Source organism: Talpa occidentalis, unplaced genomic scaffold, assembly GCF_014898055.3.
Source record: "Talpa occidentalis isolate TD23 unplaced genomic scaffold, MPIMG_talOcc4v2.1 talOcc4.76, whole genome shotgun sequence".
NCBI lineage: Eukaryota > Metazoa > Chordata > Mammalia > Eulipotyphla > Talpidae > Talpa > Talpa occidentalis.
In genome coordinates, this window is record NW_023605150.1 from 1 (window position 1) to 52,163 (window position 52,163).

Consider the following 52,163-nt stretch of genomic DNA (forward strand, 5'->3'; position numbering starts at 1 on the left):
CTGTAACTAAACCCAGGGCCCACTCTCCCCTTTCACTTAGCCTCTAAGTGAAGGCCTTGGTCATGCTGGGTTGCCAAGCAGCTCATCTGGCAACTGCAAAAACCAGTGTGGCTCTGGGATGGTTGTAGCAGTTAGAGGCCTCTGAGAACTACAACTCCAGGACACAGTGAACTCAGGTTCAGCCCCAGCTGCCTTGAATGGCAACAGGGAAATCTTACCTGTCTTGGGAACTGAGAATCCTGACTTGCAGGACGTGCCTTTGTTTCTTGGATTACCGGTTCCCGTTTGAGAAATCCCCTTTACAAGACAAACCTGAGATGGTGAGATTACCTTGGTATTTTCATCCCACATGTTTGCTGAGATCCTGCTGTTTCAGTCTCTGGTAGGGCAGGAGATAGATGGAGGAACAGACTCATGAAAGGTCAATTCCCCCAGGGCAGAGGTTTGGGTTATAACCTAGGACATTGCATGTGCTCAATAAAACTGCTTCCATTGCACAAGGCTTTTCACACAGCTTTGCTAGCTCCTACTATAATGCACTATCCTAAAATGTGCTCTTTCTCTGTCTGGCCTCCAGGTCTTTGCACTCGCTGTTCCTCTCCCAGGAACACTTTATTCGTTGATGTGTCTATAGTCATGGTCAGAGCCTGGCACCGAGCAGGATCACATTAAATATTTGATGAGTGAATGAACGAGTGAATGAATGCCGTTGTCCATTGTGTAAGACCCCGGGAAGCAGGAGACTCCCTATTCATCTCGGTCCCCGCCCGCAGCCTGGAATGAATTCATCTTTTTATATCTTCTCCGCTCCGAAGATGGCCGGTTGGAGCAGGAGCAGGCAGGGCGTGGTACAGGATTGGGGGCTGCCTTGGGTCCCCTCCCATGTCTCCTATAAGGTCTCTTTTCCGGACGCTGCAACTTTACATCCTCTCCCCAAACCCAGGCTTGGTCACGCGACTCCCACGGCTACCGCTCCCCCGCCCCGCGGCGACCACCCAGGACACCCCAAACGTACACTCCTCCAGCAACACACGTGGTCCTTGGGCCCCCGCTTCCCATTAGCCTCTCCGGATTGGCTGGGGACTACCGTAGCCCTGCCCCCTCCGCGGCCCTGCGATGGTACGGCCCGCCGCGGCTAGGCGGGGCGAGAGAGTCCACTACGCCCTGGCGCGGGGAGGAAGGGCGTCGGGAGCCGGCGAGGCGGAGGGATCCCTCTGGAATGTGCCGGTCGCTCCAGCCCGAGACTGACGGAGCGGAGCGGATTGGCCGCGAGAGCCCGGCGGTCGCCTCTGATTGGCAGGCGGCGGGCGCCGGCCCCGCCCCTGCCGCGGCTGCGGGGAGGCCCTGGCCGGAGTTTGCGGGGGCCGAGCCGGCGCGCGGGGTGGCGGCGGCGCAGTCGCGGGCGCAGGTGAGTTTCTGGCGCGGGTGAGGCGCAGCCGCTCGGGGGACCCGGAACGGAGCGAACCCTCGGGGGGTCCGGAGGATCGTGCGGGGTGGGGTCGGCCCTTGGACGCGGCTGGAGGTCTAGCCGGGGTGCGGGGATGCCCGGGGCCCCTTCCCAGCGAGGCGCCTCTCCTGCCGCTGGGGCCGGAGGCAAACACCGCTCGCCCCAGGGATGCGGTCTCCAGCCGCACCCCTCCCTTGTCTCCTGCGCGCCTCTGGGCGGTTCACTCCGGGCGGGGAGCAAGTCCTGCCCGGCCCGGCCCCGGGGTTCACCGTGTCCCCAGCGTCCGGCACCTGGGGAGGATCGGGGAGGACGGGGGTCCCGATGATGATAATGAAAAAAATCACCCCAGCTAGTATTTATTGCATACTTCCGTGTCAGGTATAGACCATGTGTATTGTGTCATCGACTCTATAAACACCTCCTAGAAGTGCTGTTACTTCATTTAGAGGTGAGGCAGCAAACCCAGAGCGGTGGAGTGACTTACCCAAGGTCACACAGCCAGTAAGTGGCAGCAAGTGAGACTTGAACAACTGCCTCAGGGTGCAGAGCTGTAGTTTCAGCTACTAGACTAAATTCCCAGTGGCTCCATGGCACAGGTATTCCTAACCAGCTCCTCAGCCTGCTTCTGGCTCCCTCTCCCCCACCCCACGTCTACCAGACATACCATCTAGGCCACACCTGCTGCTCTTTGCTTACCCTAGGCTGGTGGGGGCACCTCCACCGCCATCCACCCAGCAGTAACTCGACAACAACCACTCAGACAGGAAGCTGCCCCATGTCCGTTCTCCCCTGAATGGAAAGGAAAGGCTAGATCCTGAATAGGGAGATAGGCAAGGCTCAGGACACTGGGGTCCTGTACCTGCTGAACTCCCCGGGCTGCCTGGGCCAAGTCCTGGCAGTAGGCGTTTTCCCCGGAAACCACCAGGAGCCGGTTTTTCAAGACTGAATCAGAGGCCTTCCTCCCTCCACTCCAAAGCAATACCTCTGGAAAGGGGAGCTTGGGCCTGGTTTGAGGGGAGACTGGGAACTTGGAGAGAGGGTGGTAGTTGGCAGTTCCTCTGCAGGCATATTCTAAGGATAGACACATTCATTCATATTGTGAATATTTTTTGAGTACCTAATATGTGTCAGGCACAGTTCTTAGCACAGAGGATATAACAATGAACATGATAAAAAATTCCTATTTTGGAGAGCTGCTTTTCTCAGAGGGGACAGCAAAAAACTAGTTCACTAGTAAATAAAGGAGATGCCTGAGATAATGATAAGTGCTATGGATAAAATATGGGGGGTGGCATGATAGAGTCTGTGGGCTGTGGGTGGGTTCTTGGATGAGGGGACTTTGGGGCAGAGACCCAAATGACAAAAAGGAGCCAACCTTGCAGACATCAAGCAGAGGCACAGCCAGGGTAAAAAATTCTGAAACAACTAGGAACAGTAGCTGGAGCAGGAGGTGAAGCCAAAAAGAGATTCTGCAGCATCTATGTATCACCTTAATTAGTGTGGAGCTTTCCCTCCATGAGATGGGAAACTGTTGTAAGATTTGAGTCAGTGGACTTACATGCTCTGGTTTTCTTTTTAAAATGGAGACAAGTTAAATAACAGCCTAAGATTGGAAGACAAGAGTTCTATCAGGGCAACACATAATTAAGTTCATGGGCCTGACTTGTCTGGACCATAGTTGTCTTTTACGTTTCTAGCAGACTGGGGCAACCCAGGGAAACTGCTTGGAGGAGGTGCCCTGGAGTAGGCCCTGGCAGGCAGAGAGGACTGTGATGTTCCTGGGAGGGCAGAGGAAGAGGCAATAATAATGATGACAATAATAATAATAACAGTTTCCTCAAGTGTCAGGCAGAGTGTTTAGCAGTTACATGCATTATCTCTTTGGAGTCCCCAAAACACGGTGAGATTCAAGAATTCTGCCCATTTTTCAGATGAGGAAACTGAGGCCCATCAAGTGAAGTGATTTGTCCATGATCACACAGCCAACGGTAAGTGGCAGGGGTGGGATTTGAACCCGGGTCATTCTGTGTCTTCTGGCCTGGAAGGGCAGATTCATCAATCACCCACTTTCTTCACAACTGTTATTCCCCCTTCACAGGAAGCCATCCCGAACCAGGGCATTGAGTATGGGCAGAGAGAATAAGGATATTGGGACTTGGTCAGCAGAATGTGACCTCCTTGGAAAAGGAGGATGTTTGAATCTTCTGTATTTACTGATGGAAATCATAGTAATAATCATTGTGAGTTTATTTATGGAACCTTTATTGTACACCAGGAACTGTTCCGGGCACATGCATGATTTCCTTGGAGCTTGGATAGGTTAACCTACTTGCCCAAGGTCATATAGCTAGTATGGTGAAGTCAAGTTCCAAACTCATGTTTTCTTAGCATCTTGCCTTTGAGTACAGCAGGTTTTTTAATAACATCATTTCATTATAGTGTTGATGAGGAAAATAAGACTGGCCAACTTTGAATGGAAGGATGTGCTTTCCTTATATTACATTTTGCTTAAAGACATAGTTTCCAAGAACCTATTGATGATGTTAAGTGAGGATGTTAAGTGGGAGGAGTGGGGAACCAGAAGAGGTGATTATGAGAGTTTTTTTGTTTTATTTCCACATTATTGATTATAGTGAAATAACTTGAGAGGGCAGTACTGGTTTATTCAGAACCTACTTTTTGTCAGATATTCAGTGAATGCCTACTGTGTGCTAGATCCAGTGATGATTAAGTAAGCAATAAAAAGACTGGTATCCAGAATAGAGGAAGAGTTACCACAAACCAGTAAGAAGAAAGGCAGGCCATGCAATTAAAACAGACTGTAATTTTCACAAATTGGCAAAGACTTAGAGAGTTCATAAAAAGGCAAACCCGTACGGTTAAAGGATGTATTAAGAGGTGTTCAGGATAATTGATTATGAGAATAGAAAACAAAATCACAGTGTAATATGAGGGAGATATGCTCCTATCTTTGTCACTCAATGAAGCACCAATCTGCATCCAGCCTTGTACTGGGAAGCAGGGGATGGGGAACCATATAGTGGGGCTTATACTTTTGCTAGGAGATAAAACCCTCTTAACAAAGAAGAGACTACAGCCATGGCCCTTCATCTCCCCAGAGGCAGGCACAGGAACTGGTGGGCAGGTGAACATTAGGATCATTCATTTATCCATTCACTCATTCAATATTTATTGAGCATCCACTATGCACCAGGCTCTGTTGTCTGCACTAAGGCAATAGAGATGAATAAGATAGTCAAATTCCCTGTCCCTTCAGAAAACAATAAGATAGATGAATTAAATGCATATTCTGCCGGAGGAGGTGAGAGAGTGAGTTATATGAATATCAGAAGACAGTGCAAAGGTTTTGAGACTGGATGGTACCTAATGTGTTGGAGAAACAGGAATAAGGCTAGTGTAGCTGGAGGGAATTAACAAAAGGGAGAGAAGAGGAGATGGAGATGAAGGGGGAGAAAGTAATGCAGTCTGATCTTTTGGGGCCTGGGGGCTGAAAGCGGGACTTTGACTTGTACTCTGAATGAGGTGGGAGTCTGGGAGGGATAGAAGCAGAGAACGGACATGACCTTACTTATGTTTTACAGGATCACTCTGGCTGCTGTGTTGGCAAGAGACCGTGGGGGGCAAGGGCAGAGGCCAGGAAACAAGGAGGCAGCTGTACTAGTTTAGGTGAGTTATAATGGAGCTGGACTAGGTGAAAGGAGGTATAGGAGAACAAGTGAGTGAGTGAATGAATGAATGAATGAGTGAAAATAAGGATGGGTGTAGCCCACTGGGTTCAACTAAATCCACAGTGGCCCCCTGGAAGAGAAAATCTGAAGGGAAGGATCAAAAATGCAGAGGAAAATAAAATTTGACATGATTTGATTCTCATGTCAACCTGGCCAGGTGAATGGAATAGCCCCATTTGCAGAACAGGCATCTGAGGCCTAGGAAGATTGCATCCCACAGGGAACCATTTGTGGTTCTGAACTTGGACTTGGGAGTCAGGTGTAGCAGATATCTGTGACTTTGTTTAAATCATGTGATTTAAACATGAAAACTGAACTCTTTCCCTAGTCTCTAAGGCCCCACACAGTCAACCCTGTCAGCTCTCTTACCTCCCCACTTCACACTCTACTATTGCTCATTCTACTCCAGCTGCTCTGTTCTCTCATTGATCCATGAGCCTAAAGCTGTGAGTCTGCTCAGAACTCTCCTTGGCTCCCATACAGAGCAAAAGCCCAAGTCTTCCCTGTGGCCCTCAAGGGGGCCCTGTCCCCACCTTTCTCAACTCCTCCTGCTGTCCCCTTTCCTCACTCTTTTCCAACCACATAAGCCTCCTCACTCTTCCACAGACAGTGGAACAGTGCAGCCAAGTGCAACCCCACCACAGAGCCTTTGCACTGACAGTTCACTCTACCTGAAACGTTCTTGCCTCATTTCCTTATGTGACTATTTCTTCCTGTCATTAAGGTCTCAGGTTCAATTTCACCTGCTCAGAGAAGCCCTCCCTAGCCTTATGTGCAGAACTTTTCTTGTTTTATTGTCTTTTTTTTTTTTTTAAGATTTATTTATTTATTTATACAAGCACTGGGTACAGTCAGAAGCGCGGGAAGGTGAGAGAATTCACCAGAGCCAGAGCAGGGAGCAGAGCAGGCAAAAGGACCGAAGTACACTGCTGAGGGGAGCAGCGGGTGCAGCAGGAGAGGTCTGAGCGCCATGCAGGACCCTCCTCCGGTGGCCGGGGAGCAGCCGGGGATCGAACCGGCGCTGCAGAGGCTGCAGGCAGCTTCGCAACCCAGCGCTCAACCGCTGCGCCACCGGGGAGGCCCTGTTTTATTGTCTTCATAACAGTATTAGAAGCTCTGTTAGACTCATGCATGCTTGCTCACTGTGCATCTTTTTCTGGACTATGTGTCTGGACAGCATGCACAGAGCACCAGCTAACCTGGACAGCACCTAGGAGTGAGTTTGAAACAGGCAGCCCTTCCTCCCAGCAGATGTGTTACCTCAGTAGGGAATGTAACTTGGCAGGCAGAGTGCTTGGCCTGGTGCTTTTTGCATAGTGAATAACCTGTGTAATAGCACAAGGTGGCCATAGTCAGAGACCTTACATATCAAAGGCAATATCTAAAATGGTGCAGCAACATACTAAGTGCCCCAAACTTAATTTTTTTTCATGGAGGGAGGGGGAAGAGAGAGCGTAAGAAACCAAGAGATGTTGAGGGAGAAGAAAGAAAAAGAGAAGAGAAAAAATAGTCTATCAGGAGAGGTTTTGCTGCAGTAAAAACCCCAAAAATCTTAGTGGCCAAATTCACTCCTGCTGCATGTTCATTGCAGCTCTCTGGGAGGTTCCCTCCATTGTAGTCAGCCAGGGACTGGCCTCAGGGAGTCACCATCTTATCAAAGGTGGCTGGTCACCTTGCCTGGGAGAAGCAGATTTAAAGGTCATGTGTCACTTCCTTTCACAACTCTTTGGCCAGAACTAATGTCATTCATGCCTGCCTGGCCTCCAGGAGGTCAGTAAATGCTATCTGCCTACCTGTTTGTTTTATTTATTTATATATTTATTTATTTATTTTAAAAAGATATATTGATTTACTTATTTATACAAGCACTGGGTACAGTCAGAAGCGCGGGAGGGTGAGAGAACTCACCAGAGTCAGAGCGGGGAGCAGAGCATGTAGAAGGACCGAAGTACACTGCTGAGGGGAGCAGCGGGCAGCAGGAGAGGTCTGAGCGCCATGTGGGACCCTCCTCTGGTGGCCGGGGAGCAGCCGGGGATTGAACCGGCGCTGCAGAGGCTGCGGGCAGCTTCGCAACCCAGCGCTCAACCGCTGCGCCACCGGGGAGGCCCTCTGCCTACCTGTTTTAAAGGAGAGAGTGAGAGTTTTTTTACACACAGCACTGAAGATTGTCTGACAGAAAAATAAAGGGAAACATAATTGCTCTGAGCCTCCATTTTCTCAGTTTTTAAGTGAGCATAATCACAGCATAACCTAGTCCCACATCACCTAGTGCACACCATGCATTGTGAGGAGGGAGTAAGGTCATGGAGCAGTTAGCATAGTGGTAATAGATATTAACTGCTATTATTGTTTCTGTAAAAAGTGTGTAAGTTCCAGAACAGGGATTTGAACTGAGGCCTGTCTATTCTCTAAGTATATCCTGGGCCTTTAGTGTGCTAACATGAGGAAGAGGCTGCCTGAGGCTGCTGCCCTGGTCTTGAACCCACTTTCCTGCTCTGCAGATCTCCTGGGCACACACCCTCTTCTCACTGCTCATGCCGCTGGGACTGGGGCGGCGGAAAAAGGCGCCCCCTCTGGTGGAAAATGAGGAGGCGGAGCCAGGTCGTGGTGGGCTGGGCGTGGGGGAGCCAGGGCCCCTGGGCGGAGGTGGGGCAGGGGGGCCCCAAATGGGCCTGCCTCCCCCTCCCCCAGCCCTGCGGCCCCGCCTCGTATTCCACACCCAGCTGGCCCACGGCAGCCCCACCGGCCGCATCGAGGGCTTCACCAACGTTAAGGAGCTGTACAGCAAGATTGCTGAGGCCTTCCGGCTGCCAGCTGCAGAGGTACGGCTGGGGAGCCAGAGATGAGGCCCCTAATGGTGGGCTAGAGGTCTGGGAATGCTGGGGCACAGATGCTGAAGCTGAAGATGCTGAGGCTTGCACACCAGTGAATTACGGGAATTAGAGACCAGGGTTGGGTACTGAGTTCCCATCAGACGTTAGGAGGCCTGCACCCCAATGATTGTGGGAATTGGAGGTCAGGACACAGATGCTGAGTTCCCATCACACCTTGGGTTCTGGTGGGAAGTTCATGTCCCTGTGAATTATAGGGACTGGAGACCAGATTTAGATGCTGAATTCCCGTCAGGCATTGGAAGGCCTGTGCCTCAGTAGGGTAAGGGAGGGAGGTAAGGTTTGAGTCTCCCCTACCCCTGCAGGTGATGTTCTGCACTCTCAACACCCACAAAGTGGACATGGACAAGCTCCTTGGTGGCCAGATTGGGCTGGAGGACTTCATCTTCGCTCACATCAAGGGGCAGCACAAGGAGGTGGAGGTGTACAAGTCAGAGGAGGCTCTGGGGCTCACCATCACGGACAATGGGGCCGGCTATGCCTTCATCAAGGTGCCTGGGGGTGCACAGGGCACAGAGAGTCCTGAGGGTAAGGCCAGCCATAATGCCAAAGGGCAGAGCCCTGGGAGCTGACAGTTCCTCTCCCCTCCAGCGCATTAAGGAGGGCAGCGTGATTGACCACATCCAGCTCATCAGCGTGGGTGACATGATTGAGGCCATCAATGGGCAGAGCCTGCTGGGATGTCGGCACTATGAAGTGGCCCGGCTACTTAAGGAGCTGCCCCGAGGCCGTACTTTCTCTCTGAAGCTAACAGAGCCCCGCAAGGCCTTTGGTGAGGAGCTGAGCAAGACCTCCCTTGATCTCCCTGCTCATTTGGGCTCAAGCTGCAATGTAGAGAGTTACCAGCAGGTGGTGCCCAAACCCATCCAGCTGAAGTGGAAGGGGGAGCAATTCTGCCCTGCCCTGGAGAAGGGGTGCTGGCTCTTTGCCCAGCCTGGGGGGAGGGTGGGACCAAGGAGGAAGTTGCCCCCACACCCTGTTTCCAGGAGCCATTAGGTCAACCAAGCACCCCCAATCCTGGCCAGCCAGCCCCTCAGCCCTGAGAAGCCAGGCTTGGCTGCCCTGTGCCAGGCTTCCCCCCCCCCCCCCCACTTTTCCGTTTGGCTTCACTAACTCTCAGGAATGGAACTACGGCCCCTATGGTGGGGGTGGGGGACTTTCAAACACTTCCCCAAGCAGATAGGGCTAGTAGGCAGCCCAGCAGTTGTACCCAGCTAGAGACCTAGGCCCTACACCCTCCTTTGTCCCCCAGTCCTTGGGGGTCGAAGTGGCTTTTTCAGGTTGTCCTTCAGACCTTTTCCATCGCCAGTCCCTGACTGCTTGGCAACTATGCCGAACCTCAGTGAGGAGTCCTACCTTCTTAGGGTCACCTCCAACACCCCCCAAGCCCACAGAAGAATGGAGAAAGTAGAAGGGACTGTCAAGGCCAGCAGGCCTGGGTTTCTGCCAAGAGCCTGCCGGACTGGGCTTCCTTATTCCTTTCTGCCTCCTGCAGACATGATCAGCATGCGTTCAGGGGGTGGCCGCCCTGGCTCTGGCCCCCAGCTGGGCACTGGCCGAGGGACCCTTCGGCTTCGATCCCGGGGCCCAGCCACAGTAGAGGATCTGGTGAGTGTTCCAGCCAGACCTCAACCCCCTTCCCTGCACAGCCATAAGAGGCAGCATCACCTTCCAGCGGAAGGGGTCTGAGCGGGTTGCCTGGATTCAGATCCACCTGTGTTGCCTCCCAGCTCTGAAACCTTTCTTGGGCCTGTCAGCCTTAGTTTCCTCATCTATGAAATGGGGATAATCATACTGACATGTTCAGCATTGTGAGCAATAACTAGGATATATACAGAAAAAGCACTCAGTGTTTAGTAAGTACAGTTACAATTATAATCATGTAATTATGATATTGCTGTTACCCTCCCCCACTCCAGCCCTCAGCCTTTGAGGAGAAGGCAATCGAGAAGGTAGATGACCTATTGGAGAGTTACATGGGCATCAGGGACACAGAGTTAGGTGAGTAAGGGGATCCTGGATCTGGGGGCAGTGGGGAGTCTAGGAGATGGGCTTCTAGGAGCTGTTGCCTCTGTCTTTGGTATCTCCATTCTGCTCCCCACCCACAGCGGCCACCATGGTGGAGCTGGGAAAGGACAAAAGGAACCCAGACGAGCTGGCTGAGGCCCTGGACGAGCGGCTTGGTGACTTCGCCTTCCCTGATGAATTCGTCTTTGACGTCTGGGGTGCCATTGGGGACGCCAAAGTTGGCCGCTACTAGGCTGCCCACTGGACCTTGGGATGACCTGGGCCCAGCCTAATGGGAATCCCCAGTTGGGAGGAGGGGACACCATGGCCAGGACCCTAGTATCTGGCTTGGGCCTTGCTCAGCACCTGGAGGATGATGCAGAGTGGAGCAGAGGTGGGGCTGGGCCCCCTGCCCCTCTCCAATCGGTACCACCCCTTCCCTGTTCCCAGCCCACCTGGGGGTCCCCATCCCCCCCACCTCACCCCACCCCCCTGTGGCCCTCTCCCGCCCCACCCCCACTGTCCTGTTCCCCACCTACCTCAGCAGGATCAGGAGGGGAGAGGGGCTGGCCAGAATGAGCCGCCAGCCCCACCCTCAACACTTTCCACATCAGCTGCCAAACTGGTCCCTCTCCCTGGGGCCTTGGGTTCTGTTGGGGGTGGGGGGGAGTGACCTCCCTCATTTCCTGATGCAGGGAATGTAGAAGGGGAGCATTCCCCCCTTGGCCAATGCAATAATATCCTCCCGCTCCCACCCCTAGAGAAATCCCCACACTGTGGAGTCTGTTACCTCTGCATTTTAAACACTAGTCTGCTGTGAACCCTCCCAATCCCATGTGGCCCCCTCAGCCCAGCCCTGAATGGACAGGGTGGGACCAGGAGGGTCGAAGGCAGTGGGCTTTTGTATCTGAATTTGCTGTCTTGAACATAAAGAATCTATCTGCTGTTTGACCTGTGTGGACTTCGGGATGGGGGGGGGGGGTGGAGGTTGGGCCGGGGCTGGGAAAGAATGCAGCAGCTGAAATCCATCCTCCTCTGGGCTCCCAATTGAATTAGGAGCTGGCTGAGCGCCGCCCATCCCCGCCCATCCCCTCCCACCCGTTCTGCCTGATGAGGATCCTGGCTGCTTGCCATCAGACTTCCAGGCAAGGCTGGGGCTTCTTGGCCTACTAAGGGTTCAAATCTTGCTTCCTCCTAAACAAGGCCTCCCCCGCCCAAGCCTGATGTGAAAGGTGGGCAGCAGGCTGTTGGCTATGTCCCACCACAATCCAGCACAGAGCCAGGAGTGTGAGGACCTGGCTTGGAAAGAAGGTGGAAAGGCCCCAGTTAGAACCTTACGCCTGCCTAGGCAAGTGCTCTGGGGAGGACCCCCACCCCACAAGACTGTGGGAGGGGGCAGTCTTGGTGAGACCCCTACCCCAGCTGATTGTGGACCTGAGGGGTCTGCTGGTGTCCATAGCACACCAGGCTTTGCCTTGGACATAAACCCAGCATGCTTGTTTTGACAGCTCGCTTCATCCTCAAGGATTGAGGGGGATCAAGGAAGAGAGTGTGGGACCCTGGCCAGACCTGGAGGGAGGGGTTGGGATTGAAGCGAGGGGAGCCAGTCCAGAGGTCCCTGCAGGAATGTTTGGATGCAGGGAAGTCAGTCAAGCCGGCTCCTGGTTTACACCAGGCAGAAGATGGGCCCCAAGGTGAGGGGCCAGAGCAGCCTCTGTCAAAGTTACCCTGGCATCCCTGGCATCCGTGGGTGCTTCGTGTGTCTATGCTTGTAACTCAGCTGTGTGTCTCACTGTTGAGAGTAGAGCAGTGATCTGAGTGTTGGTTTGTGATTAAGGAATAGGGGCTTAACGACTGTGTTTCGGGGGTGCTGATAAGTGTGGAGTGTGGCCGTGTGATCACATTTGGTATGTCCAGGGTTGTAATCATTTGTGTCTCTGGGTGCTCCCATTTCTGGCATGGGGGTGACTGCTAGATCTTGGTATGTCCAGGGGTGCCACTCTGTATCTTGGGGGTTTGGTGTGTACCCGAGGAGCCTGTCCTAGAATGTCAGGGGTGACTCCAGGTAATATGGAGTGAAACTATTTCCCAGCACTAGTAGGTGGTGGTGGGGTGCATTTCTGGGTGTTGAGAGAAATGGCCGGTGTTAGAGATGATAACTGGTACATCTGGGGTGCTGGGGTGAGACTGTTTTGTGAGTTGAGTGATGTGATGATGTCTGATTCCAAGCCCTCTAAGGAGTGTGGTTTCCACTGCCCTGGACACTGGCTGTGATAATGGCTAGTCTCAGAGTGTTAAGGGTATCTTAACAAGATAAGAGTTGGTATCTTTAGTGTGAGCCTGTGTGTGCGTGCCCCTCAGGGGTGTCACTCTACTTCTAAAGGCCAGAGGTGACACTGCAGTTGTTCGCCCAGGTTTAAGGGATGACTCTCAGATACTGCTCATTACATCTCACACAGAATCTAGGAGAGTTCCCTGATTGCCAGGCCTCCTTGCCCCGCCCCTCCTCAGATATGACTCTCTGCCTCTGGCCTGGGCTTTAAGCCCCTGTGTAAATAGTGGGCAAGTCTCCGAGCCATGCTGGGCCTGACCCAAGCTGGTCCATCCAAACTACTGCCCATCATTATCCACCAGATCCACAAAGGCTCTGACAGGGCATGTGGGGGTATTTTTGCCCCTCAGTAGGGCAACCCCTCAACTTCACAGCCTCCGTGGGAGCAGCATCAACCATGCAGCCACCCCAGCCAGCCCTGGGTGACACTCATATTTTCCAGTGTTTAGATTTTATCCGCTTTATTAATGAGGCAGGCGATAGGTCCAAGCCTGAGGGGAGGTGGGGAGGGGCTGCTCTTGCCCAACTGGGGGAAGGGGATCATGGGGGAAGGGGATCTTGGAGCCTCCCTCTTTGTGGGAGGAGCTGGGGACTGAATGGCCCCTGCCTCTTGCCAGGCGCACGGGGTGGAGGTGGGGTGTCTCTGCTCCCCAGCCCCCTCAGTGGTTGAGCACTGAGTGGAGCAGCCCCTGGTGGCCAGAGCTTACAGCTGAACGGATGAGTTCAGAGGCTGGAGCTGGAGCCGCCCCTGGAGGGAGGGAGGATGAGAGGAAGGAGTGGCTTTTGGAGAGCTAGGGTGTAGCAGCGGGCCGGCGCAGCTGGTAGCAGGAGCCAAGCAGCAGACGATGGGGACCCAGTGTCCCAGGCAAAGCTGGGTAAGAAGGCTGGGGGTGAGGGTGTCTGGTGGGGGAGGAAGGAGGGCATGGAAGGATAGAGCCATGGCTACCTCAGACCGTCCCGTGTTCCTTGACTCTCAACCATTTCTGTCTCACTGTTCATCCTCCCAGTCTGACCCAGTGGGTGGCTCTGCCCTCTCAGCCAGCACCACCAGGGTATCAAAAAAATGGGTGGTCCTGAGTCAACCTTGAGGTTTCTGAGCCAGAGCTGTGGAGGCAGAAGGAGTGGCGCTGTGAGGGTGTTCATGGTGAGGCACAGTAGTGGTTGGGGGGTAGGGCCTGGGTGAAAGACAGCAATGAGCTGTAGAGGTCGTGGGGAACAGGGATAGGGAACAGAATTGGGAATGTGAAGACAGGTATGCCACTGTGGACAGAGATGTGGCTATGGGGAAGGAGAGAACATTTTGGAAAGAGATGTGCCTGTGAGGACAGAGACCTGGGACTGTGGGAGGCAGGATGTGATGGAGTAAAGGTGACACGGTGATGATCAGAGATCAGTCATAGGGGCTAGAGAGGACCAGGCATATGCTGTGGTATAAAAATGGGAAGTGGGTGTCAGTGGTGGGTCTGAGGCCCAGAGGGGGGGACTGGAGCCAGGGGAGCTATGATGGCGAGAGACAGGGGGAGTACAGTGGAGAGCAAAAGACTTGGGGAGAGGCAAGAGAGAATGAGGGAGTCAGGAATGGGACCGCCAGGATAACTGGAGTGCTTTGATCAGTGGGACCATAGAAGAAAGCCCTGGGGTCTGATGGGGCCTCATGATCTGATATGGGGGCTGCAGATTGGTGGTGCCAACTTCACCTTGCCCTCCTATCCTCTCCCCAGCCCCACCCCTGGCACCCGACATGAGCCCTTGCGGGGCCTTCAACTTGAGCCTGCTGAGCGAGGCCACCACATGTGCAGCACTTGGGGCTCCCAACGCCTCGGCCGGGCCGCCATCAGGCCTTGTGAGCAGGTCGCCAGCGCTGCCCATCTTCTCCATGACGCTGGGTGCTGTGTCCAACGTGCTGGCTCTGGCGCTGCTGTTTCAGGCCGCAGGTCGCCTGCGACGCCGTCGCTCTGCCGCCACCTTCCTGTTGTTCGTCGCCAGCCTCCTGGCTACCGACCTGGCGGGCCATGTGATCCCCGGCGCGCTGGTGCTGCGCTTGTACACGGCGGGGCGGTCCCCCACCGGCGGTGCCTGCCACTTCCTGGGCGGCTGCATGGTCTTCTTCGGCCTGTGCCCGCTGCTGCTGGGCTGCGGCATGGCGGTGGAGCGCTGCGTGGGCGTCACGCGGCCGCTGCTGCACGCAGCGCGAGTCTCGGCGGCCCGCGCGCGCCTGGCTCTGGCTGCGCTGGCCGCGCTGGCCTTGGCGGTGGCGCTGCTCCCTCTGGCCAGCGTCGGCCACTATGAGCTGCAGTACCCCGGCACGTGGTGCTTCATCGGCCTGGGTCCCGCGGGCGGCTGGCGCCAGGCGCTGCTCGCCAGCCTCTTTGCCGGCCTCGGTCTGACCGCCCTGCTCTCCGCACTCGTGTGCAACACCCTTAGCGGCCTGGCGCTGCTGCGAGCCCGCTGGCGCCGCCGCTCTATAAGGCACCCCCTGCCTTCCCGCACCGACAGCCGCCGTCCCTGGGGAGCCCGTGGACCCCGCTCGGCCTCATCTTCCTCAGCCTCGTCCGTGGTTTTGGCCTCTGCTGCCGCAGGCGGCTCACCGAGTCGTGGTTCATCGCGCAGAGCCCGCACTCACGACGTGGAGATGGTGGGCCAGCTCGTGGGCATCATGGTGGTGTCGTGCATCTGCTGGAGTCCGCTGCTGGTGAGGGGCATACAGGCCCCTCCTGCCAAGCTCCTTCCCCTCCTTCCCTGGCACTCCACCCCTTTTCCATCATAGGATACTGGATCCTCTCTCCCTTTCCAGCCACAGTCCAGTCCCCTCAATTCCCACCTGTTAGGAGAACTGCCCTTTGCCCTCTCTCGACATAACCCCGCCTCCTCCCTGCTCCCATATCTTACCACCTCCTGGGGCAGTTGTGTTCAAAGTCTCCTACCCCCGCCCCACACCTCTGGGCCCCAAAGCTTCCTTCCTGCCCCCTGCCCCCTTTGTTTGCTCCCCTTCAGCCTCCTCTGCTTCGGGATACCTGAGCGTTCTCTCTTTCCCGAGCCCTCACGCAGCACAGGCCTCTGCCCTGCATGCCCTCTGGCCTCCCCCCACCCCTTCTTTGGCATTCTCACCCTGTCTGCTTCCCTGCTCCCCTTCCCTGCCAGCCCGGCTCCCCTCCATCCCTGCCCCACCAATCGGCCAATCCCCTTCGTTGACACCTGCCACACCACTGACATTGGCTTCTCCCGCAGGTGTTGGTGATTCTCGCCATCGGGGGCTGGGGGTCCAGCTCCCTGCAGCGGCCACTGTTTCTGGCTGTGCGCCTAGCCTCTTGGAACCAGATCCTGGATCCCTGGGTGTACATCCTGCTGCGCCAGGCCGTGCTGCGCCAACTGCTTCGCCTCCTGCACCCGAGGGCCGCTGCAGGCAGCCCCGCAGGACTGCGCCTAAGCAGGAGCACCTGGGATGCCAGTTCACTGCGCAGCTCGCGGCAGTGGCCGTAGCGGCTTTTAGGCGCGCCTGGAGGTTCGATGGCTCAGCGTTCCGGCGCAGCGCGGAACCTTCGGGGGCGGGGGAACGGACTAAAACCATTTTGCCAAGGAGCCCAGCGGAGTTACGTCCCGGCGGAACTGCAGCACTCAAGAGGCCACGCGGAGGCGGCAGAGGCGCGGAGTTAGCCTCACCGGAGAGTGCAGTTTCGGGACTTGCCACGAGGAGGTGTGTGTGTGCAGGGCACACTAGAGGCTGCAAGCACCAGGTTGGCGAGGGTGGGGGGCTCAGATGGAAGCAGAGTTGTCGATGCCGCCAGGACAGTCTGCAACCATGCGCTCATTATGGTCCTGAGCTTCCCCAAACCACACCCCATCACAGGCCTTGAAGTCCAGACGTCCCTCAACACCGCCCATCACGGCCTGCCCACGCTCCACTTAATAACAGCCGGGAATCTCCATCCACTCCTTATCCTCTTCAAATAACCCCAACCACAACCCAGGGGATCTCCCGGCCATTCCCTATACCCTAGACCACCCACTGACTCCAATTCCAAGCACAGCACCCTCCCCATTATTGCACAGAAAGAGAGCCAGAGGATGCAGGAATGGGGTAAATCCCAAAGGCCTTTTTAAAAACTACTAAGAGCTGGGTAGGGGCAGGTGAAGGGGAGAGACTAGCAACCCCCTGCCACGAAGTCGAAGTCCTGGAAGGCCGCTTGCTCGGTGGCGGTGAGGGGCCGCGCATCTCGCGGAGGGGTCAGCGTGGGGGCCTCCCCTGTGAACTCCTCATCGAAGTTGCTGACATCTGTGCGGCCTGACAGTGTGGGCACGAAGGGCGGCGGCAGGCGCCGGGCCAGCAAGGCATCCCAGCCCAGGGTCTGTGAAGGCAGAGTGTGCTCAACAGACTGACCAGAACCTTATCCCACTGCCCCCTGATCTCCTGAGTTTAATGAGTCACAACATGGGGGGTGGGGGGGGGGGAATCTGGGAGCAGGTTGTGGGATCAGGAAGGACTGGTTGTATGAGGAGACCTGGACTCATACCTGGGGCAGTGCTCCCTACCTTGAAGTGGTAGAAGGGAGGGGAAGGAATGGGGATGGGTACCATGGGGAGGTGACAATGTTGGTGGGGAATATGGGGTCCTTGGGGGCATGTCAGGCAGGGGGGTGGTGCTTACCCTGAAGAAAGGCTGTTTTTTCACATCCTCTGCATCCCTCTCGCTGGAACCCAACCTGCGTTCTGGATTCCTGCGCAGCAGCTGGGGGAGGTCCCATCATGTTAGTCTGCTCCATCCAGCCCAGGGGCCCTCCCTGGGCCCACCATACCTTATGGGGTCCTCACCCTGCGCATGATGCCAATGGCTTCAGCTGACAGGAAACGAGGGTAACGAACCTCGTCGTTGACAATGCTGTCAAATACCTCCTCTTCATCGTCCCCTGGGAATGGGGACTGTGGACAGGGAGAGCAGGGGTGAGTTAAGCCCTTCCTCTGGCCACTCCACACCCAGCCCTTCCAGAGCCCTCTACTCCAGCAGCCCACTCCCATGGGTGCTGGCTCACCTGGAAAGGTAAGTACACCACTTTACAGATGTGGAAACTGAGGCCAGGGAGATGAAGTCATCTGCCCATGAGGCACATCTGACCCCACTGCAGGGTAAATACAGGTCCCAATGCCATCCAAGGGATGGGCAGGGTGGGGAGGCCCAGTGTCTCACCTCGCCAACCAGCATCTCATAGAGCAGCACGCCCAGCCCCCACCAGTCCACTGCCCTTGTGTAGGACGTGTCTGTCAGCACCTCTGGTGCCAGGAACTCTGGGGTCCCGCAGAACGTGCTGGTCCGATCCCCATAGCCCATTCCTGGGGAAAGCAGGGCAGTAAGGATACGGAGGGCAGGGAGGGGTCCCAGCTCTAGTCCAGTCTGGCATAGGGTGGTCCTAATAAGCAGTCCTGTCCCAGGATGGGGATAACTCCAGTCCCTCCCCCACCCCTAATTCTCAGACGCAGCTCCTCAGATCCCAGCCCCTCCCCCAAGCCCAGGCCCAGCCCCTCACCCTCCTTGCAGAGGCCAAAGTCAGCAATCTTCACGTAACCCTCGGTGTCCAGGAGCAAATTGTCCAACTTCAGGTCCCTGAGAGAGGTTAAAGAGATGTAAAGAGGAATGAGTGGGATCTGGGTCCTGCCTGAAAGCTGAGGTCCCCCAGGTGGGCAGAGCATGCACGCATGAGCACCAGCACACCCACACACGCACCTGTAGACAATCTTGTGTTCATGGAGAAACTGCAGCCCCAGCACCACACAGGCAGAATAAAAGCTGGAGAGAAAGGCTGGTGTGAGGGTGCCAGGCCAACCAAGCCACATAAGCCTGGCTCCCCCATCCTCAAAAGCCCCTTCTCAGTGCTCTCCAAGCTCTAGGAGCTTGCGAGGCAGGGGCCTGCAGGTGAAGGGGTGGGGCAGAGCAAGGGTGAGGCTCACATAGCTCGGGGCTCAGAGAATACATCGCTGTGGATGTGAAGCATCAGGTCCCCTCCGGCAGAGTATTCCATCACGAAGCATACGTGCTCCGGCGTCTGGAAACAGCCAAATAGGTTCACCAGGAAGGGATGTCCTGCACTGGTCACTGCAGCCAAAATCCGCTTCTCACACATCAGGCTGGATAGGGTGGGAAGCAGGGCTCAGAGACCACAGTAGCTTCCCCCTCCTGCTACCCTCACATACCCCAAAGTTCTCATCAGATACTTATTGAGGACCTTGCATGGGTGTGCAACCTTCACAAGTTGCTTAATGTCTCTGAACCTCCTCTGCTGGGATCCATCCCTCATTCTAGTAACAGTTCCCCAACTTCCATGGGTTGGAGAACCTCACTTCTCTAGCTAGGAGTTGGTTCAGAAATGGGGAAATCAAGCCAATGCGGCTCAATCTCAGGATTTCTGGTAGAATGATTAAGGAAGAAGGGCTGTAGCTGGTGGGCGAGCCTTAAACTGCTAGGATGGGGATATCTCTGCCCCCAGGAGGAGGACTACAACAAAACCCATACAGAGAAAACCAGAACTGAGAGACAGCATGTGGGCACCTAGATATACCCATGCCTAAAGGCACAACACCCCAGGACTATTCTAATCTAGAGCAATAAATTCCTCTATTTGCTTAAGCCTGTCTGAGTTGGGTTCCTGGTTAATAAAAGGAATTCAGGAAGATTGAGGACAATCTCAGTGCCTCCATGGGGCATTTACAGGAGGCCAGGTACTGTGCAGAATGCTTAATGCATCCTCTCATTTAATCCACCTCTCCACCTCGTCTCGGGCCACAATGTCCCCTTTCTTCAAAGCCTTGATGGCAAACAGCTCTCCACTGGACCGGAATTCTGAGAGCAGCACCTGAAACCAGAGTGGGCAGTGGCAGCCTTAGCAGCCAGGCCAGGGTCTAGAAGTCTGGACTTGCAGCCCCCAAACACTGTGCCCCCCACCTCACCTTCCCAAAGTGACCCCGGCCCAGCACTGCCAGAAATTTGAAATCTTCGAGGGTCAGTGGTGACTTCCTCAGAGGGCTGTGGAGAGAGAACACTGCTGTGGACAAGGATGTTGAATGTGGGTAGTGGGTGGCGGGCAGGGCAGGGGTATCACCTGCACAGGGTGGGGCCTGGGATCTCCTGTGTCTCTGGAGACAGTTTTGGAGTGGTAGTTTCCTGGATGGGGGAACTCTGCAGCCAAGAGAGGAAGTCAGAGTGTGAGAAGTCAGATGCAACCATAACCACATTACCTTGTGACCTCACCCATCCCCCTACTTGCCTCCTCACTCACTCCTCCAGCCACAATGTCCCTCTCTAACTGTGCCTTGAACATACCTGGCACATTTCCATCTCAGGACCTTTATACCAGCTGTTCCCTCCACCTACAACACTTTCCTTTTCTCCAACATCTGCACAGCTCCTCCCTAACCCCCATTAGACCTTTATAATCATATGTAACTTATGCAGGGGGTCAGCTGACTATCATATTAAATAATTAACAGTACATCCCCGTCCTCCTCTCTGCTTTATTTTTCTCCCTCACACATGCTGTAGATATAGTTATGCAATGCATAACAATATTTCAAAAATATTTTTAAGGGAAAAAAATGACCTACTGGTTCATCATCCTCTACTATGAACAGTGCTAAAGATTCAATCTGTGCAGGGCCTCCCTGGGGCGCAGCGGTTGAGCGCTGGGCTGCAAAGCTGCCCGCGGCCTCTGCGGCGCCGGTTCGATCCCCGGCTGCTCCCCAGCCACGGAGGAGGGTCCCACATGGTGTGCAGACCTCTCCTGCCGCCCGCTGCTCCCCTCAGCAGTGTACTTCAGTCCCTCTGCCTGCTCTGCTCCCCGCTCTGGCTCTGGTGGATTCTCTCACCCTCCCGCGCTTCTGACTGTACCCAGTGCATGTATAAATAAAACAAATAAATAAATAAAAATACATGCCTCTAATTTAAAAAAGAAAAAAAAGATTCAATCTGTGCAAACAGGTATACAGTGGTATACAGTGGAAACAGTATATACAGGTATACAGTGGAAACAGTCCTCTCCTGCCCCAGAGCCAGCCAATGCTAATGATATCCTGGGTATCTTTCTAGATATAGTCTATACCCACACCAGCTAGTACAGACTCCACTTTTCTTGCACTCGTGACAGTATTCCAATCTCCCATTGGGCAATCTGTCTTAGAAATGATCCTGTGCCAGCACAGGGAGAGCAGCCTCATTTTTCACAGCTGCATACCATTCCATCTTCTCAAGTACAGTCACGCATGACTTAACCATAGAGACATGTTCTGAGAAAAGTGTCATTAAGACAATTTTGTACAAATGTCATAGAGATGTATGAGGATGCTGCCAGTGTAAAATACTAACTTTAAGGTCACTAGGCAATAGTAATTTGGGGACCACCTATATCTGGTCCATAATTGACAGAAATATTATGTGGCATGTGACTGAACTTACCGCATGCCCCTGACGCCAATTTTGCTCTTTGCTCACACAAAGCTTTGACAGTGAACATGCTCTGCATGTGTTGCTGTCATGTATGTGAATGTCTGGGAGGGGACATGCAGGGTCAAGGGCAATGTCTGTTTTGAAATCAAGCAGCTATGGCCAAGACACTATCCCAAAGAGGTGCAGCAATTCACACCTCCCACCAACTGCCTGACCCCCACACCCTCCCCAGCATTCAATGTTAATTCAACACTGTATTTTTTGGGCCTCCCTGGTGGCGCAAGGGCTTAAGCACTGTACTATGAAGCAATCTGCAGCCTCTGCAGCACAAGTTCGATCCCCAGCCAGCCAGGGAGCAACCCATATGGCGAGGCAGACCTCTCCTGTCTCACCCGCTGCTCCCCCCGGCAGTGTATTTCAGTCAGTCTGCCTGTTCTGTTCCCCACTCTGTCTCTGGTGAATCCTCTCACCCCCCGCATCTCTGGCCTGTACCCCAGCTCTTGTATGCATAAATAAATACTTTAAAGAAAACTATTTTTTTGCCAAGTTCATCTATTTAATGAGGTATCTTCTTCAATTAATGAACTACATCATTGTTATTTTCATTTCTTTTAAAAAGAAGGTATAAAATACACACAGGGTGAGCAAAAGGACCAACTCTTACATACATGTCCATCTCTCAGACCAGGGACTGGTCAGTTCCATTTTTTATACAGTCTGTGAGCTAAGGATGGCTTTTTTTTTTAAGATTTATTTTATTCATGCATAAAAGAACCGGGGTACAGGCCTGTAGGGTAAGGTAAAAGTATCAGGCTTTTTTGCCCTCCCGCCATTAGGATAGATGACAGAACCCTGCGGTCCCAAATGCATGTCTGATGGCGGGCACCTGGAGTAGGGTGTGGGCATGTGTAGATGTAATTCACTTGGGCTAAGACTGGGCTTTTAAGGGCAGCATCACGGGGACGCCAGCAGAAGAGAAGCAGGAGCAGCAGAAACAGAACCACGAGAGCAGCAGAGTTCACTGGAGTGCCCAGAAAGAGTAGAGACTTGCTGGGGGCCGGGAGGCCTCCGGCCCGCCAGCACCCCTGCCTGCCTTGTGCCTGGTAAATCTAAATAAAAAGCCTGCAAAAGCCACCGAGGGCTCCAGGATTCTGACTCCTCCTTTACCCGGTCTGCTGGATCATAGAAAACTGCACTGTGTCTGTCCTGCCCCCTACAAGGCCAGATGTACGGAGGGGTGAGAGGATTCACCAGAGACAGAGTGGGGAACAGAACAAGCAGAGTGACTGAAACACACTGCTGAGGGGAGCAGCGGGTGAGACAGGAGAGGACTGCCACGCCAGGGCGATCTGCCTCGCAGGGGGATCTCTGCGGCCGGCCGGGATGGAATCGAACTGCAGAGGCTGCAGACAGATTCACAGAGCTGCGCTCAACCTCCTGCGTCACCAGGGGAGGCCTAAGGATGGCTTTTACATTTTTGAAAGATTTGGGGAGGGTATCAAAAGAATATTTCATGATCCTGATAATGCCAAGGTCGTGGGGGGAAAAAAAAGAGTATGTCATGATCCACGAAAATGACAGGACATTCAAACTTCAGAGCCAATCAGCAAAGTTTTACTGGAACTCAGCCATGCCCATTCATGTCTGTATCATCTGTGGCTGCTTTCCACAACAGCTGCGTTGAGTAATTGTAATCAGACCATTTGGCCCACAAAACAGGAAATATTGACTATGTGGCCCTTTATGGAAAAAGGCACTAACCTCTGACCTAGATCAAGATGCAGAGCATCCCCATTATCGTGCAGGATCCCTTGTGCCCCACTCCTATCCACAATACTCTCTCTGTCCTGTGAAAATGCCCCTGGGAAAGATTTTACTGTCTATTATCCACATAGCTTTTAAATGTGTCCCTTTTACAGGGCAGTGTACTGAGCACGCAGAGGCGAAATTACTTGCCCTCAGCCACACAGCTAAGAGGGGAGAGAATCAGGATAGGAACCCAGGTAGCCTGACTCCTGAGCTCACATTCTTATCCAGTATGAAAAATTGGGCTCTGTTCTGCCAGACATGTGTGAGCCAGGGAAGTTGCTGGCAACCTCTGGGCCTGGAGCTGGGAAGGAAGACTGGAGCAGAATGCCCTGACACTACCCAGGCCAAGTCCAGGATCAGAGTGGGATACTCACTGGGCTCAATTCACTGGAAAGAGGATCCAGAGGGCTCTTCTGGGGCGAGCTATCCGAGTCAACCCAAGGTTCAGCTTCTCCACAGATATGTCGCTGCAGCATAAGAGAGGTGGGCTTGTCTGGGACCCAGCACCCTGGGAAGTAACCAGGGACAGTTGAGAACCCAAGTCCCTCCCTCCTTACCCTGTGGACCGGGCCTCAGGTCCTGGAGAAGCCCCAGGACTGAAGGTGCCTGTGGCTGTGGTATTAGGGATGAGCCTCCGCAGCAGCCGCACCCAGGTGGCAACGTCAATGTTCATCTGTCTAGCGCGCTGAAAAGCCTTCCCTGGGGGGACAGGGACAGGTGTCACGCCCCATGACACTCCCAAGACCCCTGGGCTCTCCCCCTCCCCATTTTCCTCCTCACCTTGCTGTTTGGAGAAGATCTTTTGCCGTCTGAGCCGGGGTATCCTCTCAATGACAGGGTTACGGAAGGTGACCTAGGAAGAGGGGCCAACAGGTGAGGACCCTTACCCACACCAGGCAGCTGGGGGGCTGAGGCACATAGGTGTACACATATGTCTTGGGGTTGCTAACACTGGCATCACTTCTAACCACAGAGTACTAGACAATTAGCAAGTGGTTTAGCAGGGCTACCTTTGAAGTGCCATCTTAGAAAAGCAAGATGCAGGTAACCAGGCCTCCTTAGGGGTGAGGAGGGGGTCTGACCTAAGTAGATGTACATGCAACTCCAGCCAACATGTCCTACATATATAGGGTCCTGATTCCCCAAGTGTTGCCCCACCCAGCAGTAGCAGCATCACCTGGCAAGTTGCTAGAAATGCAGGCTCTTGGGCCCCCACCTGAACTCACTGAATCAGAAACATAAGGGTAGGGCCCAACTGCCTATATTTCTACAAGTCCTCCAGGTGATGCTGGTGCCCACCCATCTGGGGAAACCACTGGTTGAGTTGAATTCTTCCAACTCCAACACATCTTCTAGAAGGTGCTATGGTCACAGAACTGTGACTTTCATGCGTGTTCTATAGGGTTGTACTGGCCATGTGTGGCTGAATAAATTAAGTGAAATGAAAACTTCAGTTCCCCAGTCACACTTCAGGAAGCTGGCAGTGCTTATACTGGACAGTGTGGACAGAGAACACTTCTATCTATGAAAGAACTACACTATTGCAGGCTTCTTGACAACAGAACTTCAGAGAGTTCTATAGGCTAGCACTTGGGAAAGGCAGAAAAAGAAAACAGAATGCTCTAAGGAAACCCTGCAAGCTAGCAGGGCAGCTTTAGAAATGCCCCCAGATTGCCCACCACCACCCTCTGTGGGGTTTCGAAAAGTCCTCCAAACAGAAGAACCACCCACTGCCCTAACATCTGAAGTCACCCCTCTGTTGGCTCCTCTCCTCCAGTGGTCCTCAATTAGGAGATCATGTAAGAATTTCCACATGGGGATATGGATACAGGCAGAGGAACCAGGGTATACATATATCGTCAGGGAAAATTTAAAGCGTTTTTTAGGATAATTTTAGTTAAATTAAGGGGCCATGCCTTTCCTTCTCTGTGCCTCAGTTTCCTCTTCTGTCACATGTGATAACAGCTCCTCTTTTATTGGGTTATCCCAAGGATTCCTGAGTTAATCCCAGCAAAGCACTTAGAATGGAGGTTGGCTCATTTAACAAGGGGCCAGTTAGCAACGTTATGAAGACCCTGGACTCTCCACCAGGGGGCTCTAGCAATGCCTGGAGACATTTTGGATTGTCACAATTGGGGGAGAAGGTGCTACTGGCATTCTGAGAAAAACAGAGGTGCTGCTCAGCATCCCACAATGCACAGGATGGTGCCTGCAATGGAGAATAATCAACCCACAGGTGTCAACAGTGCTGCCGACAGACTATCCCAATCTGGACCCTAATCCTAATCCCACTACAGAAATCTACTCAGCTATGATCCTGGTAGCAATTTCCAGAACATGTCACTAGGTTTGGTGGTTTTTTTGTTTTTTTTTTTTTTCAAATTTTGTGATATTTTAAAAAATAATCTTGCCTCAGAACAAAACCAATCCCAACCTAAGTCATGTCACTGATGTGTCTAATTGTACATACTCCCCGCCCCTTTCCCTATATGTACTTTTCTATCAAGTTTCAGAGACCAATAGAAAACATATTCTCCTAGAAAATTGAGAATAGGAGATGCAGGAAGCATTTTTTCAGGGTAGGGGTTGGGTTGTACCTCAGCTACCAGGCAGCCCTGGGGTTCCATGTCCAACTGCACCTCATGCCTCTCATTATCCAAGAAATCCTCCAACTTCAGGAATTTGAGGGCACACAGGCCCCTCTGGTCCCGCCAGAACACAGCTAACTCCAGTTCTCGTGCCTCAAGGGAAAAAAAGAGGACCATCACTTGGGGTGCCCCAGGTCTAATACCCCTCCCTCCTCTAAGCCCAGCTTTCCTCCCACCCAACTCACCCTCTCCAGCTCCAAAGTAAAGCTCTGGTCCCAGGCATTGGGGCCACATGGCTTCCAAGATGTCTGCCCCACCACTGAGTTATCGAGCTTGAGTACAGTGCTAACCTCACCTGGAAGAGGAACAGGGGTAGATGTGAGGTGTCAAGGAATGTTGGGAGGAATAGCTCTTATATCTTTTTTTTAAGATTTATTTATTTATGCATACAAGAACTGGGGTGTAGGCCAGAGGTGCAGGGGGTGAGAGGATTCACCAGAGACAGAGTGAGGAGCAGAAAAGGCAGATGTTGAAATACACTGCTGAGATCTACTGCGCCATGTGGGTCAGCTTCTTGGACAGGAACTCATCGCAGTGAGCTGGCGACAGCTCAACAGCACTGTGTCTTTAACCCCTGCACCACAAGGGAGGCCAGCTCTTATGTTTTATAAAGAAGTCATTCCCTTCTCCCATAGCATTAAAGGTTATAAAATGTCCCCAAAGTAAAAATATCTCACTGTCCATTAACAAAAGAATTAACATATAAACTATAACATCTTTTTAGCTGAATCATGAAATTACAGATACTCAACTATTTTTATTTTTCAAAAAGACAGCAATTTGCTATGGCTCAGTCTAAGACAATGGACTACTGAACAGGAGTAAAAAATGAATAAATGAACTATAGTTTGATACAATAGTATAGATCTCCCCAAAAAAGCTAAAGGAAAGAAGCTTTTATTTACCATGGAATACATTCTGTATGATTACATGTACATGAAGTTCAAACACTAGGCACAACTAAGCTATATCATTTTGAGATGTACACATCTGCTAAAACTACAAAGAAAAACAAGGAAGTAATAATCATAAAAGGCAGGAAAGCAGCTATCTCTACAACAGAGGAAGGGGCTGGAACTGGGGAGATGGCAGGAGAGGGTTTCCAGAGAGTTCTATTTCTTGACCCAGATGGTGATAACATGGCCGTAGGCTCTACTATTATTCTCCTTTTGTATACCTACATGTTTGTTTTTAATTTGTGGTAAATTTCACATAACACAAAATTTATATGTTTACACTGATATGGAACCATCAACAACCATTCGTTTCCAAACTCTTTTCATTTTCCCAAACTGAAACTATGTCCCCATTAAAAATCCACTCCCTGTCTCCCTCCCCTCAGTCCTGACAACCAGTATTCTTTCTATCTTTACAAATTAGACTACTTTAGATACCTCATAATTTGGATTATACGGTATTTGTTCTTTCGTGTCTTGCTTATTTTCTTAGCATAATGTCTTCTCAAGTTTGCCTATATTGTATGTGTCAGAATGCCCTTCCTTTTTAAGGCTGAATAATATTCCACCGTATGAACGGAAGATTTTGTTTATCCATTCATCTGTCAATAGGCACTTGGGTTGCTTCCCTTTTTGACCATTGTGAATAATACTGCTATGAACTTATTATAAGTACAATAATTTCATGTATATCTCCTTGAGATCCTGCTTTAAACTCTTTTGTATATATATCAGAAGCAAGATTGCGAGATCATCTGGTAATTCCACATTTAATTTTGTAAGAATCTACCACACCATTTTCCACAAGTGGCTGCACCATTTAACACTGCCACCAGCAGGACACAAGGGTTCCAATTTCTCCACATCCTCACCAACTCTGGTTTTGTTTTATAGTACCCATATTATTGGGTATGATGTAATGGCTTTTTTAAAATGTTACATGTGGGGCACCAGGTCTCCCCCACCACCTCACCCCTCCAGATTCCCAAGCCCACTCACTGGTGCTCTCAGCTTCAGGTTTAAGGCTGCTCCGGCCACTCAGGCTTCCACTCCGACTGTAAAGGCCCCGGGCTGGACGGCTCAGGAAGGGGGTACGGCAGTCAGGGGTCCCTGGTCCCCCCACCAAGGGTGACGGATTCCAGGGGATGGTCTCTGGAAGATCTCTGCAGCCTACCATGCGCACCTCCAGGGTACCTGAGGGAGGGGCAGGCTAAAGGGGGCCACATCTGTGGCAAGTTGAGAGGAGGCTATGTCCAGAAGTGGTCAGCATGCAAATTTGAGTTGGTAAGGGACAAGCAGAGTATGGCAGATGCAGGTCTTGGCCCAGATGTGAGGGATATGGGACAAGGGATGGGGGTAGAAGGCAGCCCAGATGGGGAGATGCTCTGGATGCTGAGGTTTAGGGACAGAAGAGAGGTTCAGGACCAAAGTATAGGCAAAGCGGGGAGCAGGATTCAGTGGGCTGATCTAAATTCTAGTATGGGGGCTGGTCTGGTGAAGTATGAATGAGGGGTTCAAGGAGGATGAGGCAGTCTGAAGGGGGTGGGTGGGTCCAAAGGCTTAGAGCTAAGGGTTTGCAGAGGGAGGGGCTGGAGGGAAAAGCCAGGGTCAAATGGCAGAGTAGAGAGAGTGAGGATGGTAGGGACACCAGCAAGAGCCCAGAATCAGAGGGCAAAAGCAGAGCTGGACATCCAGGGTGAAGGGTCTGTAGAAATGAAGTACAGGACTGGAGGGCTGTAGTGAATGGAGAAGGGAAAACAGTGGGATGGGTTCCAGGGCTGGGGAGAGTGAAGATCTAGGGGTGCAGGGTTGGGGGATTAGGAAGAGTCAGGAGTCTAGAGCTACAGGGTTTGGGTTGAGTGGAGGAGGTCAGGACCCACCTGTAAGTGGAGCGGGCTTGCACAGAGTGCTGTAGTGCGTGGCAGGGAAGGGTCCTGCCAGGCGGGCGCTGAAGGCTGGGGAGGAGGTTGCAGCTAGCTCCTCACGTAGCAGCCGCCCCTTGGGATGGTCAGCTGGCAGCTCCCCTAGTCGCCGTTCCAGTGCCTCACGAAGGAGCCCCAGCTTCTGGTTTGACTCGGTCAGCTTCTCCTGGGCCTGTGTTAAGTGGGACCAGTCATGGGGGACTGACTGGGCACGCCCCTTCCCTAAACTAGGTCCCACAGGGGCTCCTTAGCCCTGACAGTCAAAGCCCTCCACCTATATGGGTGCTATCCTTGGGCTGCCAGAAAACTAGGCTCTGCCCCTTGCTGATGCCCCATACTTTGCAGAAGTCCCATATCACTAAGGCACCTCCCCTTCGCCGAGGAACCACCCCCATCAAGGACTGTTCTTTACGGAAGTCCCAGCCTCCACCCCTCACATGGTGAGTGGGCCCACCCTGACCAAGGCTCCGCCCCTTACTGAAGCCCACCCACTTCCTCACCTCGCTGACCGCCTTGCGGTCTGGGGCCTTGGCAGCACTGAGCAAACGCAGCACATTCTTGGCGCCCTCTGCTACCGCATGTTCCACTCGGAAGTGGTGTCGCAGCTCCTCAATACGTAGCTCCACGGCTCCCAGGTCTGGGCTCCCTATGGGCATGGGACACTGGGCAGTGAGGCCAGCTCAGGACCCTGGTCCAACCAGCCCAGTCCCAGACACACAGTCATCCACAGGAATGGGCCACAGACATCCTGCCACCCGCATGCACCATGTTTCTCCCAAAGGGATGGAGGGTCTCCGTGATACAGTCACACCATCACCCATAGGCATGGTCTTACTTCGGTCATATTTCCACCCAGTCGTAGTCACTATTTTATCCAAACACTGTCACCAAAGCGAGGGTGTCAGAGATACAACTAGCCTGTCACCACACAGGGACAGTTCCATATACAGGCACTCTCTCAATACAGGCTTAGAGGCAGACATGTGTCCCAAGTCCCACTTCATCCCCAAGGGCTGTTACAGAGCCACCAGGGCAACCAGACAGTCACAAGGATGTAGCCACAGAGACACAGGGTTGCTTTCTTAAAAAATAGCAATTTTTTATTCATTGCTGATGGAACAAAGGTTGCTTCCAGTGGAGGGAATTTGGCTAGATCTATCAAAATCACAAATGTATTTACCCTTTGATTCAGCAATTCCAGTTCAATTCCCATAGAAACACTTCTGCGCTTCACATGGGTACACAGTTATTCATTGCAGCCTTCTTTTAAAAGCAAAAGAAGATTGGAAACAACCCAGTTTCCTCAGTTAGGGGGTCTGGATAATGAATGATAACCACCCACATGATGAAAGGGAGTGTAGTTGTGGGAACAGGGACACTGTCACACAGATACTGTGTGTCACTCACAGGGTGACAGTGCATTATCATTCTGTCACCAATGCTGGCACACTGTCACCCACAAGCAGAGGAACACACTGCCACACAGGGACATTGTCAGGGGGCATAGGGATGTGGTCATAAGACACAACAACCCTTATGGACACATCACACTGTGGTCCAGGGAAAATCACAGGCATTTCACTGCACTGCCCCACGGATAAGGCATGAGGTCAGGCAAAGAAGTGCCATCACACAGTCACACAGGCAGGACAGCACCACCAATACCCAGAGGTTTGGAGAGTAATGCTGTAGGACAACAGCCTGACTGTCATGCCCAGTGTGAATGATCAGGGACAGAGACACAGCCAGACACCGGATGTGGCCACAGTCTCCCAATGACACAGTCACAGGCACAAAGACATCCTGTCACCGTGAAGCACACTTACATGTAGGTTCGAGAGACAGTCTCACCATCTCTGTACAATGACCCAAGCTCAAACCGTAACACTAAGTCATACCGTCACCTGCAACAGTGGGTACTAATACTGACAGGAACACAGAATCACAGGAACCCTGACATTCATAGCTCCTTACCTTACAAACACAGTCACACTATCACTCTCAAGCCTGCTGTCACATGTAGTCAAGAATTTTATATTCCCAGGGCAAAGTCACACTATCACCCAGAGAACATGATCACACCACCACACGTGGTCACTGAAACACCCACAGTCACTAGCACCTCCCCCACAAAAAACACACTTTGTCATGTGAGTTACAAGACCCACTGATAGGTCTGAATGTTTGTGTCTGCCCAAAATTCACATGCTGAAACCCAACACCCAATGGAAGAGGTACTGTTGGGGTGATTAGGTTAGTAGAGTGGAGCCCTTATGAATACAATCAGAGTTCTTATAAAAGGACTGCCGAAAGCTACTCGCCCCTTCTGCCATATGAGGACACAGGGAGAAGACTCTGTGTAGGAATCAGGAGGCGGATCCTCATCAAATGTGAGATTGGCCAGGGCCTTGATGTACCTCCAGCCTCCAGAACTGTGAGCAATAAATGTCTGTTGTTTATAAGCTCCCTGGTCTACGTTCTGTTAAAGTAATCCGAATGGACTGACAACCACCAACAGCTGACACTCCTATAACTCTCATAATGACACACAGGCTAACACTGCTACCAGGGCCTACACACAACCCTAACCCCACAGTCAAAGACACATTAACACTGACATACATCAGCAGCATAGTCACTCTCACACACAGTCATTCACTGTGTAACAACAGGGTCTCGGCAATGCGACATTAGGTGAGTTCACTGTTACGCAAAATTCACAAAGTATACTTACATAAACCCAGGTGCTACAGCCTACTACATATAGCTATACACCTATGTTACACACACAGACCACTGTTGGCTAAAAGGTTGATATGTAGTATATAGTTGTACATCAAGACCCTGTCACAAATTTAGGTTGATGTCGGGTTGAGATACCACCAGGCATGCACATACAAACACACATACAGAAACATACACAAGCCGTAGACACTGCTACACAATGGGAACCAACATGACAAGACAATCACCTAGTCCAGGGTCTGCAAATTTTTTCCCATAAAAAGCCAAAAGTAAATATTTTCAGCTTTGCACAAAATGCACAGGCTGTTGCCACTACCTGGCTTTACTGCTGCAGCTCAAAAGCAGCTTTAGCTGGCAGTAGATGAATGGGTGTGGCTATGTGCCAATAAAAAAAGCTGCTGCCGGGATTTGGCCCATGGGCTGTAGTTTGTCAATACCTGATCACATACAAACCCCAAGGGGGAAACCAAGGTTCAGAGATCAGCAGAAGTGAGTTCTAGTCTCACAGGGAATCACAGCACCTATCTCCCTGCTCCCAGAAAGGGCCCCTCATAGGGCTAGAAACCACACTCTGCCCAGCAGAACACAGCCTAGGCTGTCTCAGGGTGACGGGCTCACCTTGGGCTTCATCTGGGGCCGCCTGGCTCTCCAGCTGGCCTGCCTGTAATGCCCGGCGGAGCTGCATGCGGATGATGTCGATCTTGGTCTTACTGTCCTGCAGCATCTGCTGAGCCGTCAGCAGCAGCTTCCGGTCCTGGAGGTAGATACAGCCCAGAGGGGAAGGCTGGGCAGCTGGGGTCTGACCACCAGTGCTCATGTCCACACCAAGCAGGCATTGGGCAACCATATGACAGAGCATTTGTGTATGGTATGACAATGCACATGCATTACGGGTGTGAAATGATGAGGTAGCTCATGGAGCTTGAATCCTGGTGCTGTGTGATAAGCTGTGTCACATAATCAACTCCTCCTCTTTGGGCCTGTTTCTTCATCTGTAGAATGGGAGCACTAATAGCACCAACACTCACTGGGCAAAGGATTGAGGGAGCTCATCTGTATGTGAGGCTGAGAGTTATGCCTGGCAGCAGCAGGCACTCCCTGTGTCAACTGTCAGAGCAGCATGCACATGGGAGTATAGTCCCCATGGTGGTTGAAGCCCTGTAGCTGGGTGGATAGTCTCCAAGGGTGACTGGGTATGTGTGTGAGCAGGGGTGGTAAGCAGGGGTACAGATATTTGTGGGTGCCAAGTTATGGTGATGAGCAGGCAGAGCCCAGGACCCTGTGTATGCAAATGCTAGAAACTTGTTGTGGGTTTTTTCCATCACTTTGTGCTATGTTCACAGATAAGACAGATAAGACACTGAAAGATATTTGTGTTTATTCTATTCATGTTTGCCCCATGGGGCAGAAATCAGTTCTTAGGGAGTGAAAAACTTTTACTCTTTTTGTGAATAAAGTACAGGTATGTATCCACAGATAAACATGTGATCTGTTTCAAAATTTCATAGGGTAGTATTTAAATACTTGTACACAGATGTACATAGCAGCGCAACTGCCAAAAGGTGGAAACAACCCAAATGTCCATCAATAGATGGATGTATACAGAAAATATGCTATAACCATACCACAGAATATTATCCAGTCATAAAATGAAATCCAATACTGATACATATTATAATACAACAGGGATGAACCCTGAAGACATTCTGTTATATGAAAGAAGCCTGGCAGGAAAGGGGATGTATTGTATTTATATGAAATGTCCAGAAAAGTTAAATTTATATACAGAGAAATCAGATTAGTGGTTGCCAAGGGCTGAGGGAGGGTTATGAGGAGAGATGGCTAATGGATTCCTTTGGGGTGATAAAAAGTTCTGGAAGTAGACAGAGGTGCTGGTCACACAATACAGTGAATATACTTAATGCCACTGAATTGTTCATGTTAAAATGGTATACTTTATTGGTATTTTATCACATACACAAAAAAAAATCAGGGGATAAGATGATTATGAAAAAAAAAAAATGTCTGAAAAGCTTCCTTAGGGAAGTGATAATTAAAAAAGGTAGAGAAACAATTGATCAGATTCAAGGGGGGATTTTTTTTCTTAAACAAGGCCTCTTAGCAGCGGCTATTCTATGGCTGGCACATACATACACTCTGCCTCTGAGAGGATGAAATCTATGAACAGTGGTTTCAGGGCTTATGGCTATTCCCTGTCATGGAGTTGAATCTTCCAACCCCAGAAATCTCAGCCCCTGACTCAGGGTCAGTCAGCAGCCACAGAAGCTGAGAACCATGGTACTGCAGGGGATCCTTAGCCCAAGGTGGGCATTTCAGAGGGGAAAGAGGGTGAGGCGTGACTCTATCTGGATAAAGTTCAAAAGCACCAAATATGATCTTTGGTGAAAGAGCCTGGGTATTGACTGGAGGAGGCAGGAGGCAACTTTATGAATGAAATGTTCTGTACTTTGATATAGGTGGTATTTAAGCAGATAAAAATTCATCAGGTTATACATGTACGTTTCTGCACTTTGTGTCTATACATAACACCTCAATAAAAGGTTTAAAAAATATTTACAATATTTCCATTTGTGTGCATACACAGGGCATGGGTATACTCCTGGCAGTGTGTGCACAGGTCTCAGGCTGTAGGTATCGCTGTGCCTGTCTGCAAGCATCCTTGGGTGTTGATGGAGCCCTGTGACTATGTTCCTGGTGTTGATATGATTTGGGGGTGTATGTGTGGCAACACCAATCTCTGGGTGTGATGTGTGTGTTCCAGTATTATGATGTTGGCCTGTGATGTGTGTCCTAGGTGTTATACGATGGTATATGTGTCTCTGGATCTAGAGGTTTCCATGTACCTCTTAAGTACTGTTACTGCTATTTATGTAAGTTATAATGGGATCTTTGTGTTTCTAGATGATGTTATGATCATGGGTGTGTGTCTAGCTGTTAGGATGGTGCATGTGTGCTGTCTCACTGTGTGTACGTATGTCAGAGAGAGAACCCAGCAGTGAGAGGCTGCATGCTGCCATGACCACGGATACCCTTGCATCTCTGGGATAAGTAAGTGAGGGGACAATCTCTGCCATGGTATCATGGTCCGATACCACCCATGATCACCCTATCTTCCATAGCCCTCATGAGCTACCTGCATCCCAGTCCTGCTTCCAAGTCACCCATCAGCCCCTGGACCCCAGCCAAAAGGGTCCAGGCTGCCCACAGGGACAGATGTAGCAATGCCCTTGCCCCGCCAGGCTGTGCTCACAGGTGTGTGTACACGTGGGAGTGTGCTCACGCGCTGCCCCACCTTGGTGCTTCCATTGCTGTACGTCTGGATCATGTTTTCTGCCCCCTGCTTCACTTTCAGCTCAATGGCCAGTTGCTTCTCCAGGCCAGCCACACGGCTCAGGTTGGTGGCCGAGCAGGCTGGGCCACCTGCACCAGGGGACTGAGGAGCATCTGGAGAGGGCAGGTGGCACAGAGTCAGCATGGACCTCACCTACATCTGCCCAGGAGCCTTTGCTCCATTTGAAAGAATCCACCCTCTGCCCTGCCTGGACTCTGACCCAAGGCCCAGGAAGGAAGAGCTCAGGAACCAGAGGTAAATCACCTCCCTCCCAGGGAGACTTCCTTAGGGCTAGGGCAGGTCTAGCACAAGTGAACACAGGCAAATGGTCAGTGGTGGTGAGCCCCTGGTGTTGTGTGACTGTATAGGGAAGTCCTGTGATTTACATAGCTGAGTGGGTGTCCACGGGTGTCATTAGATAGCACTGGCGTAACTGAGCCAGTGTATCTCCTTTGGGGCTAGTATAACTATGTAAAATGCTTTATGAGATTCTGGATGCTAGTGTGACTCTATGCCATTTCTGACTGTTGTCACAACTGTGTGTTTGGATTTCTAGGTGCTGGTATATCAGTGTTTGGGTATTTGGGTGTTGATATAGCTACACATGAGTGTCTCTGGATGCTGGCAGAGCTCTGTGAATCTCTGGGGAGTGGTGTGACTATAGGGGGGACTCACGGTATAATATGATCATATGAAATTCTCTGTGTTGGCTGAATTCTCTTTTCCATCACTGAGTATTGCTGTGACTATGTTAGTACCCATCTATTGGCATAGCCATGTATATAGAAGTGTTGGCTATTGGTGTACGTGTTGAATCTTCAGGCCTTGTCTTACTGTGCATTTAAGTCTGTGACAGGACTGTGAGCATCTGTAAAGGTTGAACAGTTGTATGTGTGACTCCCCGAAGATTAGTGTGATTATATGTGAATTTCTAGGTGTTATTTGTGTGCTGGTATGACAGCATTTCCTTGGGTGTTGTGTGGCAATATGGAAGTCTCTGGGTCTTCTGGGACTCTGTGTGGGTCTCTAGCTGTTTATGTAATAGTGCCTACATTGTTGAGTGTTGGCTAGGTATAAGTGTGATTATGTGCGATGGTTTCTAGCCACTATGTATGATATGTGTAAGGGTATTTGGATGCCAGATGAAAAGCCCTGCAGATCCCTGTACAATAATGTGGATATTCTTAATACAACTGAACCACACACTTAAAAAATGGTATATTTTATATCTTTTTTTACAATTAAAAATGTTTAAATAAAATGTAAAGAAATTTTGAATGGGGCCTCCCTTGTGGTGCAGGGGTTAAAGTCTCAGCACCATCAAGCTATCACCAGCCACTGTTGCATGAGTTCGATGGCAGGCAAGGGAGGTGACCCACATGGTGCAGCAGACCTCTCCTGTCTCGCCCACTGCTCCCCTCAGCAGTGTATTTCAGTAGATCTCCCTAATCTGCTTCCCATCCTGTCTCTGGTGAATCCTCTCACCTCCCACATCTCTGGCCTACACCCCAGTTCCTGTATGCATAAAAATAAATCTTTAAAAAAAGATTAAAGAGGGGCCTCCCTGGTGGCACAAGGAGTTAAGACACAGCACTATGAAGCTATCCATAGCTACTGCAGCACGAGTTCAATCCCCAGCTAGGGAGGTGACCCACATGGCGCAGCAGACCTCTCTTGTCTCACCTGCTGCTTCCCTCAGCAGTGTATTTCTGTCTATCCACATGCTCTGCTCCCTACTCTCTCTGGTGAATCCTCTCACCCCTCCCCACACCCCTGGCCTGCATCCCAGGTCTTGTATGCATAAATAAATAAATCTTTTTAAAAATTAGTGAATTTTTTTTAAGGTTTATTTATTTATACAAGTACTGGTTCCAGTCAGAAGCACGGGAGGGTGAGAGAATTCACCAAAGCCAGAGCAGGGAGCAGAACAGGCAGACCGACAAAGTACACTGCTGAGGGGAGCAGTGGGTGGCAGGAGAGGTCTGCGCCCCATATGGGACCCTTGCCGAGCAGCCGGGGATCGAACTGGCGTTGCAGAGGCTGTGGGCAGCCTCGCAAGCCAGCACTCAACCACTGCGCCACCGGGGAGGCCCAATTAGTGAATTTTTTTTTTTTTAAAGATTTACTTACTTTTTTATTTATTTACACATACATACATACATACATACATACAAGCAAGCACTGAGCACAGTCAGAAGTCCGGGAGGGTGAGAGAATTCACCAGAGCCAGAGCAGGGAATGGAATAGGCAGACTGACGAAACACACTGCTGAGGGGAGCAGCGGGTGGCAGGAGAGGTCTGCACACCATGCGGGACCCTCGCCCGGTGGCCGGGGATCGAACCGGGCTTGCAGAGGCTGCGGGCAGCTTCGCAAGCTAGCACTCAACCACTGCGCCACCAGGGAGGCCCTACAATTAGTGAAATTTTTAAGAGAGTTTTTGGGGGCCTCTCTGGTGGCACAAGGGGTTAAGCATCGCACTATGAAGCAATCCAGCCTCTGCAGCATGAGTTCCATCCAGGCTGGCCAGGGAGCTACCCACATGGCGAAGTAGACCTTTCCTGTCTCACCCGCTGCTCCCCTCAGCAGTGTATTTCAGTCAGTCTGCCTGTTCTGTTTCCCACTCTGTCTCTGGTGGGTCCACACATACCCCACACCTCTGGACTATACCCCACCTCTTGTATGCATAAATAAATCTTTTTAAAAAAAGAGAGAGGGGCCTTCCTGGTGGCACAGCGGTTGAGCGCTGGGCTGCGAAGCTGCCCACAGCCTCTGCAGCCCCGGTTTGATCCCTGGCCGCTGGCGAGGGTCCCACATGGCGTGCAGACCTCTCCTGCTGTGCCCACTGCTCCCCTCAGCAGTATATTTCGTCAGTCTGCCTGTTCTGCTCCCTGCTCTGTCTCTGGTGAATCCTCTCACCCTCCCGCTTCTGACTGTACCCAGTGCTTGTATAAAATAAATAATAAATCTTAAAAAAAAAGAAAGAGAGAGAGAGTTTTTGGGTATCATCTCGGGGTTGGTATGACTATCTACATTTCTAGGTATTTGTGTGACAGTGTGCATGGCTTTGAATGTTGTCTGGGTATTGGTGTGATTGTGTCTTTGAGTATGCATGCAATGCTGTGTGAGTTTCCAGATGTCATCCAGGTGTGACTGCGAGCCTTTAGATATTAGTGTGACTGTGTTTTTTCTTTTTTTACATTTTAAAAGGACAGGTTTATCAGGAAAAAGAGAAAAAAAAGAGGTAGCTGTATAGTCACAGGTAGGCAGGATTACCGATGTGACTGTTAGATAATCATGTACCACTAAGTTCCTGGGTATGCTCTGGTGTTGATACAACTGTGTCTTTGGGTACTTATATGACATGTAAGTTCTCTGGTGTTGTGCAGGTGTTGATGTGAGTATACCTATCCAGGTAAAACTATGTAAGTCTTTGAGTACTTATGTAACATCATAGGTTTCTGGGTGTCATCCAGTATTGGTGTGGTTGTCTTTAGATGTTTGTGTGATACTGTGTAAGTCTCTAGGTGTGATAGTGTGTAAGTCTCTAGGTGTTGTTGCAACTGTATCTGTCTTAGGTACTCCTGTGACACTGTATAAGTCCTTTGGTATTGTTTTGGTGGTGTGCCTGTGTGAGCCTAGACAGTCACATAAAACTGTGTAAATCCTTTGATTTGTGCCTGGGTATTGGCATAACTGTATGCCTTTTTCTGGGTGTGTTGATTTTGTTGTTTCCTCTGCCTGTATTTTGAAACTCAAAGTTGTCATTATTGAGTGCTCCTTCCTGGGGTCAGTGGAGATGAGGTTAGCTTCACCTCAGAGGACTGTGGGTGAGCCTCAGGCAGCAGAACCCCTGAAGTCTCACACTGAGGGAAACCCTACTCACCGTGGGTGGCTGCAGGGTCAGGCAGCACTACGTGGGCGTGCAGCTCCTGCAGTTGCTGGTGCAGCAGGTCCAGACGGCGTGAGGAGCCACGCAGCAGCAACTCCACAGGGCCCAGGCTGCGGCCCAGGTCAGTGGTGGCCCGCCGCAGGTTCTCAGCACCCTCCTTTAGCTTTAGCTCCTTGCGGATCTCCCGCCGCAGACGCTCCCGTTCTAGTTCCAGCTGCTGCTGCACCCCAGGGGCTGCCAGGTCTGCACCCGCTAGGCCCAGCTGCTCCAACAGGGACCAGCCACGTGGTTCACTCTGCAGGGGAATGGAGTAGGGTCAGTGGGGCCAGGAGGGCTCTGGGGTGCACAGTGCACTGGGCCTCGCCTCATCCTGGGTTGGAACACCCATGACAGGGATGGCTTTGTGTCCTTTGACCCCAAAAGCTGGGAGATGAGACAGGGCCCTGTCCCTGTTACCTGACCCCCAAACTGGAAAGACAGGGCATTCTTCCCTCCCTGTCCCATTAGTCTAGGGGACCCAATAGCCACATCTCCCTTCACCTTCCTTATATAGCAGGATTCAGAGCATAGGCCCATCACCCCTGCACTGTACCTCCCAAGAGCCCTAAGGCTACAAGACTTTTGTTCCTTCTGCTGTCCCCCCAAACTAGAAGGTTCTAAGGACAGGTCTTATTTCCCTTCTGTTGATACCTGTGAAAAGTCCTAAGGGTATATTCCTTTTCCCCTCTGCTGCCCCCCTAAACTAGGAGGTCCAGAATGTAGGCCCCAAACAAGGAAGTATCAAGGGCAGGCCCTTTCTCCTCTTTGCTGTACCCTCAAACTAGGAGATCCTGAGGGTAAGCCCAGTCTTTCTCCTGTTATACCTCCAAATTAGGACAGGCTTCATCTCCCATCCTCTCATCCTCTACCACTAGGACCCCAAAGAGAAGAGACCTATCTTCCTCTTCTATCTGGGAGTGCCAAAAGGCCCCAACTCGTCTCATCTTCCAAAGAGAAAACTCCGAGGCCATGACCACAGCCCTATCTCCTCCCTGTAGTTCAAAACTGAGACGTCCAGAAGGCAGGGCCTCTGGCCTATGCTACTTGGGTCCTCTCCCACCCATTCCCTGAAGGGACCCCAGACTCTACCTCCAGCTCCTGGTCCAAAGGGGGATCAGACTCCGCCATCCTGGGTCCTGGCTGGGGACCCCGCCCTCTTCCTGAACCTCTGCCCCGCCAGGGCCTCTCGCTCCTCTTGCTTACCACTTCCTCTTTGCTGCTACTCCCAGCATCCCCTGCGCTGGGCCAGCCACAGGGCTGTAGGGCATCTAAGGAACCTTACTCTCAGCACCCCCACAAGGCTGAGCCTGTTTCAGTAGAGATAACCCAGGGATAGCTCTTGATTCCCGTCCCACTCAAGGGGTACACAGTGTGCACAAATTCACTCACATGCCCACTAGTGTGGATGTGGGGAGCAGGCTCCCCCAAGTATATGCAGGCTCCAGGGGCTGGCTCAGGTATGCGCACACCTTCATATAATATAAGCATATATTGGCTGGTGATTGTGTGCACACCCCTAAGCCTATCCTGTCATACAACTATATGCAAACGCCATTAGCACTCATATAAACCACCCCCTTCCCACAGACACAGGCCATGACAATTTCCGACTTCCTCTCAGTCTGGTGGCCCCCTGCTGCTGACCACAGCTTGCAGGCCCAGGGGACCCAGTTGGACCAGTAGCACATCATGGGGACATAGCACTACATGTTGTGGTGGTGCGAGTGCCCCCAGATCAGCAACCCATCCAAGTTTAAGCTTGATTATTAATAATAATGGCAGTTCCTCCAAGCGTCACCCAGGCCAACTAATGTACATCAACAAGGAGGGTACTATTATGACCCCACTTCCAAAGTGAGAAAACTGAGACCTTTAGCAGTAACATAACTTGCCCCAAGGTCCTACAGTCCACAGGAAGCAGGGCTGGGATTTAAAACCAGAGCATCCAGAATTTAGCGCTTACTAGGCACTGAGTACCCTGCTTGTACTATCTCCCCGCACTGTGAAAACCCACTTCACAGATGAGGAAAGTCTTCACTGGCTCCTAATCAAGCTCTAGGGCAGCGGTCCCTATGCAGGGTTTACTGCAGACCCAGAGTATCATTTAGTACCATAACTCAATCACACCCTCACACTAATACTGAGTAGCTGACATTAACTGCCCCCCCCCCAAATCTACAAGTGAGGAGACTGAGGCTCAAAGAGGTAACACCAGCAATTCTCAATGGTGGGAGGGTGAATTTTGGCCTACCTCCAACTGGCCACATCCAGAGACATTTTTAGTTGTCACAACTGGGGGTGGTGAGGGAGAGCTACTGACATCTATGGGTGCAGAACAGGGATTCTTCTCAGTATCCTATAGTGCACAGGATAACGCCACCCAAAGAATGATCCTGCCCCAAGTGTTGACAGTGCCAAGGGTGGGAGGCCCTGGGTTAAAGGACATAGATTCACCCCCTATCAGCTGCTGACCATGACCACCGGCAAAAACTTCACAGCAGTCCCACCCGTACAATGATGTCCTGGTATCTCTCTCCCCCATGAGCACCCACTTAGCCCACTTTTTCCAGTAGTAGAACAAAGGCTCGGAGAGGCAAAGGCACTTGAACGCAGGACACACAGCAAGGAAATGACCTCAATGGAATTAAATCCCAGGCTCACCTAATACTACCCACACCCAACTAGATCTCATCCACCACCCATCCCACCCTGTCCCAAGCAGGCAGAGCAGGAGTACAGGCACAAGCAGAACCAGCTTAAATGGGGGAAGTCCAGACAGAGAGAAGGAGCAGGCTCTCTTGATCCCACCTCCAGGGATGGGATCATCCCTGGAGGCCTGAGAATATGCAGAGCAGGGAGGAAGAGGACCAGCCTCCAGGGTTCTCCTTCCTCAAGCTCACCTCCCTCAATAGGGGTGACTCACTCCTACAGTGGAACAGGGGTCACCCAAGGGCCAGCCTGGCAAACCCATGAACCAGGTGCTGCTGGCACCAGCCTTGGGGAATCCCTGCTCCCCCATCTTCCACCATGGAGCAGGAGATAACAGATTCAAAGGGTCCACCTCCCAGAATCCTCCTCTTCTCAGAGTTGCCTGGGATCTAGACCCCCCAAGTCCGGATATTTCAATGCCTTAGGCGTTTCCGGAATCTGGACAGGACATCCGTTTGCCGGACACAGAACAGACAGGCACACATGGGGACAGACAGAGGGAGAGGACGGCAAGCCCAAGCACAAGAAAGGGGTGGCCAGGAAAGGGGGGAAAAAGCAGACAAGAGGTGGAAAGGGGCCCAGGACATGAGTCTTGTTCCAGGAATCACAGCCTCTGTCTGGATCATACTTGGTACATGCCAAGCGCATGCATGCACCAGGGGATTCCTACACAGTCCTCCCAGGGCTGGGGGGTAGAGGCAGGGACCCAAGGTCTGACCTTGTGTGATCGGCAACACCAGATCCGCCCAGCTCCTCGGCAAGGCTGGCAGGCCATCAGCAGGACTGGGGTGGGGGACAGAGGATCATGGGGGAGACACAGAGGGAACCAGGGCAGGTGCAGAAGGAGAGGAGAACCCAGTTATACAGCAACCACAGGACAACAGAGGGACGGTGAGGCACTAATGACAGCACCAGAGGCACAGGACAGTTTCAGATTTGAGTCATTTGAACCAAAGGCCAGATTTCACCCTGGACCTGCTTGTCACAGATGGGAAAGGTGAGTGCAGGACTGTGATGTCCACAAGGTAGTACCAGGAGAACCTGGCTGGGTGACAGGTTGGTGCCTGCCAGTCACCTGTTTCTGTGGGGGTGGGGAGTGACCTTATCCTATCACTCATGCCATGGTAGGGATTTCAGGTACCAGAAAACCTCCTGGCGTACTGACCTGGACACTCCCCACCTGGGTAAGGTTCCACCTGGCAGCCTATTTGGGTCCTCTGTCCCCGGACCTAATGAGGTGACTCGGGCACTTCCTCCAACAGGTGCCAATCCGGTGGCGTCGGGACCATCGTAAAGCTCCATCTGGAGGCAGGGGCCCTTAGAGCTTTGTTGTGAGGGGGAAGAGCACTGTCCGGGAGGCCTCCTCCTCTCCCTCGGCACAGTGCCAGGCACCTGCCCCCAGGTGGAACAGCACCTGCCGAGAACCGAACTCTGGGAGGGGGGCGAGTGGCGGGGGCGACAGGCACCCTGACACCAGGACACCCGAAGTCAAGCTTCTGCCTCTCCTCTGGTTCTAGCGAAGGGGCTGCGCCTGGGGAGGCAGCGGGGGACTCCAGCACCTCCCAGCTCCCCCACCCGGTACGTCCCTGAACCTGCCGAGAAAGGGCCCGTATTGGTTCCCTGGTGCGGGCCTAGAAAAAGGGGCGCCAGGCGCTCAGGAAGCTCTCTCCCTGGCCGCCCCGCTCCCCCGAACCCCGGAGCCGTCTGGCCGCCGGGCAGCTGCGGACGCAGGTGTGCCTACCTGCACGGCGTCGCTGGCCATGTCCACGCGCCACCCGCCAGGGGTCCCCGCGGAGGGAGGGGTGGCGGGAGGAGCGCGCGTGCGCCCAGCGCCGGGCGGGGAGGGGGCGGGCGCAGCGCGACCCCCTCAGGCGTGCGGCCGGCTCCGGCCTGCTCCGCTCCGGCCCCGCCTGGCCAGGCCGCCGCGTCCGCGCGCCGCGCCCTCCGGCCCCAGCGGCCGCCGGGCCTGGTCACGTGACCGCCGAGGTCGGCGCCCGGGGAGGGGGCGGGGCCGAGGGGGCGCGGCTCCCAGAGGCCCCGGGCCTGCGGGGACCCGCCTGGCGGCCCCCCTCCTCCGCCCGGAACACCGCGGCGGCTGCGGCGCCCGGGCCAGGTCCGGGCCTCGCGCTCCGGGCAGGGGTCCCCCATTTGAGCGCGCGGGAACCCGAGGAAAAGAATGAGCCACGTTCAAGCAGGGAGCGGCTGAGGCCTTTGGGCCTCCCGGGACGCTTCAAAACCCGAAAACAATTCATTGTCCTCTGCCTTTGCGCGCTCGTCCTCCCGGACCTATTCCGCCTTAGAGCCCCCATTTCCATTCAAGGGCAAGGGAGCTCCCCGTCGCCGGGAGACTAGCATTGCTTAGATCCTGGTTCAAAGCCCAGTGTCTCACGCCTTGGGGGAACCCCAAAACCCTAAGAGCTCCTCATGTTAAAACTAGAAGAATATAACCGCCGGTTACCCATTAGGTGTTGACAAAATTAAATGAGATAGTGCATACCTAGTACTGAGAGCACAATAGCGATCTTTAAATGTTAGTCGCTGTCATTTTTAATGTCTTTATGGAAAGGGATTTCGATCCTAAAACTCTGTCGCTAGCTCGCTGAGCACCCAGTGGATCGCGTGGCTGTTGAGCCTTAGTTTCTCCCTGTGTAAGATGGGAGCCAGCCTCTTCCTTGCAGGGGTGCTACATGCAGGTGGCGCTCCATAAATGCCGACGCGTGCCCAGGCGGAGCTGGAGGGTGGAGCCTCTCCAGGGTCTCCAGAGTCTCAGGAGCACGCAGTTTGGCTTGTGGCGTACCCCGCGTTCCCTTAGAAACCCGGTGACTGAACCAAAACAAGGTCCCTGGGGTGCCGGGCCGGGAGCGCCCCCTGGCGGCAGTGCCCGCACGTTGGCGTCCGCCCGGGACCCACCAGATTTTGGAGGGCTGCAGGTGCGTAGGTTACCCGCGGCTGTTTGCGGTTTGCATGGTCCGATTAGGGCGCCTTGGGGCGACTCTGGGGGTCAAGGGACGTTAACAGAAGGAAGAGGAAAATTACACCGATCCAGAATTTCCCTAGGCTCACCGGTCCCACGGCTCCAACCTGTCCAGGCTCCAGAGCCATTCACCTGGCTCCACCCTCAAACCTCGTAGTCTGTTTTTCCCATGACAGCCCAAGGGCGCCTGTGAACACTGAGTCAGGTCGTGTCCCTCTTCTGCCTAGATCCTTCTATGGCTCCACCTTCCCCAGAGTAAAAATACCTGTAGTGCACAGGCCCTGCAGTATCCGACCCCTTCACGTTCCCTCTCACCTCTCCTCCCAAACTCTTTGCTCACTCCCAGCTACACAAGTCTCCTTGAATATTGAGGAATTCAATTAAAGAAACTTTTAAGCTAGTCCTTTTGCCCTCCATTTACAGATGAGGCTCAGAAAGAAGCTCTTCACCCCCACCCCCATTTATGCAGCCAGAATGTTTACAGCCCCTGCCCCAAGGGACTTGGTGACTTCCTCTAATTCTGCAGTCCCACACTTACAGATGAAGAGAATGTGGAGAAGCAACGCTCCCAGCCAGGCTGGGGACTGGGCTGCCTTATCCAGAGCTGAGGCCACTGTTGCCTGGCAGGCTCCAGGATGCCTCCCCGGATGGAACTGGGGATCCTGGCCAAATTTTCACTCCAACCTTCTGGCATTCTTTTACGAAGTAAATATTTATTGATGACCACTGGGGACTTTGGTGGCACTGGCAGCAGAGTTGCACTTGGACCTGTGCAGTGAGGAGACCAGGACTAATTGTACAACCTCAACAAAGTATGGCTGCACAGGCACCTCTCTGTAGCTGCTCTGGTCCCTCTATGATTCCCTTTAAGGCCTTGGAAATCTTAAATTGCTTACCACTTTTGCCTCCTGAAAACCCTGTCCTGAGTTTTCTGGATCTCAACCCTCCCCTGTCAGGTTAACCTGTCAAACTTCTGCCCACCTATCCAGCCATATCCCCCTCCACGCCCCTTACTCCCATCCAGTGACACTGGCTTTCCCTTTTCCTCATATATACTAACTTTACTCCAACCACAGGGCCTTTGCACTGGAATGCCTTTTCATCACATCTCTCCAAAACTGGTCTCTTTTCATCATTTAGGTCTTGTTTTAAATATCATCTTCTCTGAGAGACCTTCCCAGAGCACCTCCATGCTCTATTATTTATTTTCAATGTCACTTATTTCTGAAATTGCCCCATGTCTGGCCTATGTTCATTCATTCTTTGTGAAATGAATGTGTGGGCACAGTGTAAAGTATCAGGCCTGTGGCAGTCACCTCCCTGTGGAGGAGACAGAAGGGCTGGTACTGAAGCTAGGTTGCAAAGGACAAACTAGGAAATTACAATGTGGACAAAGAGGAAAAGGGCATCTGGGGGAAGGGACAGCAGAGGCAAAGACCTGGAGGTAGCAGGGAGAGAATCTGCTTTGTTCTGATTCCTCTGCCCTCATCTCCCCTGGTCAACCTCCTGCCATTTTGGTCACATGGCTTCCTCGCTGTTCCACAAAGATGCTGGGCCTTTGCACTGGCTATTATTACCCTGCTTGCAATGTTTCTCCTTATCTTGGTGTTATTTTTCCTCTCTGTTTCCAGCTTTGTTCAAACATCACCTTAGAGAAGTCTTCCCTGACTGCGTTCCCACCTAAAATGAGCCCCACGTGGCCCCGTTACATAGCTTGATTTTTCTTCCTTGCAAATTTAAATAAATTTTATTTTACTATTATCTTTCTTGCCTGTATGGAACAGGAGCATGTCAACTCCCTGAGGGCAGGAATTGTTTCCTGTCTTGTTCACTGCTAGGTATCTGGCTCCTAAAACAGAATTTAGCACATAGAAGCTGCTGATGAACCTAGATTCCGGCGGAGAGCCATCCACTCCTTCCCAGAATTCAGACTTTACCCTGAGGACTGTGAGAACCACTGAGGAGGAGAGGAGGAGGAAAGGAATATGGAGTCTCTCAAAAGATAAAGGCTCTTTACAAACTAAATTTCCACCATCAGTGGTCAGAGAAATCTGACATCAGAATAACTAAATGTATCTAGAAGACTACAAAAAGCAAGTAAAATGCTACAGTTTGATATGATTTAGGTCAATTACTATAGAAAGTGAAACTATGTACAAAGTCTGTAGATTTTTAGGGAGTAGTGACCCTGGCATCCTAGCATCAGGCTTCCTGGGTTCAAATCCTGACACTAGAGTGAAACTCTAGACAAGTTGCTTCATTGCTCTGTGCCTCAGGGAATGATAATAGTAGCACCTTCATAGGGCTGCTGAGAAACTTAAATGAATTAATTCTTGTAAAGGAGAGTGTTGGAATGTAAAAATGTTTCAGTATTATTGTTTTTATTTAGGATATGGTTTCTATATTTGGTGGAAGGGATGGAGTTAGGGAGGTAACCACAGATAACATTCACTTTAATTGTAATGTGTTCTATCTTTTTTATTATTATTATTATTGTGTTCATTGAATTACAACTTACATACAGTGAAGTACACAGAGCTTTTGATTTAGCACTCCATGAATTTTTATATATGTATACAGGTACACCTCAGAGATACTTTGGGTTCGGTTCCAGACCACTGCAACAAAGCAAATATATTGTAAAGGGAAAATTGAAATAAAGTAAATATTGAAAAAAAAACAGTCACACAAATTTTTTATTTCAGTGCATCTAAAATTATGTTTACCAAAACAAGAAATAAAAAATAAACTAAATAAAATTAGTATACCCTATACTGAAATGTGCAATAGCATTAGGTCTAAAAAGACAATGTACCTACCTTAATTTAAAAATACTTTATTGCTAAAAATGAAAAATGAAGTGAGCACATGTTGGGAAAATGAGCATATAGACTTGCTCAGTGTGGAGTTCCCAGAGACCTTCATTTTGAAAACTCACAATAACTGTGAAGTACAATGAGGCAAAGTGCATGAAACACCTCCTTACATAAGTTTCACTTGTGCGCTTTCCCAGGTAACCTCCTCCTGAGGATTCTGTCACCATCAATTAACTTTGCTTATTTTTTAATTTCATACTTCATGGAATCATTTCATGATTTTTAAAGTTTATGTCTGGATTCTCTCACTCAGCATATTTTGGTTTTTGTTCTATTGAAATTAAATTCACATACATAAAATTCACCCTTTTAAAGCTGGTGATTTTTAGTATATTCACAAAGAACGTGATATTTTTGAGATCTATCCATAATGTTGTGTGTACCTGTAGGGTAAGGAAAAACGTCAGGCTTTTCTGCCCTCCCGCCATCAGGATAGATGATGGATCCTTGCGGTCCTGAATGCATGCCTGATGGCGGGCACCTGGAATAGGGTGTGGGCCTAGGTAGATGGGATTCACCTGGGCTAAGACTGTGCTTTTTAAGGGCAGCGTCACAGGGACGCCAGGAGAAGCCGATGAAGAAGCCGAGAAGCAGCAGAACGAACAGAAGAGCAGAGAAGCAGAGAGAACACCAGAGAGCCTGGATAGAGTGAGGATTTGCTGGGGGCTGGGAGTCCTGCCAGCCTCCCGGCCCCCCAGCACCCCTGCCTGCCATATGCCTGATAAACCCCAATAAAAACCTGCAAAACCACTGAGGACTCTGACTCCTCCTTTACCCGGTCTGCTGGATCAGTAAAACTGCACTGTGGCCATTCCTGCCCATACGGTACCTTTATTCCTTTTGAGTTCTAGTGGTATTCCAAGGTATAGATGTATCACAATTCCCATATCAACTCGCTTATTGATAGATATTTGGGTTGCTTCCAGTTTAGGGCTAGTATGCATAGTGTTCCTTGCTCATATATTTTTGTGGACAAAAAAGTGTTTCATTAACTCTTAGGTCTATACCTGGAGTGATTTTGTCTCCTCAAGTGAGGAAGGGGATCATTAGCAATGTCTGGAGACAATTCCGATGGTCACAGCTAGGGGCTGAGAGTGAGTGTTACTGGCATTAGAGTACAATGCACAGGCCATGCCCCTGCCCCCTCAGGAGTGATCCAGCCCAAATGCCAGAAGTGGTGAGTTTCAGAAACCCTTATTTACTCTATTACAAACTGTCAAAATATTTTCCAAAGTGATTTCTCTTTCCATACCCACCAGCCGTGGCTGTGGTTGCTCTAAAGCCTCTTTAGCCCTCAATACTGTCAGTCTTTATCCTTTTAGCTATTTGAGTGGGTGTGTTTTAAATCCTTTATAACTTAAAATAATTCTAAGATGATTCAGCCAACATGACAAATGTCAACATTTTTTCATCTTGGTTGCTGAAGATGTACTTTAGGAAGCTCTAATCTTTTCTGGATTTAAATTTTGTGTGTGTGTGTTTTGTTTTGCTTTGCTTTGCTTTGTTTTGTTTTGTTTTTGAACAGTAAATAGTCCCCCTGGCTGCATGGATAGTGGGTGTACACTGGGGTATTTCCTGATTTCTCAACTGGATTCTACTGGCTTTGACCATCTCCTCCATACCTCATCTCAGATGATCTAATTACTCCAAGCTTGCCTCCCACCTGCTTTCCCTAGGCACCTCCATTCTCCCTGGGGACTGGTTTTCTCTAGGCTTCCTGTCTTCACCTTCAGAGGATGCAGCCAAGTCTAATGTAGGGAGATGGCTTGAGCTTGAATCTTTGCCAAATGTATGACCTTGGAACTGGGATTAACCCTCTCTGGACCTCAAGTCACACACCTGGCAATGGATATGCTAATTCATTCACACACCTCATCTGCTCCAGGTGGGGATTCAATCTGTTGATATATTTAGGTTTCTCAGAACAAGACTGAGCACCACGTGCAACCAAATGAGGTGAGTGAAACATTTGCCTCAGGTGCAGCATTTAAGGGAGTGCCAGAAAACTCAAGATACACAATGCTTTAATGTAAAATTTAAAAAAAATCAAAATGAATGCAAAAAATCCAAACAAAACAGGATTAGTAATCTGAATCTCTTCCTTTTTTTTTATAGAGGCATGTTTTTATTTATTTTTATTTATTTGTTTGTTTTGTTTATACATGCACTGGGTACAGTCAGAAGCGCAGGAGGGTGAGAGAATTCACCAGAGCCAGAGCAGGGAGCAGAGCAGGCAGAAGGACCGAAGTACACTGCTGAGGGGAGCAGCGGGCGGCAGGAGAGGTCTGCGCTCCATGTGGGACCCTCCTCGGGTGGCCGGGGAGCAGCCGGGGATCGAACCGGCGCCACAGAGGCCGCAGGCAGCTTTGCACCCCAGTGCTCAACCGCTGCGCCACTGGGGAGGCCCTGAATCTCTTCCTTTTGCCTCAGGTACCAATATGACTTGATTGATCTCTCTTTGCTTGAAATGTTGGTATTTTGTTCATCATATGGTTTTTTAATCAATTTTGATTTTGGGCCTCCCGTGGTGGCACAGTGGTTGAGCACTGGGCTGCGAAGCTGCCCGCAGCCTCTGCAGCGCTGGTTTGATCCCCGGCCACCAGCGAGGGTCCCACATGGCGTGCAAACCTCTCCTGCTGTGCCTGCAGCTCCCCTCAGCAGTGTATTTCGTCAGTCTGCCTGTTCTTTCCCCACTCTGGTGAATTCTCTCGCCCTCCCGCTCTTCTGACTGTACCCAGTGCTTGTATAAATAAAATATATAAATCTTTAAAAAAAAAAAAGAATTTTTAAAAAAATCAATTTTGATTTTAAAAGTGTATAAATACACAGACTCTGGGCTTGATTCCCATCATCTCCACCAAAACAAATAACAAACAGTGCATTATTTTATTATTTATATTGCTGACTGGGGTTTTTGGTGCCTACTCACATTTTGCATGCCTCCCCCTCACCCTGACCTTGCTGGGTTTATAGTAGGGCCTATGTAAATATCATGGTATAAACATCACATAGGATACAGTATCACTCTTCCTTATATTACATAAAGGCTACCTCTGGATTGACAGGTTTTACCTCACTAGGCTTTTAACTGGAGTTCTAGCTCTAGTGGCTTCAGCTTGTTTAGAACATAGACTTCAAGGTAGCCTACATGAAGTGAAATTTAAAGGCTAGAACCTTCTTGAAAAGTTGCGCAGGGAGATTTAACAGTATCAGAGGTTCAGGGAGACTGGCAATTTGGAGCAAGCTTGTTTGATCTCCTTGCCTTCCCCATCTCTCAATCCTCAAATCAATCTATAGCTAAGAAAATTGACAATACCACATATGGTTGAGAATTGGGAGTAACTGGGAACTTCAAAGGGTGCCTGTGGGAGAGTAAAGTGAACACATGAAACCATACAAACCTGGGGGATGTCACATTTTGTGGGTCCTCACCAATGCACTCATTGCAAGACATGACTCAGGCTCAGAGTGCAAGAATAACAGTTTATTAACAAAGGGGAATCAGGGGAAAAGAGTTTCTAAGGTCACAAACGGCCAGCTGTCCTATTCCAGACAGTGTTTGCAGTAGTCTAAACCAAAATCTGCCTGTGCTAGATGTTGTTGTGCCTTCAACAAGAGGCTGGAGCTGGTGGCACACTGATAAATGGTGGACCAGGACCCAACTCATGGCAGCAGCTGGAGGAGGTCAGAAGTGGTGCTGCTGAGGCAGTGCTGTAGCAGCCAGCAGCAGTAATCTGAAGGCTGGGTTGGATAGCTGTTGCTAAACACAACATTACCAGGAGGTCGCACTGGAAGTGCTGGAGGCAGGGGCTGTGCTAAGGGGGTGGGTCAGAGGGTCGGAACTGGTGGGTTGCTCTTAGAGATGGCCAGACAACTGTTAGAGGTGGCCAGGCAGAGGCCAGCAGTTCCGGTTATTGCCAGTTAGCAGGCAGTGATGTGGAGGATTAGGTACCAGGGTTACAGCTCTTTAGAAATGCTAGGTCCAGGTCAGTGGCACTTATCGGCAGATGATGTGGAAACAGCTAGAGGCAGGAGCAGTGATTAGGCAGTCAAGTGGTGGTGGCAGAGGATCAGGCACCAGTAGTCAGGATGTGGCCGTCAGACAGATCAGATGAGAAGTTCTCAGTGAGTCTTTCTGAAGCAAAAGGTCTTGATGAATAAGAATCTCTGAAGTGAAGGTCTTCACTCTGAAGCTCTCTGAAGCCCCACTTATACCACTTTTCAAACCTGATTGGCCCATTGTAAGGGCAGGAACGGGCACAGTGCAGGTTTTCTGATCCCATGCAGACCGGGTAAAGGAGGAGTCAGAGTCCTCAGTAGTTTTGCAGGTCTTTTATTGGGGTTCACCAGGCATATGGCAGGTAGGGGTGCTGGCTGGGGGGCTGGGAGGCTGGCAGGCCTCCCAGTCCCCAGCAAGTCTTCACTCTATCTGGGCTCTCTAGCGTTCGTTCTGCTGCTTCTCGGCTTCTCTTTTGGCTTCTGCTTCTACTGCTGCTGCTGCTGCTGCTGCTGCTGCTGCTGCTGCTGCTGCTGCTGCTGGCGTCCCCGTGACGCCGCCCTTAAAAGCACAGTCTTAGCTCTGCTGAATCCCATCTACCTATGCCCACCCCTATTCCAGGTGCCCGCCATCAGGCATGCATTCAGGACAAGGATCCATCATCTATCCTGATGGCGGGAGGGCAGAAAAGCCTGATATTTTCTTTACCCTACAGTCCACCCCCTCAGGGTTTTCTGCCATACAGTCTATATATATATACAATTTTCTTTTTTTTTTTTTTTTTTTTTATAGAGGCATGTTTTTTTTATTTATTTATTTGTTTGTTTGTTTGTTTTGTTTTGTTTATACATGCACTGGGTACAGTCAGAAGCGCGGGAGGGTGAGAGAATTCACCAGAGCCAGAGCGGGGAGCAGAGCAGGCAGAAGGACGAAGTACACTGCTGAGGGGAGCAGCGGGCGGCAGGAGAGGTCTGCGCGCCATGCGGGACCTCCTCTGGTGGCCGGGGAGCAGCCGGGGATCGAACCGGCGCCGCAGAGGCCGCGGGCAGCTTCGCAACCCAGAGCTCAACCGCTGCGCCACCGGGGAGGCCCTATATATACAATTTTCTAAGCAAACAAACAATGCAGCCATGGCCCAAAAGCAAATACATCAAATATAACAAAATACAACAGAACACAAATAAGTCCAGGCAGGGCACCAACCTAGCGCAAAAGACAATTATTGGTACCAGCAGATAAGCCACCAAATCTGCTGCCGAAGGCACCGCTCATACGAGGGAGGGGAATCACTCACAGCATCTACTATAACACACAGGAGCCGTCAGGCTTCTGGCCTTCTCTGGCTGTAGTCTCGGCTACAAGGCACACACAGCATCCACCCCAGGATGCACC

General features: G+C 51.4%; 3 protein-coding genes across 4 annotated transcripts; 2 read left to right on the forward strand and 1 right to left on the reverse strand.

Annotated features, from left to right (window-relative positions):
- Window positions 1-1,369: 1,369 nt before the first annotated feature.
- LOC119233321 (PDZ domain-containing protein GIPC1) lies at window positions 1,370-11,047 on the forward strand. 2 transcript variants are annotated; one of them, XM_037495564.2, is made up of 10 exons: window positions 1,370-1,408; window positions 3,379-3,435; window positions 3,546-3,687; window positions 5,050-5,134; window positions 7,698-8,018; window positions 8,393-8,578; window positions 8,679-8,859; window positions 9,583-9,695; window positions 10,007-10,088; window positions 10,196-11,047. In XM_037495564.2, the coding sequence occupies exons 5-10, from the start codon at window positions 7,731-7,733 to the stop codon at window positions 10,345-10,347; spliced, it is 1,002 nt and encodes a 333-aa protein (XP_037351461.1). In that variant the 5' UTR covers window positions 1,370-1,408; window positions 3,379-3,435; window positions 3,546-3,687; window positions 5,050-5,134; window positions 7,698-7,730; the 3' UTR covers window positions 10,348-11,047. The 2 variants fall into 2 exon arrangements, with proteins under 2 accessions (XP_037351461.1, XP_037351460.1); XM_037495563.2 differs by lacking the exon at window positions 3,546-3,687.
- A 2,155-nt stretch (window positions 11,048-13,202) lies between these two features.
- LOC119233320 (prostaglandin E2 receptor EP1 subtype-like) lies at window positions 13,203-16,373 on the forward strand. The gene is made up of 3 exons (XM_037495562.1): window positions 13,203-13,301; window positions 14,148-15,118; window positions 15,655-16,373. Exons 2-3 carry the CDS (start codon window positions 14,168-14,170, stop codon window positions 15,904-15,906), a joined length of 1,203 nt encoding a protein of 400 aa, XP_037351459.1. The 5' UTR covers window positions 13,203-13,301; window positions 14,148-14,167; the 3' UTR covers window positions 15,907-16,373.
- A 23-nt stretch (window positions 16,374-16,396) lies between these two features.
- LOC119233319 (serine/threonine-protein kinase N1-like) lies at window positions 16,397-42,731 on the reverse strand. The gene is given in 23 exon segments (XM_037495560.2): window positions 16,397-16,772; window positions 17,072-17,152; window positions 17,236-17,343; window positions 17,609-17,751; window positions 17,946-18,022; window positions 18,143-18,205; window positions 18,367-18,543; window positions 19,177-19,268; window positions 19,363-19,438; window positions 19,515-19,591; window positions 23,038-23,099; window positions 23,102-23,130; window positions 23,221-23,362; window positions 23,444-23,516; window positions 25,261-25,404; window positions 25,497-25,606; window positions 27,267-27,461; window positions 28,148-28,361; window positions 28,690-28,835; window positions 31,553-31,688; window positions 34,248-34,399; window positions 38,171-38,471; window positions 42,666-42,731. Coding segments are annotated over 23 exon segments (2,823 nt in total). The 5' UTR covers window positions 42,687-42,731; the 3' UTR covers window positions 16,397-16,568.
- Window positions 42,732-52,163: the final 9,432 nt, after the last annotated feature.

Coding starts and splice junctions, on each gene's coding strand:
- LOC119233321 (XM_037495564.2), top strand. CDS start 7,731: ATGCCGCTGGGACTGGGGCGGCGGAAAAAGGCGCCCCCTCTGGTGGAA. Junction 8,019..8,392: donor TCCGGCTGCCAGCTGCAGAG/GTACGGCTGGGG, acceptor CTACCCCTGCAG/GTGATGTTCTGCACTCTCAA. Junction 9,696..10,006: donor CAGCCACAGTAGAGGATCTG/GTGAGTGTTCCA, acceptor CCCCCACTCCAG/CCCTCAGCCTTTGAGGAGAA.
- LOC119233320 (XM_037495562.1), top strand. CDS start 14,168: ATGAGCCCTTGCGGGGCCTTCAACTTGAGCCTGCTGAGCGAGGCCACC. Junction 15,119..15,654: donor TCTGCTGGAGTCCGCTGCTG/GTGAGGGGCATA, acceptor CTTCTCCCGCAG/GTGTTGGTGATTCTCGCCAT.